Raw genomic sequence first — 72,089 nt, 5'->3', positions numbered from 1 at the left:
ACTGTGATTAACATTTTTTTCTTGAACTTAATATTCCAATATCTTTTACTATTTCCTAACATTTCATATTGAACAGAGTCAGAAAACATCCAAAAACCTTTCTAGAAAAGAGCATTAAAAAAAAATAACATTCTTCTGTAGTACTAAAACCCCTATTGTGCCTCATTAAAAAAACCCTTACAGTTGTGAAATACAAATAAAGACAAGAAACTGTCAAATCTAGGGACTTAGGGACAAGATACCTAAATGGAATGTGGTAACTTAGATTGGATCCTGGAATGTAAAAAGGATATGGAAAACCTGGTAAGATGTGAACAAATCCTGGAGTTTAGTTTAAAAATGTGCAAATCTTGCTTTCTTGGTTTTGAAAGTGTAGACAGCAAGGTAAGGTGATAATATTAGGAGAAACAAACTGGGGGAGGAGAATGTGAGAACTCTCTTTAAAACTTTTCTACAAATCCAATATTATTCCAAAATAAAATGTTTATTTTAAAAAGAAACATATTGTCAGTCTTTTTATGCTAAATAATTTAATAGAATTCAATTGATTTCAGTGACTTCTTATTAACTTTTTCAAAATTTTCTGGATTTTTAATTCTCATGGAATTCATGCATTGATGTTGTTTTAATCTAGCTGATTGATAAGGGAGAGTTAAAGTATAATTGACACTTTCCTTCTTATTTTATTAATTTTTATTGATTATTATTAATAATGTATCATTGACGTGGGAGTTACACTCTTTTTTCTTCTGTTTTTTTTTCTTTTTTTTTCTTTCTTTCTTTAGACACATCATTTTTGCTTTATATATTTAGCAACTCTAACCAACGATACCAGCTCTTTCAGATGTCACCATTTGGTGCAGGCAAGCATGAGTGGACAGTTCCATGCATTGCAGAGAAGAGAGAGGGCTTATAGCACAGGTGTTTTCATTTTCTCTTAGAGTCACTCCTTAGCGAGCTATTACCTTCCCTGATTTTCGTGTTCCATAGTCTCATTTCATGAAGACCAGTGGTCCAGGCTTTCCAGAATAGTGCCAATACACCATATGCTTTTAGACAAAGAATACGAATGGATGGAGTATGGGAAGGGCTAGGTTTATCCTTCTCCATCAAATTCTAGCCAGTTTTTTAAAGAACAAAACAGGTATGTTTCTATTGGACTACCTGATACAGAAGGTAGTGTGGTATGAGTCCATAGTATAAATGATAAATAATACAAATATATTTTATTTGAAATAAACCGAAGTGTTTACACTGCTCAATGGGTCACTTGGAAACAAACTCCTGTTTGACTGCATTTCTGAGCAAAAACAAAAGCTAAACTACAAACACCCATCTTTTTTGACATGTATTTGGAGATAGGTAGGAAGACATTACTGTACTTGTTTTTTTTTTAAAAAAAAAAACTCATCTCCTGGTCATAGAAGTGTAAACAATGTAAATGAATCCACCACTACCAGTTGTCACATCCTATTTATGTCACTGGTGTATTCTGAGATCACACATATTCTTGCCAATATACCTAGGAAGGGTTGATACATCACAGTTTCATCTGAGGTCTTCTCAGGCAGGACTAAAGAAGAGTATTTTGGAACAAATTTTACATCCTATTTACAACAAATCACTAGCATTCCCTTAAATAACAGGTTACAAGAGACAGATACTGCCTGGAAGTTATCTCCTAGGATCTTTAGGAGCTTACCTCTCTTGAATCTAAAATTTCTCTAGAATTTCTCACTTTTTCAGGCCCCTATTTCACTCCCTTTATCCACCTTTGGCTACTCACAGAGACACAAGTGAATCTTTTAGTCCTTTGCTCTTGCAAAACTTCTAGCACTTGATTTTTGATATTATGGTTACTGAGGCACGATTAAGAGCAGAGATACTGTAGGCTCACCACTCTCTTGTGGATAACCTGACAGACAGAAGGGATTGTCATTTCGCACTGTTCTTAGCTCATAGTACATACTCCACAAATGCTCGTCAAATGACTGAGTGCTTCCTGGAGTCCAAGGCAGAGGACTCTAGTCACCTGTCTCACCTTCTGCTGTCATTACGCTGCCTTCTTTCTTGTGCTAGTCTCTCTACACTGAAAGCCCTCTCACATCATTTCTTCTGAACAAATCATGGCTGTGGTTCATACTCCAACACAGGTAATATTTTACATTTGAATACTTATCACAAGACAGTTTTAGAACTGTTTTCCTATACATATTACTTTTGAAACTAATATTAATAATATGACATGGCAAGGGAATTACTATTACCATGTTTTATGAGATAAAAAACTGAGGAATAAAGACAATTTTTGAAGGTTAAATGTCTTAAGAAGGATGGAACCTAGATTAAAAACCAGATCTTCTGATTACTGGACCAAAATTATTTCCCATCACGCTATTTTCACACTACCTTCCTGCCATGAGTCTGGAATGACACCTCTTTGATGAAACCTTTTCTAGATTCCTATGTTAGAAACCATTTCTCTCTCATTGGTGTTCCTAGAGCTCTTTGCACCTCTTTTGGCCCATGTCACATGCTACGCTCATTACAGTGTATACTTCTAATTTTAATTAGAATACTAGAAGTTCCTAAAGGGCAGAAACCATGATCTACATAGTTTTACTCCAAAGAATGTATAGCACAGGGCCCTGTACATAAAAAGAGCTCAATAAAAGCAGGATGTGATTTTTTTGTAATGAATGAACAAATGAATGTATTAATCACCTTATTAACGGACTTAGGGTTCTTATCCTGGTTTTTAGTCATTTGGTGCTGCATTATCTTGCATATGGTAGTAAGAAAAAAGGGCTACACCTTATCCACACGTACAGTTAAACATGTCCAGGTATAAAGAGGAATAGGTAGGTGGATGGAGATTCAGCTTCCCTGTCCAGGTCCCCGGGACATAGTGTTGGCAGCACACAGAATTTCCCTGGAGCCAGAAGAGACTGTGTGTGAATGAGCTCCATGGGAAGAAGGGACGGTGAGCATTAAATATATTGTCCTGCCCTGGCTCCAGTTTTCTGGGCTCAGTGCAGCAACACCAACCATGCAGTCTAAGCAGAGACCAGACATGGATCTCCAGGAAGTACAAAAATAGGCAAACCAGCCTGCTTTCCCTTGATTAGTGCAAATGTCTGCAGAATTTTTCACTCTTGAAGAGAGGGCAGGTGGACCCTGGTAAGTGGTTGAAGGTACCAGGTGAGATTCATCGATCCCTGAAGAAAGTTCCAAGGAAGATGAGGAGCGGCTTGGGGAAAATGGCTGCAGGCACCGTTTTGGGGTGGGAGAAAGGGTATTGTGGGGAATGAACGGGGAAATGAAGATCCAGTACATCTTTACCCAAGGTTGGGGAACTTTGGGAAGCTGTGACGTCGTTTGGATGTTGGACTAGGGCACAGAAGATACGTTTCTTGTTCCAGAAGAAGCCTGTTGGTGTCTGTGTTTTCTCTTGAGAACAAGCACACAAGAGACTGAAAAAAAGTTCTATAGTTTAATGAAAAGATTTCTTTCCTCGGGTACCATAGAGATCCTGGAGCTCAGTGCTGTTAGTTCTGAAACAAGGAAAATAGAGAGAATTCTGCATCTCTCCATGATACAAAATAGAGCCTGCTGAGAGGTACATTCGTGGCAAAAACGTGGAGGAGAATATGACGTAACAGGGGTGTGACTGAATACACAAAAGCAACATGTTACAGAGGATAAGAAAGGAAGCATGAGTGATCTGCAACTCAGAACTTTTCAAAGATGCTATAATCCTGTTTCCCAGGAAATTGGGCTTACCTCATTCCCCCAGAATATAACATTAAAAAAGTAAGAGAGTGAAAATGAAAACAGCTGCGTGTTTAAACAAAGACATGTGAGTATCATGTATGAGTCTAGTGCATTATCCGTGCATTATCACATTGATTCTCACAACAAACCAGTAAGGTAGGCATTATTAACATTATGCTATTTTACACCAGTGGGTACTGAAGTACCTAACTGTTAAATATTCTGTTTAGGATGTCACAGCTAGTAGCCTTGTTCTGACACTAAAATCAGTGCTGGTAACTAGTATGCAAAGGTAAGTGTGTGGGAAATTGTGTGGCTGATAGGGAAAACGTGGACTGTTACACACATCCTGAAGGAAAGTCTCTACATTCTTCCTCCTGGGACAAGAACATGGGAAAACTCACTCCTTTCTGCTACCAGACCCAGTTGCTTTTCCCAAAGAAAATCATTAGGTCAAAGGCATTGAGGAACAAGGCTGGGAACTGCTTATTAAGGAACTATAATACATAGGGGTGAAAGGTGCTGGTTGGAGGCCTGGGGGTGAGACATAATCCCTTTCCACCCAGCAAGCAGTGTGGAGCTCTGCTGATGTGTGCTGCTCTGGAAAGGAGGTGGTAGTGCAGTAATATGTATGCCAGCATCCCAGTCTTCAGTTTCTTGCCACGAGCCGTGGCCAGAAGATCTCTAGTCCAAAGGGATATCAGGATGATCCTTGATTGGTCTCCCACCCTCTGTGTGTTAAGTGAACAGTACAGTGGACAAATTGTTTGGCCAAAAGAGTGAGCAATATTCTGAAGGTGGGACCTGAACTCAGTCTTTGTGGATGAGTGTGGTATTTAATGGAGATACACATTCATTTACATTTTTTCAAGAGATAAGCCTGTGGTAACCTCTCTCCTTAACCACAGATTAAAATAATTGGGCTAGTTCACAAATAATTCTTCCTTCCAGCCTTGCAAAAGCGGCTATCCTTACACTGTATTCATGTATGCTCCTGCCTCCCTTTTCCTTACCCCTCTATGCAGATCCTGCAACAATGGCTCATAGACAGAGAGTCTGACCTACCAGGTGACCAGACACCAAGGATCATATCCAGTGTTCTCAGATATGGTGGATATGTTTGTTATAAAAGTACCCTGGGTGTGCAAGCTGAGCATATGTCCAAAGATGTGTAGCCTGATAGGTGCCTCCTGCCAGCAAAGACCCTGAGATCACAATCCTCTGCCCCTGAACCATTTTCTGGGCAGCTCTAAGAGATTAATTCACTTGTTAACTTATATTCTTTTAATATTTATGTGTTTGCCAGTCATTATCCTAGGCATTGTGTTCACAGTCTTGAAGAACAGTCTTTTTTTCCCAGTTCTATTGAGATATAATCAACATATAACATTGTGTAAGATTAAGGTGTATAATATGGGTGTTTTTCTTTTTTTGCTATATTTTTTAACATCTTTATTGGAGTATAATTGCTTTACAATGTTTTGTTAGTTTCTGCTGTATAACAAAGTGAATCAGTTATATGTATGCATATATCCCCATATCCCCTCCCTCTTGCGTCTCCCTCCCACCCTCCCTATCCCACCCCTCTAGGTGGTCACAAAGCACCGAGCTGATCTCCCTGTGCTATGTGGCTGCTTCCCACTAGCTATCTATTTTACATTTGGTAGTGTATATATGTCTATGCCACTCTCTCACTTCGTCCCAGCTTACTCTTCCCCCTCCCCGGGTCCTCAAGTCCATTCTCTACGTCTGCATCTTTATTCCTGTCCTGCCCCTAGGTTCTTCAGAACCATTTTTTTTTAGATTCCACATATATGTGTTAGCATACGGTATTTGTAAATCAACTATACCCCGATAAATTTTTTTTAAATGCTTTTTAATTTTAGTTAAGCAGTCATAGGGTTATTTATTATTATAAACTAGCTATCATCTATATTTATAACCTGACATTCCTTTTCTGGTTTAGACCACCTGATTTAAAATTTTTCTGCATAGCCGTTAGGTCATTTATTATACAACTCCTCTGTGTCCTTAGTTATCTTCTATTTTACTTGATGAACTGGATTTCCAAGGGAGTTATCTTTTTGTCTATACAACAGTACATTTTCCTCTCTCCTTTTATTGTATCTGGCTTTCAATATTTCTTTTACTTAGTTTTACTTACAGAAACTAATACAACATAGTAAAGCAATTATACTCCAATAAAGATGTAAAAAAAGAAAAAAAAAAGAATGAAGACATCTGGACATCTGGTTTCCCTTTGGGAGCCTTATTAACATCACAAATAAACATGTCTTTCAATTTTCAAAAAAAAAATTTAAAAATAATACAAATGAACTTATTTACAAAAAAGAAACAGACTCACAGACAGAAAGAACTTATAGTTACCAGGGGAAAAGGGTGGCGAGGGGAGGGATAGATTGTGAGCTTGGGATTGACATGTACACACTGCTATATTTAAAATAGGTAATAGATAACCAACAAGGACCTACTGTATAGCACAGGGAGCTCTGCTCAATATTCTGTAGTAACCAAAATGGGAAAAGAATTTGAAAAAGAATAGATACATGTATATGTACAACTGAATCACTTTACTGTATACCTGAAACTAACACAACATTGTTAATCAACTATACTCCATTATGAAATAAAAATTTAGAAAAGCAAATATGTTATGCTACAAAAATAAATAATAAAAAATAAAGATACATACAAGCTGTGAAAAAAACATGCTATTAATTTTATCAAAAACCCCCAAAACCTAGGAGTCAATCCACTAAAGATGTATAAGAACTTCCCTAAAGAAAATTATGAAATTTTACTGAAGCACATAAAGAAACATCGTAATAATAGGAGACAACCATATTTGTGGAAGAGAAGTTGCAATAACAGAAATTGGCCATTTTCCCCAAAATTAATTTCTAAACTCATTGAAATTATAGCCATGAACCTAACAAAGTTTCCACAAAACTTTAAAAGTTTACCTTAAAATAATTATGAATTTCTAACTAAAGAGCCAAAAATAGCCAATACCGCTGGAAGAAGAAAAATTAAAAGATACTTGCCCAACCAGATAACCAAGTCTTTTAAAAATCCATACTATATAGAATAACCTAACAATGACAGAGAGTAGACAAATATAGCAAAGGCACAGAACAATAGCCTAGAAAAAAAATACCTTGCATATATACAGATTTGCATATATAGTGGTAGCATTACAAACCAGAAGGGGAACATGATTAATAGATAAATTAGGCTGGAAAAATCAACCATCTAGGTGGAAGAAAATAACTTCGGTGTGTACTCATCTTAATGAACTTAATGACTTCTTATGACAAAGCAGTTACATTCCTATGCATACATCTTTTAGAAAACTGTCAAACATCTTCAAATAGAAATATGCACAATCATTGTACAATCACTGAAATAGCAAAAAGAGAATTAGAAACTATCTAATCAACTCCCAATGAGACACTGGATAAATATGATATGGTATGTTCATACAATGAAATTTAGACACTGTATTTTCATACAGAGAAAATGAACAAATTAGATCTGTGTGTATGAACACAGAAAAATCTCAGTAATGTAAAGATGTTCCAAAGATAAGCTGCAGAAGTATGGATATAGTATGTAGATTTTGAAACATAAAAGTAATGTTATATTTATTATAGACAATTACGTATGTAGTAAAATTATATAAACTTGGACAGAAGACACATACAAACTTCATAACAATGGCTATTAAGGAGAGATGAAAGGAAAGGAACTCTGAGGTTATACAAAAAGTTTATAATAGTATCTGTAATGTTTAGTTCTATAAAAATCCATAAAACAAACAGCAAATTGTTAAATTTCTTAAATGTATGTACTGCATATTCTATTATACTACTTTTGAAAATATATGAAATATTTTATAATTTCTAAATTATCTTACAATATGGTAAGAGATGGTATGTATATTCCATTAAGTGAGGGATCTGGGCTGCCCCATCCCACCCCACCACTCACTGCTGTATTTCCAGCACAAAGAATAATTTAAGACATATAATTGATACTGAAAAATATTTGTTGAATGAATGCCCACCCTCCCTATCCCACCCCTCTAGGTGGTCACAAAGCACCGAGCTGATCTCCCTGTGCTATGTGGCTGCTTCCCACTAGCTATCTATTTTACATTTGGTAGTGTATATATGTCTATGCCACTCTCTCACTTCGTCCCAGCTTACTCTTCCCCCTCCCCGGGTCCTCAAGTCCATTCTCTACGTCTGCATCTTTATTCCTGTCCTGCCCCTAGGTTCTTCAGAACCATTTTTTTTTAGATTCCACATATATGTGTTAGCATACGGTATTTGTAAATCAACTATACCCCGATAAATTTTTTTTAAATGCTTTTTAATTTTAGTTAAGCAGTCATAGGGTTATTTATTATTATAAACTAGCTATCATCTATATTTATAACCTGACATTCCTTTTCTGGTTTAGACCACCTGATTTAAAATTTTTCTGCATAGCCGTTAGGTCATTTATTATACAACTCCTCTGTGTCCTTAGTTATCTTCTATTTTACTTGATGAACTGGATTTCCAAGGGAGTTATCTTTTTGTCTATACAACAGTACATTTTCCTCTCTCCTTTTATTGTATCTGGCTTTCAATATTTCTTTTACTTAGTTTTACTTACAGAAACTAATACAACATAGTAAAGCAATTATACTCCAATAAAGATGTAAAAAAAGAAAAAAAAAAGAATGAAGACATCTGGACATCTGGTTTCCCTTTGGGAGCCTTATTAACATCACAAATAAACATGTCTTTCAATTTTCAAAAAAAAAATTTAAAAATAATACAAATGAACTTATTTACAAAAAAGAAACAGACTCACAGACAGAAAGAACTTATAGTTACCAGGGGAAAAGGGTGGCGAGGGGAGGGATAGATTGTGAGCTTGGGATTGACATGTACACACTGCTATATTTAAAATAGGTAATAGATAACCAACAAGGACCTACTGTATAGCACAGGGAGCTCTGCTCAATATTCTGTAGTAACCAAAATGGGAAAAGAATTTGAAAAAGAATAGATACATGTATATGTACAACTGAATCACTTTACTGTATACCTGAAACTAACACAACATTGTTAATCAACTATACTCCAATATGAAATAAAAATTTAGAAAAGCAAATATGTTATGCTACAAAAATAAATAATAAAAAATAAAGATACATACAAGCTGTGAAAAAAACATGCTATTAATTTTATCAAAAACCCCCAAAACCTAGGAGTCAATCCACTAAAGATGTATAAGAACTTCCCTAAAGAAAATTATGAAATTTTACTGAAGCACATAAAGAAACATCGTAATAATAGGAGACAACCATATTTGTGGAAGAGAAGTTGCAATAACAGAAATTGGCCATTTTCCCCAAAATTAATTTCTAAACTCATTGAAATTATAGCCATGAACCTAACAAAGTTTCCACAAAACTTTAAAAGTTTACCTTAAAATAATTATGAATTTCTAACTAAAGAGCCAAAAATAGCCAATACCGCTGGAAGAAGAAAAATTAAAAGATACTTGCCCAACCAGATAACCAAGTCTTTTAAAAATCCATACTATATAGAATAACCTAACAATGACAGAGAGTAGACAAATATAGCAAAGGCACAGAACAATAGCCTAGAAAAAAAATACCTTGCATATATACAGATTTGCATATATAGTGGTAGCATTACAAACCAGAAGGGGAACATGATTAATAGATAAATTAGGCTGGAAAAATCAACCATCTAGGTGGAAGAAAATAACTTCGGTGTGTACTCATCTTAATGAACTTAATGACTTCTTATGACAAAGCAGTTACATTCCTATGCATACATCTTTTAGAAAACTGTCAAACATCTTCAAATAGAAATATGCACAATCATTGTACAATCACTGAAATAGCAAAAAGAGAATTAGAAACTATCTAATCAACTCCCAATGAGACACTGGATAAATATGATATGGTATGTTCATACAATGAAATTTAGACACTGTATTTTCATACAGAGAAAATGAACAAATTAGATCTGTGTGTATGAACACAGAAAAATCTCAGTAATGTAAAGATGTTCCAAAGATAAGCTGCAGAAGTATGGATATAGTATGTAGATTTTGAAACATAAAAGTAATGTTATATTTATTATAGACAATTACGTATGTAGTAAAATTATATAAACTTGGACAGAAGACACATACAAACTTCATAACAATGGCTATTAAGGAGAGATGAAAGGAAAGGAACTCTGAGGTTATACAAAAAGTTTATAATAGTATCTGTAATGTTTAGTTCTATAAAAATCCATAAAACAAACAGCAAATTGTTAAATTTCTTAAATGTATGTACTGCATATTCTATTATACTACTTTTGAAAATATATGAAATATTTTATAATTTCTAAATTATCTTACAATATGGTAAGAGATGGTATGTATATTCCATTAAGTGAGGGATCTGGGCTGCCCCATCCCACCCCACCACTCACTGCTGTATTTCCAGCACAAAGAATAATTTAAGACATATAATTGATACTGAAAAATATTTGTTGAATGAATGTATAAATGAGAAATTATATAGGCTGCCAGAGCAGAAAAAGGAGCAACTAACCAACTAACTCTGCTTGGGGCAGATCTTCAAGACTACATTTTTTTAAAAAATTTATTTATTTTGGGCTGCCTTGGGTATTTTTTGCTGTGCGTGGGCTTTCTCTAGTTGTAGCGAGCAGGGGTTACTCTTGGTTGTGGTGCGTGGGCTTCTTATTGCAGTGGCTTCTCTTGTGGAGCACGGGCTCTAGGCGTGTGGGCCTCAGTAGCTGTGGAACGTGGGCTCAGTAGTTGTGGCTCCCGGGTTCTAGAGCGCAGGCTCAGTAGTTGTGGTGCACAGGCATACGGCATGTGGGATCTTCCTGGACCAGGGCTTGAACTCGTGTCCCTGCATTGGCAGGCGGATTCCCAACCACTGTGCCACCAGGGAAGTCCCCAAGACTACATCTTGTGAAGATTTTCCTGGTCACATCCAAATGTCCTCCTTGCCATCAACTTCCTCCTCCCCCTCCTCCACCCCCCCTTCTTCTTTTCTCCCTTCCTCCCTCCTTCTCTCTCTCTCCCTCCCTCTCTTTCTCACTCACTCTCACTCTCCCTCCCTCAATCTCCCCACCCCTGATCTTCCTTACACCTTCAATTTTCCTGGGTTAACTGCTATGTTCTACAGAGGTCTATGTCAGCATCTCATTTCACCATGAGACCCTAAACTTCTGGGGCATGGAATCTAACTATTTTATTTGGTCCTGGATCCTGGAACAACATTGGGCATTGTGAAAAAGATGAAGAAATATGAGTGTGAAATAATGGGTTGAATCCATGCCAGGCTTTAATATCTCCGGCAGTTCTACCCTGTTGTCTCCAAAGGAGATCATTTCATCTAACCTCCACCACCTGCCCCAGTCCCAGGTAAGAGGAATAGAAATAACATAGCTTGAAAGATTAGCTCATGTCACCACTCAGTTAAGTTTTCCAGAGACAAGTTGAAGTCATGGAATGACTGACAGAGACAGATAAACAAAGGAGTAATTATCATTCAGGGTAATCAGAGCCGTATTGGGGAGAAGTTCAGAGGTCTATTGGCACACAAATTAGGACCAGCTAACTTACATTTTGGAGAATCAGGGAAGTTTTTTTGGAGAAGATGCCATCTAAATTTGCAAATAAATAATGGAAAAAAAGTAGAAGAGGAATTAGAATAAAGAATTGACAGAATGAACAGGTAAAACTTCCAGAGGCAAAAGAGAGCATGGCAAGCATAAAAGTCATTAAGTATGGCTGGTGTTTAGAGGAGAAGGTGGAAAGTCACAAGAGGTAAGCCTGGAGAAAGAAACAGAGATAAGGCAGGATGTCAGGTACAGAAGGAGGAACAGGCTTGGACAGGAGTTTTGTTTCGGATGTGTTGCAAACACATGTGAAAGACATCCAAGTGTAGCTGTTTAGTAGCTTCGGGTGTGGAGGTCCAATAGGTAGCTCAGTGAGTATCACCTAGTCACTCAGTATAGAAATCTGGTGTAGTCCTGACTCCTTCCTCTTTTTCATCCCATCCCAATATCCAAACATTACCAAGCTTAATTATTTTCCCTCCTAAATATCCTTTAATATATCCATTACTCCCATTTTCATTGCTCATGCCCTAGTCCAAAGCACCATTATTTTATGCCTAGATTAACCCCCAAACCATGTAAATGATTCCTCTATTTCCATTCAGGCATTCCACCCAATATACTAACAACTCTCTGTTCTTTTTTAAAATTTATTTTTTATTGAAGTATAGTTGATTTATTACAAATTTGTGCTAGTTTCAGGTGTACAACGAAGATACATGTATCTATTCTTTTTCAAATTCTTTTCCCATTTAGGTTATTACAGAATATTTTTTTTATTACAGAATTTTGAGCAGAGTTCCCTGAGCTATACAGTAGGTCCTTGTTGGTTATCTGTTTTAAATATAGCAGTGTATACATGTCAATCCCAAACTCTCAATCTATCCCTCCCCCCACCACCCTTTTCCCCTGGTAACCATAAGTTCATTCTCTAAGTCTGTGAGTCTGTTTCTGTTTTGTAAATGAGTTCATTAGTATCATTTTTTTAAGATTCAGCATATAAGTGATATCATATGGTATTTGTCTTTGTCTGACTTACTTCACTTATTATGATAATCTCCATGTCCATCCATGTTGTTGCAAATAGCATTATTTCATTCTTTTTAATGGTTGAGTAATAGTCCACTGTATATATGGTTTTTTATACAATATTGAATACAGTTCCCTGTGCTATACAGTAGGACCTTGTTGTTTATCCATTCTATATATAATAGTTTGCATCTGCCAATCCCAAACTCCCATCATCCGGCCAAACTTGGCAACCACAAGTCACTTCTCTATGTCTGTGAGGCTGTTTCTCTTTCATAAAGAAGTTCATTTGTGTCATATTTTAGGTTCCACATATAAGTGATATCATATGGTTATTTGTCTTTCTCTTTTTGACTTACTTCACTTAGTATGATAATCTCTAGGTCCATCTATGTTGCTGCAAATGGCATTATTTCATTCTTTTCTTTTTATGGCTGAGTAGTATTCCATTGTGTATATATACCACATCTTTATCCATTCATCTGTTGATGGACATTTAGGTTGCTTCCATGTCTTAGCTATTGTAAATAGTGTTGTTATGAACATCGAGGTGCATGTATCTTTTCAAATTAGAGTTTTCTCCAGAAATATGCCCAGGAGTGGGATTGCTCGATCACTCCTGGAGGTTTAAGGAACCTCCATACTGTTTTCCATAGTGGCTGCACCACTTTACATTTGCATCAACAGTTTAGGAAGGTTCCTTTTTCTCCATATCCTCTCCAGCATTTATTATTTGTATTTCTCTAATATTGGTAATGTTGAGCATTTTTTCAGGTGCCTGTTGGCCATCTGTATATCTTTTTTTGGAGAAATGTCTATTTAGGTCTTCTGCCCACTTTTTGATTGGGTTATTTGTTCTTTAGATATTAAGTTGTATGAGCTATTTGTATATTTTGGAAGTTAATCCCTTGTCAGTTGCATTGTTTGCAAACATTTTATCCCTTGCTGTAGGGTTATGGTTTGTTTATGGTTTCCTTTGCTGTGCAAAAAGCTTTTAGGTTTGATTAGGTCCCATTTGTTTATTTTTGTTTTTATTTCTAATACTCTAGGAGATGGAGCCATAAAATATTACTGCGATTTATGTTAAAGAGTGTTTTACCTATGTACAGATGAACCCATTTGCAAGGCAGAAATAGAGACACAGATGTAGAGAACAAACGTATGGACACCAAGGGGGGAAAGTGCATGGGCAGGGGGGATGAACTGGGAGATTGGGTTTGACATTTATACACTAATATATATAAAATAGATAACAAATGAGAACCTGCTGTATAGCACAGGGAAATCTACTTCACTTCACTTTACAGTAAAATTAACACAACACTGTAAAGCAACTATACCCTAATAAAAAAAATTTAAAAAGTGTTCTGCCTATGTTTTCCTCTAGGAGTTTTATAGTATTGGGTCTTACATTTAAGTCTTTATTCCATTTTGTGTTTATTTTTGTATATGGTATTAGAGAATGTTGTAATTTCATTCCTTTACATGTAGCTGTCCAGTTTTCCCAGCACCACTTATTGAAGAGACTATCTTTTCTCCATGGTATAGTCTTGCCTCCTTTGTTGTAGATTAATTGGCCATAAGTGTGTGGGTTTATTTCTCAGCTTTCCATCCTGTCCCATGGATCTACATGTCTGGTTTTGTGTCAATACCATACTGTTTTGATTACTGTAGCTTTGAAGTATAGTCTGAAGTCAAGAAGCCTGATTCCTCCAGCTCTGTTTTTCTTCTCAAGATTGCTTTGGCTATTTGGGGTCTTTTGTGTCTACATACAAATTAAAATTTTTTTTCTTCTAGTTCTGTGAAAAATGCCATTGGGAATTTGACAGGGATTGCACTGTATCTGTAGATTGCCTTGGGTAGTATAGTCATTTTGACAATATTGATTCTTCCAATCCAAGAACATGGTATATTTCTCCATCTGTTTGTGTCATCTTTGATTTCTTTCATTGGCATCTTATAGTTTTTGGAGTACAGGTATTTTGCCTCCTTAGGTAGGTTTATTCCTAGGTATTTTATTCATTTTGATGTAATGGTAAATGGGATTGTTTTTTAAATTTCTCTTTCTGATATTTTGTTGTTAGTGTATAGAAATGCAACAGATTTCTGTGTATTAATTTCATACCCTGCAACTTTACAGAATTCATTGATGAGCTCTAGTAGCTTTCTGGTAGCAGAAAACTATGTTTCTATGTATAGTATTATGTCATCTTCAAACAGTGACAGCTTTACTTCTTCTTTTTCAATTTGGACTCCTTTTATTTCTTTTTTTCTCTGATTGCTGTGACTAGGACTTCCAAAACAATGTTGAATAAAAGTGGTGAAAGTGGGCATCCTTGTCTTGTTCCAGATCTTAGAGAAAATGCTTTCAGCTTTTCACTGTTGAGTATGATGTTAGCTGTGTGTTTGTCATATATGGCATTTATTATGTTGAGGTATGTTTCCTCTATGCCTGCTTTCTGGAGAGTTTTTATCATAAATGGATGTTGAATTTTATCAAAAGCTTTTTCTTCATCTACTGGGATGGTCATATGGTTTGTATTCTTCAATTTGTTAATGTGGTTATGTCACACTGATTGATTTGTGGATATTGAAAAATCTTTGTAACCCTGGGATAAATCCCACTTGATCGTGGTGTGTGATCCTTTTAATGGATTGTTGGAATTGGTTTGCTAGTATTTTGTCAAGGATTTTTGTACGTATGGTCATCAGCGATACTGGCCTGTAATTTTCTTTTTTGTGATACCTTTGTCTGGTTTTGGTATAGGGTAATGTTGACCTCATAGAACAAGTGTGGAAGTGTTCCTTCCTCTGCAACTATTTTTTGGAATAGTTTCAGAAGGATAGGTGTTAACTCTTCTCTAAACTTTTGATAGAATTCATCTGTGAAGCCATCTGGTCCTGGACTTTTGTGTTTTTGGGAGATTTTAAATTACTGATTCAGTTTTAGTACTTATAATTGGTCTGTTCATATTTTTAAAATTTTCTTTCTGGTTCAATCTTGGGAGGTTGTAACTTTCTAAAAGTTTGTCCATTTCTTCTAGGTTGTCCATTTTATTGGCATATAGTTGCTTATAGTGGTCTCTTATGGTCCTTTGTATGTCTGTGGTGTCAGCTGTAATGCCACCTTTTTCTTTTCTGATTTTATTGATTTGGGCCCTCTTCCTTTTTTTCTCAATGAGTCTGGCTAAAGGTTTATCAATTTGTGTTTAGTAGCATATTGTTTAGCTTCCACGTGTTTGGTTTTTTTTTTTTTTTTTGCCATTTTTTCCATTCGAGTAAGCTTCATAAAAGCATGAACAAGTCTGGTTTTTTTTATAAATTTATTTCCTGTATCTGATACATAGTAAGAGTTTAATAATTCTTTTTTTTAAAATAAATACATGGTCTTTTCACTCCCATGTTTCTGGTAAACTTACATCTAAAACACATCTGTAATCTTTCTTTCTCCTCTTTCAAACGTGTATCTAATGACTAAGTAACTGCACTTTACCGACCTTTATCTCTCTGCCATCAGTAGTGCCAGTTGCTGAATTTCACTATTTCTATAGCCTCCAGGCATCTCTCTCTCCTGTAACAATCTCCCTTAGCTTCACCACTTTGGGATGCAGTGTCTCCATTTTTCAGCATCAGCACTTAGCAGATCAGATGCTGTCAGAATATTTTTAAAAGAAGTAGCTCTAACATGCCCTCAAACTCCACAAGTATTTGGAGAGCTCCTCTAAATCTAGCTCTCTCACAACAATTCCTGATCACCAGCACCTAATCTGAAACACTTTCCTGAAAAAGGACTTACTCTTTGTTGACTATTGACTAACTTCTTTATCTTCACTCACCATCTTTTCTATGTTCTTCTTTTGCCTATAAAATATATTCTGAAGACCTTCTCTCCCCCATATTTGCTACTAAGGACCAATATCCATTTTATAGTTCTTATAAATCTCTAGACATTGACAAATAGATGCTACCATACAATAAAATCTGTGCAGCTGATTTTATGTTATATAATTCAGATATTAACAACCTATGACTAAATTTATAATTATGACCATCACCCATCATTACAGTAAAAGAAACTTTTACTTTAGGTCTTATTTTGTAATCCATGTCCTTAGCAGTCGCTCCTAGACTTGTGACATCTACCAAATGTGTTAACATGTGTTTTTATTTTGTTTACATATAAGTAGAAATCTTATGGATGATGACATTAGGGCAAAGTAATGCGGTAAGTAATCAAATATCTGCATCCAACCAATATCACTCTGTCAGTCAATAATAATTTGTTTCATCTATTGATACTGAGCAGGGCCCTGTGGGGCTCCTAGGCACAAAGCCTTTCTGTGTTCCCAGTTTCTCTGATTACAGGAAATAGCCTTTATTCAGCTTCCATGACCTTCCCTGAGTTCCAACAGGCAGATTCAATCAGTTGCTAATTAGGGAAGGCAGGGGATGTGAGACCAGGGAGAAACAGTCAAGAGAAACAATAGTGCAGCCTTGGGGCAAGGTCCTGTTTCCCCATGAAAGGATACACACAACAATGTCTTTGAGCTATTTTGCAGATGCTGAAACCTCCTCCAGGTGGAAGAAGTTAATGATTAACAATAGTATGCTGCCCACAAGCATGTAGACCTCAGACAAGTTGGAACCTGAAGGCTGATGATGCTGACTCCTCTTACCTCACCCCCAACCCATCAGAAGAATGTCCATGAGCTGACCATACCCTCTTTGAACTATTACTATAAAACTTCTCACTATCCTCTTCAAGTTGGGACACAGTTTTTCAAGGCAGGAGCCCGCTCTGTCCCCCTTTGCCTGGCAAAGTTATAAAGCTATCCTTTTCTATTTCACCCAAAACTCTGTCTCAGGTTCGATTCTGCACCAGTGTACAGAGAAGCTGAGCTTTTGGCATCAGTATCAGCCACCTTCTAACCACACCACCATGAATTCCACATTTCTACAACCTCTCTCTAAACATAACAGAAGAGAGTCAATTCTTTGATGAAAACAAGTTATTTGTCCACACATATCCCTCTTCACTTACCTGATCTAGCCACATCAGTACAGTAAAAGGTTTGAAATCAGTTTGGAAGCACTGTTTTCTAGTCAATTCTTTCTAATTCCAGAAACCATTACTTTTCTAAAAAATTAATAGACAGAAATCTCAATTAAATAGACCAGAAGGGGAAGCTCTTATATCTCAGGATGATAACAGAGTTCAGCAGGATGAACAATTCTCTTAGTTCCCGTCAAGGACTTGTACAATGAAAAGCCATGGACTCTTTGTTTACTATAGCACTCGCAACTTACTTCCTCCCTCTGTAAAAGCATTCTCCTTCCCTTGCTGTGTGGGGAGATGCACATGGCTTGCCATGGTTGCCAATCTCAAATTGCAATTCGCTGCTAATCCTGAATAAGCCCATCTTTGCTGGAGAAATATCTGGCAGTTTATTTATTTTAGGTCAACATTTTGGTGGCCCATATAAGGACCAGAGAAGACCCCTGAAGGCTGTGGAGATGGTGAGTAAACAGGTGCCATAGCCACAACTGACCCCATAGGCTCACTGCTTTTCTCACTGACCCTGGAGTTTGAAGGTATTTCTTTCTCCTGCATCTGAGCTCATGCTCTCTTTGCATTTGAAGCTCTCAAGGCATTGTTCAGGATTTATGTTGAGGTTTAACATTTCCATTAAGGCCTTGTTCTCTATGCTAGTACTCATTTGGTACTTTGTTCTGATTTGAGATTAGACAGTTTCAACTGAAGCTGACTGTGAAGCCACGGTCCCATTTCTTCTTCTTATTGATTTGATAAAAAGAGGAAGTTCCATTTTGGACTAAATAAAAACCCAGTGTAACTGAGCAGGACCCTGCCATGTCCCCTGTCACTTGTTTGTAGAAAAACTTTAGCCTCCTAGGCCTTGCCCAAGTTCCAAAGAGTAAATTTAATCAGAGAACTGAGAAAATACAGAAATGAAGGGAAACAGTCAAGCAAGACAAAACAATAATAGTTTAGCCATGCAACAAAGTCAAGGACTTTAGTTCCTCTCAAAGGCTATATATAATATCTGAGCCATATCTTGAGCTGTTTTGCAGATACTGAAACCACGACCAGGTAGAAGAAGTTAACTGCATGCTGACCACAAGCACGCAGACCCAGAACAGTTGGTACCATAAGGTTGATGATGTTGACTCCCAATTACCTCACCACCAACCAATCAGAAGAAAGTCCACAAGCTGATCAGGCACACTGCAACACTCTCACTCACCCTGTCTTTAAAAACCCTTCCCTTAAATCCATTGGGGAGTTCTGGTCTTTTGAGCATTAGCTGCCCATACTCCTTGCTTGGCCTTGCAATAAATGCTTCACTTCTCTTCACCACAGCCAGGTGTCAGTATATCGAGTTTACTGTGCATGGGCAAGCAGACCCAAGTTTGGTTCAGTAACACCAGTCCTCCTGGAGACTCTAAAATGCCCATTCCTCACCACTGTTGGTCTACTGACAAAATGATGGCATTCATGAATCAATATTGGAGGGAAAGAGTAACAAGGTTGCAAAGAGTGCCTACCTCACTTGTTCCACTTGCCCAAAGTGCAACACAAGGAAGACTGTTTGTACTGTTCCTAAACAATTTAAACTGCCTAATGGATCATTTGAGGTCTGGTCAATATATTTCATACAATTTCCTCTGTCTAATGGGTAAAAATATGTTTTAGTCATGATCTGTATATCTTCACACTAGACTGAAGCCTCCCCTTGCAGCAAGGCCTTTTCTCTGGCCAAAGTCCTTCTGGAAAAGATAAACCCTACCTAGGAAACTCCTCTCAAACTTAATAATGACCAAGAAACCCATTTTACTGGCCAGATACTTCAACAACTATAATGGTTTTACAATATATTCACTTTGCTTATCACCCTCAATGCTCTGGTTTAGTCAAACATACTAACAGCATTATTGAGATTCAATTTGCAAAATTTGTACAGGCCCTCCAAATACTTTGGCCAATATCATTGCTGTTGGTCCTTCTACATTTCAGATCTACCCTTTTTGGAACTCATAAGCTCTCACCCTTTGAGAGAGTCACAGGATGCCCAATGCACTTGGCTCCTGCTTCTTTTGATCCAAAACTGATAAAAGGAGATATACTCTGATATTGCAAAGGCCTAATTGCTTCTATTAAAAATAACCACATTTTGGTACATCAATCATTTCATAGTGCACTCTCAAGAGACAAAGATCTTAAGCATCAAAGCTTGCAACCTGGAGATTTCATCTTTTGGAAAAGATACCTCCAGAAGAGGTCTCCTCAACCTAGTTGGAGAGGTCTCTTTCAGGCACTGCTAACCAATCCTTGTGTCACCAAACTCCAAAGAATAGATAGACTCTTGGATTCACATGACATATGTAAAGAAAGCATCAAATCCTGATTGGACAGCACATCATCTGGTAACCTGAAAGTAAAGATTTCACAGAACTGAATCAGATGACATTGGATGAGACAGTTTTCCCAAGATATCCAGATTAGGTTTGTTGGAAGTTTGTCACCAAACCTTTGATGATGACGTAAAACTTCAGATGACCTCCAAAGTCTATGATCTTGATAACATATGGGCTTCAGATAAAAAGTGCCTGAGAGTTCTCCCTCTTACCCCTCGTTACTCAGATGTGACTCCAATAGGTTTCCAATCTGTGCACTTTCCCTCCAATGTGAGACCCTACACTCACAGTACACTTACAGGAAGAAAGGTGCTTCCTGGCACAGATGGGCAAAAAAGCCACTGAAATTGGAAAACCTGACTCGATCAGTAATGCTTTCAGAGAAAAATCTTGATAAAAAGGGGAAAAGTGTAAAAAAAATAATAAACAGCAACCTCAATTATATAGAGTCAGGAGACCAAAGAGGAAGCTCTCACACCCTGGGACAATAGCAGAGTCCAACAGGAAGAAGGAAGATTCCTCTTTTTTCCTGTCAAGGACTCAAACACGAAAAGCCATGGACTCTTCATTTACTATGGCCTTCCCAACTTCCTTGCTCCTTCTATAAAAGTATTCTCCTTCCATTACTGTGTGGGGACTTGCATGTGGCTTGCCAAAGATGCAGACCCCAAACTGCAATTCTCTGCTGATCCTGAATAAACCCATCTGTGTTGGAGAAATATCTTGCAGTCTATTTGTTTCAGGTCAGCACTTTTTAATAGTTCATTTAAGTTATTATTAGGTGTTTATATCAATTTTATACAATATCCTATTGAATTTTTCCTTCCAAACAAAATAAATTATAAATTACATTTTATGGTGAAAAGTGCTAAGGTAAAAAACACATCAGGGATGAAAAGGGTAAAGGATTAACAGATACAAACTACTATGTATAAAATAAATAAGCAAAAAGGATATATATTGTACAGCAGAGGGAAATATGGCCATTATTCTGTAATAAGTTTAAATTGAGTATAATCTATAAAATATTGAATCACTGTATTGTACACCTGAAACTAATATAATATTGTAAATCAACTATACTTCAAAAAAATACATCAGGGGGCTTCCCTGGTGGCGCAGTGGTTGAGAATCCGCCTGCCGATGCAGGGGACACGGGTTCGTGCCCTGGTCCGGGAAGATCCCATATGCCGCGGAGTGGCTGCGCGTCCGGAGCCTGTGCTCCGCAACGGGAGAGACCACAACAGTGAGAGGCCCGCGTACCGCAAAAAAAAAAAAAAAAATCAGGGAAGAGAAATAGAAAGGGAATAGCAAGCATAGGATGGCAACTTCACATAAAGTGATTAGAAAGGCCTTTCTGAGAAAGTTATATTGAATTAAAGACCTAAAGGAATTGAAAGAGGGAGTCATTCAGTTACCTGAGAGAAGAGCATTCTGAACGAAGATAACAGCAAGTTTAAAATTCCTTAGAAGGGAATGTGCCAGATGTATTTGAGATGTTAGTACAGGAAGCTTTGACTTTACAGGAAAGTCTGGTTTCGTTTTGCTGTCTGACCTCATGTTCCACAGGACACAAGAAAAAGACTTCAGATTTAGACAGGGGCATGAGATATAGTCAAAAGGAGGCTGTTTAAATCGTATGAGAATTTAACATGCAGAGGTATATGCTAAACTGTATGCCGTGGGTTTCTTGTATCAAGCATAGAGATGAAGGACATAAGCACATACCATGTATATTAGTTGCCTAGGGCTACAGTAACAAAGTACCATAGACTGGGTGGCTTAAAACAACAGAAATTCATTGTCTCAAGTTTCTGGAGGCTAGAAGTTCAAAATCAAGGTGTCAGCAGAGCCATCCTTTATCTGAAACCGGTAGGGAAGAATCTTCCTTTGCCTCTTCAATTTTTTTGGTGATTTGCTGGCAACCTTTGGCATTCCCGGACTTGCAGTTACAGCACCTCAATCTCTGCCTCCATCATCACATGGTATTCTGCCTGTGTGTCTCTTTCTCCTCTTCTGACAAGGATACCAGTTATATTGGATTAAGGGCCACCCTACTCCAATATGACCTCATCTTAACTAATTACATCTGGAATCACCCTATTTCCAAATAAGGTCACATTCTGAGCAACTGGGGGTGAGGATTTATTAATGTATCTTTTAGGGGACAAAATTCAACCCATAAATCTGGGGTTAACTGTTTAGGCTCAAGGCAGAGAGTGATGGCAGAGTTGTGAGTTTGGGAAACTACTGAGAAGTAAAGGGATCTTGCCAAGATAACACAGAGCTCTGGGGCTCCTTCTCCACTTGTGCAGGTGGAAGCAATGAAGTCAAGAAGACAGAAAGTTTTTCTTCACATACTTGGTAGATCTGACCACTCCTAGAAGAAACAATTACTCCAAGATCTAGTCTGCAGGAAAACTATTGCTTCAAGTTTTATATTTTTAATTAAGAAATATTTATCATTTCAATAATTTATACTTCCCAAGAAACCTAGTAATGATATTTATTTGTGACAGTTTAAAGTGGCTACTTCTCAATGTTATTCAAAGACATGCCTTCCTCTTATGCCAAACATGTCTTTGAATCATACTGTTGAATAGGTCACTTCTTGGTTATTTTCCTGTGTGTGTTGACTCCATGCATGGAATACAGATTCAACTGTGTTCTACTTCAACCATGGCTCATCTTACATTAGTCTGTTCCTGATCTGGTTTCCTCCTCTTCTTGGATTTTTCCTCCAAGTTTTTAGGTATCCATATTTCTTAAATGATCACTATAAACATAAAGCAGTCATTTGAGATAAATTTTCTAGCATTCAGCCATGAATCTTTGCTTTCCTATCTGGCTTTTAATTCCTTTTTAAAATTTCTCCCATTTTCCTGAGAATGATGCAATATTGACTCATCAAGGAGAACATTTTGAAGAGAGAGGACAATCTTGTTTAGCAAAGGAAAAGATCCACTGAACCCGGGAATTTCCAATCCTCTATCTCTGTTCCGAAAAATATTTTAGGCGGGATGCTCCTCTGAGATCAAAAAGTAATGAAAAACTTTCAAATGTGAATTTGGAAACAAATAGGCTTTTAATCACCAAATAAATTGATGTAGTTTAGACAAACTCCTGAAATTATGGTGTCCCCCAAATTAAACTACAAGGCCATTAGTACATACACAAAGCCCATATACCGATTTAAAAACAAAGACAAAAAAGCCAAAGTTTAAAACTCACTTAAACTGAGAAGATTCCATGGGGAAAAAAGCGGAAGTAAATGGAAAACAGGAAAATAGGAAAACAATATTATTTAGAGTGCATTATTAGAGAGACCATCATGGCAGGAGACTGTAAAGGCCAGGGAAAAATTTTTGGTTGCCATAGAAATGTGTCTCTTTAATACAACTTAGCATGATGATAGGATTACAGCAAATAAGAGTAAAGTTGACTAGCGTCAGAAACTGCACTTAGAGGTAATACTGTGAGAGGTCCACTCTAGAGTAGATGATTTGCAGGTTTAGAGTATATGTTCTGAAATAGATGGCCTGGATTGTTGTGAGGATTGTAGCATTTGCCCCATCATGTTTCACTCTCTAAAGTGCCCCATTTTAAAAGCAAACTATGTGGTCACGCTAGTTTTATGGGCCTGGAACTCAAGACTTGTAGCGGAGTTGTCCTGTGTCTACTTAGTTAAACTGAAACTACATTTTCTAGAACTTCCTTCCCTTTGTAGTTCAAGGTTAGTGTAGACCACAGAGATATTCTGTGTGAGATTTAGAAGGCAGAGGCGAAGCAGCTATATTCTTTGTATTCCATGTAGAAAGTTGACTAGGGACACTATTGCAGCTCACAGATGTTGTCACTGACTCACCTTGTAGACGTGGGGCAGTGGTTCAGGCGATACCTCCATCAGCTCCCATCCAGCTTCCCTCTTTCATCTTCTCCGACTTGTGGGCTAGGTAGGAGTTTAATATTGTGACAAAGGGCACCAGCTTCTTTTGCAGATCACCTGAATTCTCAGAGTTAGGTGATTGGATGACTGGAGGCTGTAAGAGACCAAAACAGTCTTCAGCTCATCCTCATGGATTCCAGTTTACCATTATCCTCCCCCATGTCATGTTCATCTTACCTCCCCAAGTGCCTGTCCTGGTGACTTCAGGCCCAGCACTAATCACAGAGGCAACAGTCATTTTATTGCATGAGATCACAACCCTGTAATAAATCCCTTGGATAGAACTCTGATACAATGCTTGACAGACAAGTAAGAAAATAATTTGCATATGGTTGACCAGTGAAGACAAGGGGTCATTTAGAGTGAGAGTACAGAGTAGATGAGGAAGATTTTACAACGAGGCCATAACGAAATACAGTAGTGCATGTCTCTACGGAGTGCGACGAGCTTGCAAAGCCAGCAGAAGAGAAGTGCAGCCAGATGCTCAAAGGGGGAAACAAGAAAAGTGCTGTGTCATGAAAGTCAATGGTGGTTTCAAGAAACAGGAACATTGGGCTTCCCTGGTGGCGCAGTGGTTGGGAGTCCGCCTGCCGATGCAGGAGACACGGGTTCGTGCCCCGGTCCGGGAGGGTCCCGCGTGCCACGGAGCGGCTGGGCCCGTGAGCCGTGGCCGCTGAGCCTGAGCTCCGCGATGGGAGAGGCCACAGCAGTGAGAGGCCCGTGTACCGCAAAAAAAATAAATTAATTAATTGAAAAAAAAAAGAAACAGGAACATTGTCACACGCTCTGTTAAAAACAAGACAACAGGCCCCAAACTGAGTCACTCATGCTAACCCCACATCACTAAACTGAGACTTAATTATAGTTTTGGCTTTCCCAGAAATGAGTCTGATACCAGTCAATCAGGAATTGCCTGATCAGCATTGGTTAGGTAATCCGCCTGATAAATCTTTGCCATTCCTATAAGGAAATAACCAATCTGCCTTTTTGCCTAGTACAGCTTCCTTGTTCCTTTTCCCCACTGTCTATAAAATTACTTCACTGTATAGCTCTTCAGAGATCTCTTCTGTCTACTAGATTGGACTCTGACCTGCACATGAATCATTGAATAAAGCCAAAGAGATCTTTAAAATTTACTCAGTTGAACTTTAACACCTCCTAAGGGTAAGGAGAACACTAAAACAAAACAAACAAAAAAACCTGCCTCTTCAGCAATATGGAAGCTACTGACGGCCTTATCCAGAGCTGTTTAAGTACACTGACACAGCAGATATCAGCCAGGAGCGGGTAGGAGAGAGGAGAATGTGAGAAAGTAAAGAGAAGGGATTTTTGAAAAAGAGAGAGTCGTTAGCCTGTGTGTGTATGCGTGTGTGCATATATATTTTTAAATTTTTTTGGCCACACTGTGCGGCCTACGGGATCTTACTTCCCTTACTTCCCCAAGCAGGGATTGAACCTCTGCCCTCAGCAATGGACGTGCCAAGACCTCAACACTGGACCACCAGGGAACTCCTGATATTAGCCTGTTTAATAGCCAATAGGGTTCCAAGGAAAGACGACAGACTGAACTCACATATTTATTCCCTTTCCCTTCAGAGACTCTGCTAAAATGATAGTAACAAACACAGAAACCTTTTTAATGTAAATATAACGATGAGAACAGAAGAGGGTCTGTGAGGGGATGGGAGATTTTGAAAATGGATGCAAGACTGATAATGGATAGAGCAGGCCAGGGTAAGCCACAGCCCGAGCTGCTCACAGAAGATGAGCAGATTCACCCCCACACAAACATACACAAGAGAATCAACTGAGTCAGAAACTCGAAGACAACCCATACAATGAAGAACATGCTCCCCTGCTCAGAAAGCCTGGAGCCAGGAATTCCATGATGTGAATTCTATCTCCTACCCACCACAATCTTCTAACCTCCAGTGTCCTGGGGGTGGAGTGGAGGGAAGATAGAGGAAGAGAGACAGGTGAAAATCCAGGGAACCTAATCAGGAGACAGCTCATTGCTGCAGCCTCCTAACATCACCAGATACTACAAATGGGAAATGAGTAGACTACTTGGTGACTCAAATATCACAATTTCTATACTTTATACTTAGAAAAACAGGTCAACTTCAACTTTTTCAAATACTATATAGCCTTTATCTTTCCAAACTCTAACTTGGTTGAAAGGCAGCTGTCACTGGATCAATGTTTGAAAGTTTGTTTCCTTCTCAGAGATGTCCTGGGGTTTTTCAATTATGAAGGAAAGAAAAGAGTACAATATCTATTCACTTAAAGCCATATTTTAGACAAATGTTTTCTGCTCTAGCCAAAATCCCTACTGACAGTAAAAGTCGGCTTATTTCTGGGAACTGAGAAATGAAACAGAAATTCTGCAATGATTAACAAGAAAGAAGCCAAGTAAGAAATGTGAACATTTGTGTAAGACTGTTTTTGAATCTATGGATATTTTCTCCGTTAAATGATTTAAATGATTGAGACAAACGAACATTACTTGCAAAGCCACGCTGAAGTTTCATTTCGGGGAAATGAGAAGCGGGGCAACATCTGGTCTGGTCCCACCCCCTCCATCCTCCCAGCACAGAGGGACAGCAAAGACATATTCACAAATTGGAGCACAATTAAGCACAAGATAGTGAAGAAAAGCCTGAAAGGCACAGAACAAGTTATGTGGTCTCTTCCTTCTGGAGGGTCACAGAAGTTCAAATTACAAATAGAAGAAAAGAGATCCTGTCTGCCCAGATTTGATCTTCAGGATTACAACCTGGTTTGAGTGTAGACTAAGATATAGACCATAAAATGAGGGATATATCTGCATTAACCCATACAGTATTGAACCAGGGAGGTTCAATAATGAAGCTAGGGACGAAGTGAGAGAGTAGCACTGACATATATACACTACCAAATGTAAAATAGATAGCTAGTGGGAAGCTGCTGCATAGCACAGGGAGATCAGCTTGAAGCTTTGTGAGGACCTAGAGGGATGAGATAGGGATGGTGGGAGGAAGGCTCAAGAGGGAGGGGATATGGGGATATATGTATACATATAGCTGATTCACTTTGTTGTACAGAAGAAATTAACACAACACTGTACAGCAATTATACTCCAATAAAGATGTCAAACAAAACAAAACATAGCATTCCCATTTACTGTTATTTAACCAAGAGAAATGAAAACGTGTCCATAGGAAGAGTTATAATCTAATGCCCATTGCAGCTTCTTCGTAGTAACTTCAAACTGGAAATAACCTTCAGCTATCAAGAATTAATAGATAAACAAATTGTGGTATATCCATACAATAGAATACTCAGTAATAAACAAGCAAACAAACAAAAAACCAAACAGGTGATTAGATAAAGAAACCACTGCTAAATGCAATCGTAATGTCGAAAACAAAATGACAGAAGCCAGACACCATAAAATATGCACTATATGACTCAATTTAAATGAAATTCTCCAACAAACACAACTATGGTGATGAAAAGCAGATCAGTAGTCTCCCAGGGCTCTGGGTTGGGAGAGGTGATCCACTGCACAGGGGCAAGAGGGAAATTGTGAATGATGGAAATGTTCTATATTGTTATCCTAGTGGTGATTATATGAGGGAATATACTCATTAAGACTCATCAATTATGTACTTAAAATTGGTGATTTTTATTTTAAGAATTATACTTCAGTAAAGTCACCTTCAAAAACAAAACAAAAAAATAATGATGCTAAATAAATCTGGCTGAAAAATCCTCATTCTTTTCTTACCATGATGATACCACAGCAAAGGAGAGGGAAACAAAAAACAAAGCTTAACTGTTTGGTAGGGCCCTGTGCTAGGCCCACTAAACTTGTTATTCTATTTGTTTCTCTTAGTGAAACTTCTGCATGGTATTATCCCCCCATAAAGCTGCAGAAACTTCAGTTTAGAGAAGGACAGAGAGAAAAATCATCAATTCATTCAGAAATTATCTCCTGAACACATATTATAATCCAAGAGTTCTGTCAACTGCAAGCAGAATAAAAATGAATACAAGAGCATCGCATCCTTAGAGGGAGTGACAAAGCAAAAACAGACAAACAAAAATTACTAAAAAGATCACACAGCCACTTATAAAGTCATCAAAAAGATGAGGTCAGGTCAGAGGCAGAAAGAGAGCGAGACCTTAAGTAGTTCCCTTCAGGTGGATCTTTGGCTAGAAGAAGATACTAAAAATTATATTAAGAATTCATAAGAGAATTTGACCAAATCATTATAAAGATCACCTGAAAGGATAATTTTATAAGAATATCCATTAAATAACAATTAAAAGATTAATAATGATGAGAAAATTGCTCACATTTTATGCTATATTACACTTATTTATAAAGCACAAGCAACTAAAATGGTATGCTATTAAGCAAAAGTTAAAAGATCAAAGAATTCAATGAAAAAGACCAAAAACAGAAATTTGATATAAGATGAAGTCAGCATTTCACATAAGTACAGAAAGGAGGGGTGTTCAACAAATGTGGGTGGAAAAAAATGGTATATCATTTAGAAAAATATTTGATAGATAATGACACATACTTTACATAAAATAAAAATCCAAATGTACAAAAATCCCATAGAAGTGACAAATATTTTGAGTAACTTATACTATTTCAGTGAGAAAGACCTTGGAATAAAACCAAAACCAGACAATATTAAGGAAAATATCGATAGATCTGATTTCATATAAATTTAAAACTTTTACATAGCAAAAATAAAGCAAAACAAAAACAATTACATTTAAAGATACAACAGAAAAGAAAAAATATCTGCTGTATATAATAAAGACAAAAATTTGCCATCCTTAATATGTAGTTTATTTTAAAATGTATAAGTAAACATGAAACAATAAACACATCATAGGATAACGGGTAGAATATTAAAATGCATAACCAAACAGCTGAAATAAAAAATATAAATAAATCTTAGATGTCATTAATATCCAAATAAGCTTAAAAAGAAACAAAATAAAAAGTTAACAGAAGTTAAAATAAATAATTATGCCACTGTTAACCAGCATGTGTGGAAATGGGAAAGTCTATATACTGCTGGTAGAAATATAAACTAGTACACTGGAGGACAATTTCATAATGTATATCAAAAGCCTTAAAAAAGGACATGACCTAACAGTTTTACTTCTAGGAATTTATTCTAAGTAAATATATAAACACATACTAGCTAATTATGGAAAGTACTTGTCATAGAATTGCACATAAAAACAAAATGTGAAAACCATTTAAAAGTTCATTACTCTGAGCTTGCTAAGAAGAAAAGTGGTCTATCTTTTCAACAGAATTTAATACAGAAATTAAGAAAAATGAGGCAACTCCTTGTACATCTACAGAGAAAAAATATGAAAACATATTAAATAAACAAAGTAAGTTATAAATAGATGTATATAATATGATCCAATTTTGGTAAAATAAAGTAACTATTACTATTTTATATGTTCAAAAATCATTGAGCCGCATTCTCTGTTCTAGCTACTATTCTAAAAGGTAGTGACTCAAGAGTTAAAACAAAGAAAAAGTCCTTATTTTTATAAAACTTACATTCTAGTGGAAAGAGACAATAAATAAACAAGCAAATAAATAGTATGTTAGATGATGATAAGTGTTAAGAAGAAAAAATTATAGCGAAATAAAGAGGTTAATGAATACTGGGCATAAAGGATTGCTATTTAATATAGGGTCATCAGGAAAGACTTTTCTGGGCACAGTGAAATATGAGCATAATTCTGAAGAAAGTGAAGGTATGACTGGGAAAAAAAAATTTGTTCAAACAGAATAAGAGCAAAGGCCCCAATATGGAAGCATGCCTGAAGACCAACAAGGAAACCGGTATAGCTGTAGCACAAAAAAACAAGAGTGGTCAGAGAGGAAACTGATATAGCGCCTTGTGGGACATTGCAAGAAGTGTTACTTTTGCTAAGAGTGAGATGGGAAGCTCCTGGAGATTTCTAAGCAGAGGAGTGATATCTTGCTTTCAATTTAAAAGGGTCACTCTCCACACTGTGTGGAGAATAGACTGAGAGAGATGGGGTAGACTACAATAACAATGACAATACAAGGGAATGAGTTAGAAGACTACTGCAACAATCCAGGAAAGAGATGATAGCAGCTTGTATTAGGATGGTGGTTAGTGCTACACATGGTCTGTGGCCTGATTCAGGATATATTTTGATGGTAGAACCAGTAAGACTTGCTTGAATTGGATATGTAAACAAGATGTCTGGGATAACCAGTTTGAGGGTTCAAAAATATTCCCCTAAAATGGTATCCCAAATTACATCAACTCCAAGTCTCTATTTGACCAAACTAACAAAAATCCTGGATCTGCTTCCCCCTCAATATGACCCCAAACTCAAAGGGTACCGTTAGCAATTAGTAATCTCTTCTAATGCTCTCAATATTCACTAGTGGTACCAGAATGCAGTTGAATCCCTTTCAGAGCGAGCAAAGTCCACAACTGCTCCCATATTACTGGCAGCTATTCCCTAAGTCCATCCTTACCACTTCCATGGTGGCCACTCCTCCGAACTAAGCTTCTGACTTGATTGCCCTTTGCACTCCACCTGGTCATTCTGAAAATCCCTCAGGTTCCTCAAATAGGGGCCACCCTAAATCCCCATCTACTACAAATTCTCTACATTTACTCTTCTAGATTCATATTGGTGTATATTTATCCTGGATTCTAGAGTACTCAATATCATCAATTATAAAAAATGTCATAATGTCTAGAAAGGCATAAGAGGTTCTCCTCTTGGCTTGGTAACAGAAGCTTCCTTGAATTCCATCTTCTGTTTTGCATAAACAGTTTCAATATCCCCATCTGAGGCTGAGATGGAGTTTACACTGGAGGGTCCTGTAAGCAGGACTTGAATGGGAAGAAGAGATGGAAAGAATTAATTTTTTGAGCCCCTACTTCAGGTTAAGCCCAGAATTGTCTCATTTCATCAATACAATGAAAAGTAGTAAGATGAAATGTTACTGAACTAAACTTGAGTCCACTAGCACTCGTATAGTAAAGCCAATCTATTGACATCAGGTTGTGGTGAAGGAATGTGCTGTGCTTATTTCAGGGCCACACAAGGAGTATGAGCAGCTAATGCTCAAAAGGTCCAAATTCCCCAATGGATTTCAGGAAAGTCTTTTTTTTAAGGCAAGGTGAGGGAGAGAATCACAGGTGCATGATCAGCTTGGGCGTAATTCTCAGATTGGTTGAAGGTGAGGTAACAGGGTGGTGTCACAGGGGTTAACATCGTCAATCTTCAGACTCCAGTCAGTCTGGGGGCCATGTGCTCACAGTCATCATGCAGTTAACTTCTTAAATCTGGTGGGTGTTTTATAGTATCTGCAAAACAACTCAGGAAGTTGCATCAGACACCATTATCTATGTACTTCAGGAGGGAACTAAAGATTCTGTGACTTTGCTATATGGCTCACCTATTGTTTACATTGTTACCAGTTCTCCTGGCCCAACTGCTATTTTTTTGTTACTACAAGTTTACATTCTTTCAATCATTAAGTCTTGAGCCAGGCCTCCTCAGGGGACTCCTGGGAGACTAAAGCTTTTCTACAAATAAGGCAGGTGGAGCACATGGGAGGGCAGGCAGTTCTGTCCTGGGAAGGCCTCATAGGGTCCAGCTTAGTTACTGAAAAACTTAAAGATTAAATGAGTGGCCCAAGGTTGCATAGTTAGAAAGTGGTGACAATGCAGTTTGAGTCCACTTTTCATATAAATACATGACTTCAAGGAGACTAATGTCAATAGCTATCCCTTAACTGGACAAGTCAGCCCACATTTTTGTATCCCTGTCATCTGCAATGATAATGCCACCTGAATATTCAATCAGAAATTCATGTTTTCTGAAGTGAGTAGATTGGAGGTATGATCAGACAGCAGAAGCAGGAAAATCTCAGGGTTCACAGGAGAAAAGGAGGATGTTCTTCCTTTCTACCTTGTCTGGCAAGCAAAGCACTACTGGTTGCAGCTGGGCACTGCCCTGAAAGACAGGGAGAGAAGTCCACTGAAGGCAGGATCTGATGCCTCTGTGTCTCTTTCCCCGTATGATATAGTGATTTATAATAAGAAATATATACTTGATCTTTGTCCCAGTTCCTGACACAGGGTTCTTCAAACTCATAAATTCCTAAGTTATAAGAGTGGTAGAAGTATATTTTGTTCTAATGAGGCAACTCTGGGTGGGCTCCTGGATGGGTGATGGTCACCAGAAAGACAAAGCCATGATTAGAAGTTTCATATTTTCAGGCCTCCACCCTCCATTCTCCAGAGAGGGGAGAGGGGTTGGAAATGAAATTAACAATAGATTAATATTATGTGTGATAGCCTCCATAAAATCCCAATAGCATGGGGTTTGGAGAGTTTTCAGTTTGGTGAACACATCCACATACCAAGAGGGTGATGTACCCCAACTCCACAGAGACAGAATCTCCTGCACTCAGAACCCACCCAGACCTTTAGTAAACATAAGTGTTCCCTGAGTTCTATGAGCCTCTCTAGCCAATACATCAAACCTGAAGAGGTGGTCTTGGGAACTTCTGATTTGTAGCCAAGTCAGACAGAATTTGAGGGTAACCTGGGGACCTACTACTTGAAATTGGCATCTGAAGCCAGTGGCAGTCTCCTGGGACTGAGCCCTTAAACTGTGGGATGCAACAGTATATCTAGGAAGATACATAGTGTCAGAATCAAGTTAAATTGTAGGACAACAGGCTGGTGTTGCAGAATTGCTTGCTGTGGGGAAAACCCTCCATGCATCTGGCACTGAAACAAAGGAAAACTGTGTTTTTACTAAAACACCTAGGTTATCTGATTTTTCTTCCCTGTCTTCCTCTCTGTTGGTGGGATTCAGTGAAGGCTGCCCCAAGATGTGCCACTCTGGCATGCAGATTATTGCCAGCTGAAGACAAGCAAGGCCCAAGAGACTCAGGAAGAACCTTGGAACTTCCACCTAACTGCCTAAGATAATTTAATATAGATAGACTGTTCCAGGAGGGAGATATCACTATTAACTATATAACAATATAGATAACTACAGTATATTATGAACTAGGAGTGGTAGACTGGGAGGAACTTAGCAAGGCCAGTTTGATCCAAGTCCTTCTGTGTCCCATTCTCTCTAGATGGCCCAGCAAACATTTGTTTAACAAACATTAAATCTCTACATTTCCCTGTGAATCACCTTACTTCCCTTTGAAATCCCAGACCTCTACCTCCTTCTGCTTAGTCCTGTAAGATAAATAAATGTACCTCATCTTGCCTTATTGTCTTTCAAATTTCTCATGCTTATGTTAATCCTCCATATATATGTATTAAATTTGATTTTCTACTGTTAATCTGTCTTATGTCATTATAATTATTTGACTAGGCAAAAGAAAGAAGAGGGCAAGAGGAGAAATACCGCCCACCCCCTTTCTTCGTTGGCAAGTATCACCCACCAGATTTCAAAAGACTCCCTCAAAAGACATATTCTCTTAGCCAAAGATGAGCCAGCTAAAAGGAAAGGATCAGGGGACAATGCCAGGCAAGAGAGACCCAGTGATCTCAGCTGCCCTTCTCTCTGTAATCAATGGATTAGAGATGGACTGGCCCATTCCTCAGGATTTTTAGCTGAAGCTGAAAGTAGGGCTGAAATTAGGGTGAAGCAAGTGAGGCACCTAGAGTACAAAATTTAAGCACTCTCTCACTCTCAATTTCCATTCTACCCTGGGTTCCTCTCTTGCCTCACTCTAGTTCCAGTCCTGGATGGAACCCTGGGTGGATTATTGGCTCTCTCTAGCATCACTGCAGAGGTCTGGGTGAATTCCTTTTCCCTCAGTTTATTCAGACTAAGGCTAGAATTTTTCAAAGAGAACATAAGTTAAAAACTGGCAGTAAAAAAAGAAACAAAAAAGCCTGGAGAAAACATCTTTCAAAAAATATTCACCAATCATTTAACCAAAGTTCATGTTAAAAACAAACATTTCTTGGAATTGAGAGAAAACTAAAAGATGAAACCAAGAGTCTGTCCTCTGTATTGGGGGTTGACCTGGAGGAACAGGAGGTAACTGTGTGGTGAAATGAACCTGTTTGTGAATCTGATTTTGATTCTACGGGATTGCTTTAATTCTTTCATTAATTTATACATTTACTGAAATCTTATTAAACACTGGAAGGAGCACTGCAGCTGAAGACACTCCACTTGATGTTTCTTGTTCTGACAGATTAGATCTTCAAACAAATTATGTGCTAGGGAAAAAAGAATTCATATTTGAATGTCTGCTGCAGGCCAAGCACTGGGTGGGATTAACCTATCTCATTTTATCCTCATTAATGTATGTTAGGTGGGTAGTGCTACTGGCACAAATTCATTCCACCACCTGGCTGCTTCTCATTACTTAGGTTGCCCTCTCCACACTCAAGACATAAGCAAACATAACTAGTCACTGTTGGATCCCCGACTCAAATTAATGACTGACATTGAAACTCTTGTTTACTAGAAAACACCTACACTACTATTCTAAAAGTAGGAAAAGTGAAGTCTTATTGGAAGGACACCATGCCAGCTGCCCTTATACCTTCTTTGTGCCTCATGTCAACTCACTGAAATAGCTATTAATATCCTCACATATAACTAAGGAAACAAGCTCTGACAGATATGATAATTTCCTTATTCGATCATCACACATTTTGTTCATCTATATGTTTCATGCACTACATCTGGGATATAATGATGAAGAAGACAGATCCCCCACAACTGGGATGAACACAGGGAGGTGGGATGTTTCAGGTTTGGGGGATGGGAGAAATCAGATAGACAAGCAACAGCTACAGTGCAGCACAACATGATAGGAGCATCATTAAGAGTGGTATAACTGCTCTGAGAGCACAGTGCAGAAGAGCTCAGTGTAGGTCCATGTAGTGGAGATGTGCAGGTGTACTGGGAGTGGGAAGGGGAAATATGAAACAATGTGGGTAGAATTTCTAGAGGACCTGGGAAAAATGAGTATGAGGTTCACTTCCAAGAAGACGTGTGTAGACATATAAAGCTTGAAACAGAAGAAGAACACTGGAGCAGGAGGTACTGATCTACAAGCAAAATTATAATAAATTAAATCATGGAGTAAGATGATAATCAGTGAAACAAAATGCTTTACATGGGATATAAGTGTGAGAGAAAACAGTCAGATTTTTAACATTACTAAAAAGCTCTAATATAAAATATAGACAACTGTAAAATTCTCTTTCTCACCATAAACACACAATATGCTGTTAAGAATTTATCTCGTGGTAGTGTTGAATCATCCAAATCAGCTAATACAATGTTGGAAACCTGGTTAATTTTCAAATCAACCACCAAAAACAAAACAAACAAACAAAAAAAACAGCTAATTCTAGCGAGATCTTTTATAGGAAATAAAACCTAAGAAGTTTCATTAGCACTGAGAACATGCTTCTTCTTTGTCCTTGGGTGACTTGAGAGCTAGAACAGTAAAGCAGTTAAAGCAACTTCCATGAGGAAGACACTTGAATGTGTCCATGTCTCTTCTCCTAAATTCTTTCCCTATCCTGTTTCTCCCATGTTCTTGATCTGGTGCTCACCCCATTCCACCATTGATACACACATGCAGGCACACACATATACCAACATTAGTCTTCCATTTGCAGTTATTTTAACACCCAGGAATCACAATATAAACAAATAAATGAATTAATGAGTAAATAAATAAATAAGCAGGATTCCTGTAAATCAGCTGATTTTTTTTAAAGGGAGAAAACAAAAACAAAAGTGAAACCAGTTTTTCACTTCCTGTTTGGAGGATAAAATAAGGTCCTTTCACCACAGAGGCAGCTGAAGTCTAGGCTGAAGGTTTCAGTCAGCAAACTACCAGACTCCGGGAAAGAACCAGCTCTACTTTCTCTCTAATATCTCTGGAGCAACCTGAAGACAGGAGCTTGGCCTCAAGAAGACAAGTAAGTGAAGGAAAAGGAGGGAAATGGGACAGACAAAGAGATAGAATGACATACTCAGAGACTAAAATAAAAACAGAAATTGATGGAAACAGGCATAGGGACAGTCAGAGACACAGGCAGATTAAGGCATGCTAAGAACACAAATAGGAACCTGGCTTTCTCATTGTTCCAATAAACAGCTCCAAATCTGGGGGAAAGGGAGTACATTATCGAAACAAACAACTTGGTAATTTTTATTGTCAACTAAAAATAAATCTAGACTTAGGTAAAAGACTATTTGAAAGGATTATTGCAATAGGGGAAAGAGACTATTGTAATAGAGAAAATAATCCAAACATAGAGCTTCAAGCATCTCAAAGGCCAGGCAGAAAGGAATATTCTTTTAGAGGGAAGGGTCAGCAGGCTAAGAAGAACACAGTATACAGGGAGTGGGATAATCAGGGAATATTTTATCCTTAGGAGGGATCATTAAGGAGAGGTTGTATGCAGGGTCAGGAGGAGGGTGGGTCAAAGTTAAGGGGACTGAAAAGGAGAGAATTTTAACTAATGTTTAGTTTCAAACACTTTCCAATTGATCAGGGAGACAAACAGCTCAGTGAATCCTTTATGAGGCAAAGAATGGAATTTAAAGGGTCTGTGTCTGCTGCTATATTTAAAATAGGTAACCAACAAAGACCTACTGTATAGAAATAAATAAATAAATAAATAAAGTTAATTTAAAAGGGGTGGGGAGGTCTGTGTCTGGCCTCCCTATAAGTAATAAAGGGACACACAGATGAGTTTATATAAGTCATATGGGGAAAGGTGGCTCTTTGCAGTAAACTAATTCTCAGAACACAAAAGGATGGATGGATTTCTTTAACCATCACTGCTTTCCAGGAGTAAAGGACTCAAGAAAAGTATTATGATTCATGTAAGTAACAGGTGCTATGGTAAGCACAGAGAAGAGAGGAACTAACTCGACCTGAAAGAATAAAGGAAGGCTTCACAAATAAGGAGAAACCTGAATTGGGTTAGGAGCATAGTGTCCTGGGAAGTGCTCATGTAACATAATATTTTAGGGGAGGAGACAATTTCCCTTCTAGATAAGTTTAATTACATACTTACAAGATCCCCACCAAGACATGAAGACTCAAAGCAATCTGGCAATTGAGGCATATATACTATCCCAAGCTAAGGAGAAGGAAGTAGGAGTGTAGGGCTTCAAAGGTGAGGAAGACATTTCACAAGAAGATGAGAAGAGCAAATGGTTGGTAAGCAAATGTTTGCCATGCCATGCAGGTACATCTTTCTGATATAAAAAGTTGTCTCTGGTAATAGCTCTCTCTGGTACAGGCCCTCTATATGATTCTTTTAGGCAGTTTAAGGAGAGGTAAAAAGTTTTCCTGAGACTGCTGAGTCTTAATTACCTTCAGCTCAAAACAATCCACAGGCCAAAGTGGCAGATTTGGAGGTGGCATATTCTGCTCCCCCTCAACATACAGGGTTAAGAAAACTATGAGGCTGAGGACAGATGACAGAGTATAGTTTCTAAGAGAAGTAAGTGAACTAGATGTTAGGAAAAGGAAAAAGAGTGGTTGTAAAAGGAATTGGGTTAATTGTTGCCAGATTGTGAGGGGTTTTGAATGCCAGGGCCCAGTAATTTGATCATATCATAAACCAATGAAGAGTTTTCAAGTTCTGTAAACAAGTAAATGATTTACCTACAAGTTTCAGGATGCATTGTGAAAGATGGACCACAACAAGGATAGAGATAACAGATTCAAGAGCTTCTCATACAGAGCAGTCAAATAAATAGGGCAAACTAATGCCGAGCATTTAGTAAATAACTAACAAGGACCACAGTTTAGGGGAAAAAGTAGGGAAAATGGGCTTCCAAGAAATAAAAGGTGCCCACATCACCATTTCCCCATCAGAAAGGAATGGATACCCCCAAATGGCTAGACTTAGGAATTCAGGATGAGTTTCTAACTGGATAAGCTGTTCAACACAGTTAATCCAACAAGTCCAAAAAGGAGCTAAAGGAATAATAAAATCTATAATAGGAGGCAGAGACTAAGAGGTGAGCTAAAATTTTATTACTTTTTTTTATTGAGCTATAATTCATATATTATTCTGCTGTGCAACATGATTCCATATGTGTATATATTGCAAAACAATAACCAAAGTCTAGTTAACATCCATCACCACACAGTTATAGTTTATTTTTCCTTATGATGAAAAATTTTAAGGTCTTCCTCTTAGAAACTTTCAAATACACGATACAGTATTATCAACTATAGTCATCATGCTGCACATTAACATCCCCAGGACTCATTCATTTTATAACTGGAAATTTCAGCCTTTGTCCTTCACCCATTTTGCCTTTCCCTCTCCCCCACCTCTGGCAACCACCAACCTGTTCTCTGTATCATTTAGTTTGTTTTTGGTTTGGTTTTTTTTTTCGTTTCCATATGCAAGTAAGATCATATGGTATTTATCTTTGTCTGACTTATTTTACTTAATATAATGCCGTCAAGGTCCAACCATGTTGTTACAAATGGCAGAATTTCCTTCCCTTTTTTACTGCTGTATAATATTCCATAAGAAATGTACCACATTTTCTTTATCCATTCATCCATCAATGGACATTTATGTTGTTTCCAACTATGGTTATTGTAAATAATGCTGGAATGAACCTGGTGGGGGAGAGGGAGGATTTTTTCAAATTATTGTTTTCTTTTCCTTTATAAATACTCAGAAGTGGCATTGGTGGATCATTATATTTGACAGAAACTGGGAAAGGCTGGACACTGCATAAAGAGCCTAAAGCAGCTCACGATTAGCAGCAGAGTCTTTGAACACACATTCTCTAACTACTTATTGAAAGCAGCCTCAAGTTACTCTCCATCCCATTATCTGCTTGTTTCTTTCCTAGCACTTAAAATAATCTGAAATTATTTTGCTTATTCAAATACTTACAAGTTTATGGTTTGCTTCCCTCTACTAGGGGTAAACACTGTAAGGGCAGGTATCTAACCTGCCTTATTCATCAATCAACAAACAGTACCTAAAACATTTCCCAGCATGATGATAGCCCTCAATAAATATGTGTGAAATAAATGCTGAAATTTTTAAAATCTTTGCCAAACTTCCAATCCATGGTACTTGTATGATCTAGTTCACTCAAAGGCACATTCTCATGATGGGTACAGAGAGAAGAGATGGTCGACAAAGAGGAGCTCCCTAGATTCTTCTATTGTTTCTCTGATATCAGTCTGCTTTAAACTTATCTGTAAATAAACCAGATTTTTCATTTGTTTAATATTCAAACTCTTTACTCTTTATTCTAAGAATAGGAGAATATTTCCAGGATATATTAGAGTTGTTGTTACTGTTGTTGTTATTAATTCTGTACAAAATTTAATGTATATTTTCATTATGGAGAATCAGGCCATACTGCAGCTCTGGGAAATATTCTTCTATTGTTTCTTTGATGATTTTTCTCAAACATCCTTTCTGATCTCTCCTTCTGAAAAACATATTAGACTCAGTCACATGTTGGCAGCATTTCTGGATCTAGCCTGCCTGTCTCCTTAATGAGCTTTATAGCTCTTCATAGCCCTTTCCGTGTCTTTATCCTTTGAAGTTAAATTCTTAAAGATCCCTCAGTTGAACATTCTAGCATAGTAGTTGAACCTTCATGTGTATTCATTCAAATACTGAGACAGAAAGAACACTTCAGTTGGAAACTAAGAAGTAAAGAATCTCAAAGGAGATATCTTCATGTTCAGGCCAACAGGAATGGCAAATTTAGTTTTTACACTCCCATCTTTTCTCCATTAAAAATGTCTCCTTAGAATAGGGTTGGGTTTTTTTTCAAAATATGATTGAACACTTGGCAGCATTTATAAAATTAAAGTTGGGGGGTTTATAAAAACCATAGTTCCTGAGCAATAAGCTAGACATCCCATGTCAGATTCTCTGTGAGTGGGGCTGGGAACCCACATTTTTAAGATGTCCTCACGTGATCATTATCCAAAATAAAGACTGAGAACAACTACTTTGAAAGATTAACTCATACTTTTAACTTTAAATTGGTTTAAAACCAAGTCCAGTTCAATCAGTCAGAGGAGTGAGGACATTACAATCCTTAACACCTCCGTTAATTTGCTGCAATTTCTGCCTTCTTTAAATCTATCTCTATAATTTGGCATTCAAATAGACCAAAACTATATGATAAGCTAGGTGGAGAAATCATTGTCAAAATCTTTCCAGCACCACAAAGTATGGGCAAATAATCTACCTCTAGGCCACAAGTCCTTCACTGTAGGCAACACTGAAATAGACAAGAACTAAAAGACATCTTTTCTTCTCCTCATCCTTCTTCCTACTACCCATATCTCTACTTCTCTTTCATTGACACAACCCCAGTATCAGCTCTGAGGCACACAAAGCTACAGAGAATGGCTTGTTGCCTTGGGAAACTATTGGAACAAGTGCCTATACACAGCACTCAGATATACACACTATTTTACATGTATTTTTCTTAGAGAATAAGTCAGTGGAAAGACACAACATGGTCTTGAACAAGGATGTAAGTCTTTGACTGTTAATAGATCCTTGCTGAAACTCACAAAGTTGAATTTTTATGTGACTTCAAAGGATTTCTTCCCAGACACTCTAGACAGGGGTGGGAAGGAGGGATCCTGGTATACACCTTAACTGTAAAACTGATTTACTCCTGAGGAAAATACTAGTGTGTCTGGACCTACATACACCTAGTAAAGGCCACTGCATTAGTCTTCAGCAGAGATCATTTTGTTAGGTTACATAAATACCAGGGACTCAGTCTTTAGCAAGGACTAAATATATGGATTGATTTCCACAATACACTTTCTCTAGTCCATATAAAGTCTTACTTGTACCATTCTGCTTTGTGAGCAAAGGTTGTGTCCACTGTGGTATAAACCAATGCTCCTAAATCACTGGCAGATCACCTCCTAATGTGGGGATATATCCATGGTCTGCTAGCTCCCTTCAGATAAGGTCATCTTGAAAAATGTCTTCTGACACATTCAACTCCTATCCAATGCCCAGCAGACTTACTCATGCAGAGTGAGAAGAGCCTGACAGTGTAAGAGGACACACAGACTCCCCAACTCCAGTGTCAGGACAATATCTGTCCAAATCTGAACCAGCCTGTCCAGTGGAGACAATCATTAAGGAGTCTACCCTCCTCCCTATGTGGCTTTGTCTGTGCCCTTGAAATGACAGCTATGAGAATTCTAGCTCAACAGGCTTAGTCCTAAGTCTTAGAAAGAAAAAGCAGCTGCAGTTACTGTCCTACCCTTTTGGTTCCTTCCTAACCTATTTGGAGGTCAATGGCTATGGGATTTCAAAGGCTGAAGAGGCTTTCTTTGGGTTACAGTCTCCCACATTTCCTAAAGGAAGAGACTTCTCCTTCTGAGACAACAAGAAAATAACTAAAACATTAGCAGAAAAGAGACACAGCAACTCCCTTAACTTTCAGTCTACACCAAAATGATGAAAGTTATTTTGCATGTTGCAGCAATTTCTATGGCTAATATTTCCCATTATCTCATGGCAGAAGCACCAGGAGACAGGAAGCCACCTCTGAAAGTTAACCTTCAGAATCAGCATTCCTGACTGCAGCTGTGGTATGTAGTTTCTAGTTAAAATTTAAAAAGAAAGAAAGAAAAAAATAAAGCATGGCCTTAATTTAGACCCTTCTGTCTTGATTGATCCTTTCATTCCCCAATGTATGTAAGCTTCCCAATCTTTATTGTACTTGATATATTGTCATCAAACCCTATATTTATGCTTCCTGGAGTGGTGGGTCTGCCATTCTACTTTCAGTTTTCATGGTCTCCTGCAGATTGGAGCCTGCTCCTCTACCTTGGGGAGCTTCTCGTTTTCCTACATGTCCATTCCTGGTGCTATAGGATCCTATGGCCCTTGGGCCTTATTCATCCCATTCGAGCAGCCCTTGTCTCTTTTCATGATGTTTTCCCCATTACACTTGCCATTTTTCTGGTTACTTTGGTTCCTAGGCCAATCTTAACTAGATATCCTCTCTGAAAATTTGCCTCTACCACCTGGAATAGGTGTAGGCACCAAATGAATTCCATGTACAGAATAGCTCAGCTACAATCCTGAGCCACCTAAATTCCAAGTCCCTTTGGCCAACTAAAAGGAGGTCTTGAAAGTTATATGTCTCCCCAGATAACAGCCATCCTACTTGTTTCCATGGCATACACTCCCTGGGCTATGCTTCCCTTAATTCCTTTCTACACTCTACCTTGATGCACTGAAAAATTCCCTGGAACCTAATCTTCATATGTATTCCTTCTAAGTTCTCTGGTTTAGCTCTTCAAGTCCCCACTAACAGCTCCTCTCTCCAAATTTTCCTAAAATGTGAGGCATGCTCTTATTACTAGGAGAATCAGATTCTCCCTTGGCTTAGTGGTGGAAACCTCCTTTAGGTCCTCCTCCCCTTCAGTGGATTTACCTCATTGAGTCCCACATCCCTCTGGGCACTGAGACTGTGGTTCCAACAGGGCTTTAGAAAAATTAAATGATAGGAGGAGTTAACATTTATTGAACCCTTAGAATAGGTCAAACACTGGGCTGAGCATGTTACATATTTTGTCACTTGGCACACAGATGAGGGTAGCTCCATGATTCTAGGCCTATGTGATGCCCTCCCCCTGCTGCTAGCTAATAGAATGTGGCATAGATGAAGGAATTTTTCAGATGAAATTAAGGTCCCAAATCAGTTGATTTTGCATTAACCAAAAGGAATATTATCCTGGGTAGGCTTGACTTAATCAGGGAAAAGACCTTAAAGAGTGACTTGGCCTTTCTTTAGAGATAATTTTCCCTCCCACTGGCTTAAAGAAGTAAGCTACCATGTTGAGGGAGGGCCTACAGAAAAGATAATGTAGCAAGGAACTGTGGACAGTCCTAAAATCATAAGGAGATGAATTCTGTCAACATGTATAAGCTGAAAGCAGCTTTTCTCCAGTTGAGACTCTAGATGAAAATACAGCTCAGTCAACACCTGGAGTGCTGCCTTGTAAGACCTTGAGCAGAGGACCCAGCTAAGCCATGCCAGACTCCTGACAGAAATTGTGATATAATGTGTGTGTTTTTTAAGATACTAAGTTTGTGGCAATCTATAATACAATAATATAAAAATAATACAGATTTTGGTGCCTAGAAGTGGTACCTAAAACTTGGGAACAGCTTTGGAATCAGGCAAATGAGCAGAAGCTAGAAGAACTTTGAAGAGCATGACAGAGAAAGCCTATATACCTTCGACAGACTGTTAGAAGAAATCCAGACTTTAGGTATGCTGCAGTGAGGGCTCAGAAGAAATTGAGGGACATGTTAATAGAAACAGAAGGAAGAGGATTCTTGTTATGTAGTGATAGAAAGCTTAGCAAAATTATGTCCTGGAGTTATGTACAAGGAAATACTTAAAAGCTGGTTTTATAGTTAGGGAGACTTCCAAGGAAGGTGTTAAAAGTGCCTCCTGATTTCTTCTTGCTGCTTATGATAAAATGTGAGAAAAGAAAGATAAATTGGGGAAAGAACTGTTAAACAAAAAGGAGCCAAGCCCTTATAATTTTGAAATTTCTCAGCCTCTGCAAAAGGCAATACCCATTAGAATAAAGAGATTCACAGTCTTGAATCTCTGTTGATTATGGTTGTACAACCTTTTCCTAAAACCTCAGAAAGATTAAAAGGTAAAGAAATCAGGCACAAAAATGGTCCTTTCAAGAAGATAAGGGTTTGCCTCACAGATATCAACCAAATTAGAAGTCCTCTAGGAAGCTTAAGGTCACTGTTCCCTACCATCTCAGCGGGAGGCCAAGGCTTTGGTCACTGTTCACTACCATCTCAGTGGGAGGCGAAGGCTTTTCCAGAAGGGTTTGTCTGGAAAAGAACCATAGAAGTGGCTTTTGTCTAAAGGAGTGAACCCCACTGAAATCTACAGAAGATCCACAAAGTTCTTGAGAAAATTTGTTCAGCAGAAACACTGCTAGCTGTTGTTGGATGGAGAGTCTGTTTACGTCTGTCAGATCTAGCTGGTTTACAGTATTGTTCAACTACCCTGTTTCCTTACTGATCTTCTACCTAGTTGTTTTATCCATTATTGAAAGTACAGCAATGAAATCTCCAACTATTATTTCAGAACTGTCTATTTCTGTCCTCACTTCTCAATTTTTGCTTCCTATGGTTTGGAGTTCTGTTGTTAGGTTCGTAGGTTTATAAATTTTATATCTTTTTGATGGGTTGACACTTCTATCAATATTTAGTGTTCTTCCTTGTCTCCTGTAACAATTTTTGACTTAAAAGTCTATTTTGTCTGATCTTAGCATAGATACCTCAGTTTCCTTTTAGTAACTATTTGCCTGGAGTGCCCTTTTCCATCCTTTCACTTTTGTCCAATATATCTTGGATATAAAATGAGTCTTTTCTAGACAGCATATAATTGCATTTTGTTTTTCAATCTATTACGAGAATATTTACCTTGTAATAAAAGAGTTTAATCCATTTACAAAAATTACTGATAAAGAAACACTTATTCTGCCATTTTGTTTTGTCTTTTATATGTTTCGTATCTTTTTTGTTCCTCAAGGTCTGCATTAACTGCCTTCTTTTGTGTTTGATTTTTTTGTAGTGTATGATTTTGATTCCTTTCTAATTTCCTTTTCTGTATATTTTTAAAGTTATTTTAGCATTGGTTGTCCTGGAGCTTACAATTAGCCTCTCAAACCTGTAACAATCTATGTTGAATTAATATCACATTAGCTTCCATAAGTATATAAAAATTCTGATCCTACACTGCTCCATCCCTCCTCCCCTTTATGTTGTTGTGTCACAAATTACATCTTTCTACTTTGTGTGCTCATTTAACATAGATTTATCATTATCATTTTATTCATTTGTCTTTCAATCAAATTGGGGAAAAAAAAAGGAGTCACAAATGAAAAATACAGTAATACTGGCTTATATATTTCTTTACCTGTGCTATTTTTTCATGTGGCTTCAAGTTACTCCCAAGTGTTCTTTCATTTCCACCTGAAGGACTCCCTTTAGCATTTCCTGTAGGACATATCTACTAGTGATGAGCTCCCTCAGCATTTGCTTATCTGGGAATGTTTTAACTTCTTTATTTTTCAATGATGGTTTTGCCAGCTATAGGACTATGGGTTTTCTCTTTCTTTACGTACTTTAAATATGTCATCAAACTGCCTTCTGGCCTCCATGGTTTCTGCTAAGAAATCCAGTCTTTTTCTTACTGAGTCTCCCTTGTATATGACAGTCACTTCTCTATTGCTGCTTTCAAGATTCTCTCTTTGTCTCTGGCCTTTAAAAGTTTTATTATAAAGTGTCTCAGTGTGGACCTCTTGTGTTTTTCCTCCCTAAAGTTCATTGAGCTTCTTAAATGTGTAAATTCATGTATTTAATCAAATTATGACTTTTGGGGCATAGTTTCTTCAAAATTCTTTTACATCATTTCTCTCTCTTGTCTCCTTATGCAACTTCCATTATCTGTATGTGGTATGCTTGATGGTGTCCCACAGGTCTCCTACGCTCTCTTCATTTTTGTTGACTCCTTCATCTTTATGTTCCTCAAACTGGATAATTTTAAATGACCTATTTTCAACTTCTCTGGTTTTTAATTCTGCCTGCTCTAATCTAATGTTGAAATTCTTAGTGAATTCTTCATTTCAGTTATTGTAATTTTTAACCCCAGAATTTGTTTGGTCCCTTTTTATAATTTGTATCTCTTCAGAGATATATACTATTTTGGGCACATCATTCCCCTGGTATTATTGAATCTTTGTCCATGATTTACTTTAGCATTTTGAGCATATTTAAGCCAGATGAATTAAAGGCCTTGCTGAATACATTCTATGACTTGATTCCTCATGATAGTTTCTATTCATTTTTCTGTGAATGGGTCATATTTTCTTGTTTCTTTGCACGTTTTAAAATTTTTTTTGTGGAAAACTGTACATTTTGAATTTTATAATAAGGTAACTCTTGAAATCATAATCTTTCTCGTGCTCAGGGTTTGGTTTGTTCCTGTAGGTTTTGGTTATATGTTTAGTACTTTTCTAACTTTTTCTCTAAAGATATTTGTGGTTTGTGCTCTCTGAAATGTGTTCTTTAGCTTATCATGAGCTTATGTGTTGATTGAGATTTTTTTTGCCTAAAGACAAAACAAAAAACAAACCAACAAACAAAACAAAAAACACCTCGCTTTGCATACTGGCTCAGTGTTTAGCATTCCTCCAATGCTTAACCTGGCCCTTTACAACTCTGCCTTAGCCTTCACTTTCTGATTCTGAACCTAAGGATCATTTAGAGGTATAAATCCTACACACAGGGAACTTTTTACTGTTCCACTTCCACACAAAATCTCTCTCACCAGTCTTTCCTACCAAGTTTCAGCATGTCTATTATTTGTCTCAACCTTAACATCTTCCCCCAGACAGTAGGGGTTGTCCATTTACCTTTCTTGTTTGCAAGGAATGCCCTTCACTTGGTTGCTTTTGTGCCCTGAAGAAGCTCTGTGCTACGCAAAATAAAAACAAAATTCTCTTCCATCAGTCCTTCAGATAGCCCCCAGAGGGCTCCAAATAGACAAACACAATTCTCTGAGATCAAGGTCTGCTCTTCTCCCTTTGAAAGCAGGGACAAGGGTCTCACAATGGGAACGTGGTGTGATATCTTCAAGATTCCCTCAAGCAGGGGAGGAAGGTGGCCCAAAGGCAAGTAAAAATGCCACAACACTCCCCTACCATTTTTTTTTTTTTTTTCTTCTTGGTGGTATGCGGGCCTCCCTCTGCTGCGGCCTCTCCCGTTGCGGAGGACAGGCTCCGGACGCGCAGGCCCAGCGGCCATGGCCCACGGGCCCAGCCGCTCCGCGGCACGTGGGATCCTCCCAGACCGGGGCGCGAACCCGGTTCCCCTGCATCGGCAGGCGGACGCGCAACCACTGCGCCACCAGGGAAGCCCTCCCCTACCATTTTTAAGTTGCCTTTTTCTTGATCAGCAGATATTTGGTTACTATAGACCTTTGATTATTTTCCAGATTTCCAACAAAGTTGATTCTGATGTTTTTTCTCTTGCTTCTTTATTGTTTCAGTAGAAGGATGCGCCCTTGGAGCTACTTATCCCTTCATATTTGTGGATGTGCTCCTATATAATTTATTTTTCATAATGGCTGTGCTTAATAACTGCCTTACAAAATTCCTGAACATTTGACATTTGGTTCTCATGAGTCAGTATAGGCTGGTTCCAGCATACTATGAAATATGGCCAGTGAGGGCATAACAGAGGTTTACAGAGGTCTCTGAAAAAGCACTGAGAGCATGTGTATAAGAAAGGTCTTGGGGCTTCCCTGGTGGCACAGTGGTTGAGAGTACGCCTGCCGATGCAGGGGACATGGGTTCGTGCCCCGGTCCGGGAGGATCCCACGTGCCGTGGAGCGGCTGGGTCCATGAGCCACAGCCACTGAGCCTGTGCTCCGCAACGGGAGAGGCCACAACAGTGAGAGGTCCGCGTACCACAAAAAAAAAGGAAAAAAAAAAAAAAAAAAAAGAAAGGTCTCCCAACCCAGCCAAGAACTGAAGGCCTATGATTGAGATTTTATTCCTCCCTAAAAACGGTCTTGGATTATTTTCTAACCCTTTTATCAACTATTCTTCTCCCCTACACCTAACCCATTTCTGATCTCAATGAGAGCTTCTCACAAAAGATAGACCCTTAGCCACTCTAACTCTCAGTTATCAGAGCTCCAGAAGATTTCAGGCACCCTTCAGCAGACAAAGTAATAAAAGACTGCAGTATCACCATATGATAAATGTCAAATAATATTCTAAATCAAGCTTTTGTAGAAGAAAATGCATGAACCAAAATTTCTCAGGCTCTATTATAATTTTAGACATCATAATTATAGTTATAATTAGGGTCACAGTATGTAAAAACAGCACTGGCCAGGCAGAAATGTTTATTTCTAGGAAGTTAAAGAAACTTAGATAAAATTAAAAGTCTGTTGCAAGAATGAAGTTGAGACAGGATCTATAAGACATGGCAACATTTCTTTATGTGGAAAAGTTTTCTATCCTTGCCAAGGCACTGCTGACTTAAAAAGAAAAGAAAAACTATTGTTTCTGGGAAATGAGAGAGAGACAGAGAGAAATAAAACTGAAAGCCTTTCCACAGCAGTTGGTAGAAGTGAAGGAAGGGCTGACCCTGACAGCTGGGTGATGAATAGGGCTTATATGTGTGATGCCCCACCCAGGGGCACTCACACTCATACCTACACAGGACAACCCACCTTATAATCAGTATTCCTCTTTTTATGATAATTTTTAAACTTGAGTCATTATTAAACACATAATTCAAGATCCTTGAGTCTTTGCAAGATAATAACAAATGTTAAAACACAGTAAAAAGTTTTTCTTTTTTCTTTTTTTTTAACTTCCTTATCTTATTTTTAAATCAGGCCCTGTGCTACACAGGAAGCCAAAGCCTAAACTAAAAGCGGTCAGCCTTAACTCTAAGAGACTCAGGGAAAGAACCCACTCTATATGCACATATCTCTGGAACAACTTGAAAACAGGAGCTTAGCTTAAAGAGACAAGTTGGTAAGAAATAAGGGAAATGGAAGAGCAAGGGGTATAAGAATTGACCCAGAGACTGAAAAAGAAACGGTGATGAAAAAAGTCAAAAGGAGCAGAGACTAAAAACAGAGACACAAGGATAGACTATAAGACTTCTTAAGAACAAAACATGAATTTGACATGGTGGTTGATGCATAATAGCTACAAGTATGGGAAGAAGGGGAGTACACGATCTAAACAGGTAATTAAGAAACAGTTGGAGGGCTTCTCTGGTGGCACAGTGGTTAAGAATCCGCCTGCCAATGCAGGGGACACGGGTTTGATCCCTGGTCTGGGAAGATCCCACATGCTGCAGAGCAACTAAGCCTGTGCGCCACAACTACTGAGCCTGCACTCTAGAGCCCGTGAGCCACAACTACTGAGCCCACGTGCCATAACTACTGAAGCCCACGTGCCTAGAGCCTGTGCTCCGCAAATGAGAGAAGCCACCGCAATGAGAAGCCTGCGCACTGCAACAAAGAGTAGCCCCCGCTTGCCACAACTAGAGAAAGCTCGTGTGCAGCAACAAGACCCAATGAAGACAAAAATAAATTTTAAAAAAAAGCTTTAAAAAAATCAGTTGGAAAATCTATATAATATATAAAAGTACAAGGTACTATTGATAGCTCAGAAAAGAGAGCTATGTACTCAACCTAAAGATGAATGAAAGGCTTCACAAATAAGGAGAAACGTGAATTAGGGCAGAAGGAATATAGAACCCCTGGCAGAAAAGGTGGGGAGGAAAGGCTCATCCAGGGTAATATTTAGAGTCAAGAATGCCATAAGAATGAAGGAAGATGGCAGAGTGTGGTTTTTAAGGGAGAGAGTGAGGTAAGTATTAGGAAAAGGAAAAGGAGTGGTTGTGAAAGGTACAGTAGAGTATGATTCTTGTTAAAGTATAAGGGCCTTGAACGATAAGTCATTTTAATTTTATCACAAGACAATGTAGAATTTTCAGTTTTCTAAACAAAACAATACATGATTTAAATTTGGATGTCAAAAGGATGACTCTCGATGCAATGTGGAAAAGGAATTACAAGAGAGGAAAAAAATTATTGAATATACCAGAGCAAAGATGAAGGCCCGGTGGCAGTGCGTATACGGAATAGGTAATAGACTCATGAGCAAATTGATACAGGTGATATATAGGATAATCTATGCCCAATATATAGTAGATGCCCAACAATGAAAAGTTGTAGATGGAAAACTATGAAATAAGGTGTCCTGAAAACAAATGTGTCCATACCACTATCCCCCATTATCATTGGGGGATATATGTGGTCTAAAGGTGAATCCAGACAGGAGCCAGAACTGGAAATGAGTCTGTAATTAGTATGAGACATATTCCTACCCACAGAAGTTAATCCAACACCACCAAACACCAACACCAAGTACAAAGTGAAAGAACTGGATCACAGATAGAAAAGTGGGCACCCAAAACCAAATACAACTCTAAGAGAAACTAGAAAAGTTAGAAACAAATGAAGAATGCCTCAAAAGATTCCCATGATTAGAATCAGAACTACCTACATTTCATGACACCTTATGCATTCTCGAGAGAATCAAGAAGTAAAGTCATCTAATGAGGATTAGAGCTCCAATTAAAGCTCTGTTTCTCCCTCCTCCTAGACTACTCTCATCATTTCCTTCCTCCTAGACTGATGCAGAACCCTCTCTGACCATATCTTATTCATGGCTATAACCCCGTTTTTGAGCAGAACACCTGGCACATAGTCTATGATATGTACATGGGTTTGAACTGGATGGAAAAATTTGAGAATATGATGTCTGACTGTAGTGAGCTAAAGAGAGACAGAAGTCAAAGGTGACAATTTGAAACCTGAGACACTGGAAAAATTAAAATAGGATGAGTGTGATGGGAAAACAAAAGGAGGAAGAGGTTTGGAAATCAGGTGATGAGTGCAATTGGGACATCCTGTTTTGATCCACCTTCATGGGGAGTTCGACTGGTGAAGACCACATCTCTGTCTTAGGCTGATCCCTAGATTAGCTCTCCAAATGCATGTCTTCATGCCCTCACCCAGGTATTCAACCTTCTTCTCCTCTCCCCTCAACTATCCACCAACAATCCCCAAACATGTGGCCATCCCCTGCCCAGCCTAAAGGCTTTCTACAACTCATTAGAGACACAATGAAAACATGTTGTGAGCAGTGTTCTACATGGGGACATTAGGTTGGGTTGCTAATCATTGTTCGAGTTCTCTTTGTATTCACTTATTTTTTCTTGGTTTGCTTTATCAGGTACCAAAAAACATACTAAATATTAAACCTTTCCTAAAGTAGTTGTGGATTATCAATTTCACCAAGTAATTCTGTAAACTTTGCTTTATTTTTATTGAACTTATTTTTTAGAGCACTTTTAGGTTTACACATAAATAAGCAGAAGTTACAGAGATTTCCCATATACCTCTTGCCCCCGCATGCGTCATCTCCTGCATTATCAACATCCCCCAACAAAGTGGCACATCTGTTACAGTGATGAACCCACACTGAAAAATCAATTATCACCCAGAGTACGTAGTTTACATAGGTCTTGCACATTCTATGGGTTTTGAAAAATGTCTAATGAAGTGTAACGAACCCTTAAATATACAGAATAGGTTCACTGCCCTAAAAATCCTCTGTGCTCCTCCTACTCATTCTTTCCTTGTAACCACTCATCTTTCTGCTGACACCGTGGTTTTGTCTTTTCCATAATGTCATACAGTTGGAATCATAAAGTATGCAGGCATTTTAGTCTCACTTTTTACACTTAGAAATATACTTTTAAGTTTCCTCCATGTCTTCTCATTTCTTTTCATTTAATTTCACTTCATTCTTTTTAGAACTGAATAATATTCCATTGTCTACATGTACCACAGTTTATTTATCCATTGACCTATTGAAGGATATCTTGGTTACTTCCAAGTTTTTGAAATTATAAATAAAGCTGCTATAGACATCTGTGTGCCAGCTTTTGTGAGGTATAATTTAGGTAAATACCAAGGAGCATGATTGCTAATCATATGGAAAAAGAATATTTGGTTTTGTAAGAACAAACCAAACTGACTTTCAAAGTAGCTATTCCGTTTGCACTCCCAGAAGCAATGACTATGAGCTTCTTTCATGCCAGACCCTTGTCAGCAATTGGTGTTGCCAGTGATCTGGATTTTGGCCATTCTGATAGGTACATAGGCATATCTCATTTTATTGCACTTCACAGGTATTGTGTTTCATTACAAATTGAAGGTTTGTGGCAACCCTGCATCAAGCAAGTCTATTGGCACCATTTTTTTCTCTCCACAACCCCTGGCATCCACGGATCTTTTTACGGTATCCAAAGTTTTGGCTTCCACTATTTCATATAGTTGGAATCATAAATTACGTAGCATTATCAGACTGATTTCTTTCACATAGCAATGTGATTTAAGGTTCTTCCATATCTTTTCATGGCTTTATAGCTCAATTCTTTTTTTGCTAAATAATAATCCATTGTATGGATGTACCACAGTTTGTTAATCTATTAACCTACTGAAGGACCTCTTGTTTGCATCCAAGTTTGCAAATATGAATAAAGCTTCTATAGATATCATGGGGAGGTTTTGTGTAGACTTAAGTTTTCACCTCATTTGAGTAAATACCAAGTAGCTTCGTTGCTGGATCATATGGTAACAGTACAGGGTTTGGGGTTTTTTTTTGTAAGAAACTGCCAACCAGTCTTCCAAAGTAACTGTAACATTTTGCATTCCTACCAGCAATGTATGAGAGTTCTTAGCCATCCTAATTGGTGTGTAGTGGCATCTTGTTGTTTTAATTTGCAGTTCTCTAATAACAAAGATGGTGAGCATTTTTTCATGTTTATTTGCCATTTGTATATGTTTTTGGTAAAATATCTGTTCAAAAATGTTGCACCATTTTTAACTGGGTTGCTTGTTTTCTTACTGTTGAGTTTTAAGGATTCTTTGTACATCTGGGATACCAGCCTTTTATTAGATATATATTTTGCAAAGACTTGCTCCCAGGCTTTGGCTTATCTTTCCTTTTTTTTAAAACAGTATCTTTGGGCTTCCCTGGTGGCGCAGCGGTTGCACGTCCGCCTGCCGATGCAGGGGAACCGGGTTCGTGCCCCGGTCTGGGAGGATCCCACATGCCGCGGAGCGGCTGGGACCGTGAGCCATGGCCGCTGAGCCTGCGCGTGTGGAGCCTGTCCTCCGCAACGGGAAAGGCCACAGCAGAGGGAGGCCCGCATACCCCCCGCAAAAAAACACAAAAAAACAGTATCTTTCATACAACAGAAGTTTTAAAATTAATGAAGTCCACTTATCAACTTATTCTTTCATGGATCCTGCTTTTGATTTTGTATCTAAAGTGTCATCGTCAATCCCAAGGTCACCGACATTTTCTCCTATGTTATCTTCTAGGAGTTTCATAGTTTTGCATTTTATATTTAGGTAATACAATCCATTTTGAGTTAATTTTGTGAGGAGTGCAAGGTCTGTACCTAGATTCATTTTTTTTGCATGTAGATGTCCAGTTATTCCAGCACCCTTTGTTAAGACTATCCTTTCTTCCATTGGATTACCCTGACTCCTTTCTCAAGATCAGTTGACTATATTTGTGTGGGTCTATTCCTGGATCTTCTAGCCCATTCATCAATTCTATTTGTCTCTTCTTTTGCCAGTACCATACTGTCTTTTATTTTTTTAATCTTTATTGGAGTATAATAGCTTTACAATGGTGTGTTAGCTTCTGCTTTATAACGAAGTGAATCAGCTATACATATACATATATCCCCGTATCTCCTCCTTCTTGCGTCTCCCTCCCACCCTCCCTATCCCACCGCTCTAGGTGGTCACAAAGCACCTTCATAGCTTCACAGTAAGTCTTGAAATCTGGGAGTGTCAGTATTCTGACTTTGTTCTTCCCCCAATATTTTGTTGGCTATTCTGGGTCTTTTGCTTTCCTTGTAAACTTCAGAACCAAGTTGTTGATATCCACACAATAACTTGCTGGGTTTTGGCTGGGATTGCATTGTCTCTATAGATTAAGTTGGGAAGAATTGGTCTTAATATTAAACACAAACTATCTCTCCATTTATGCAGATATTCTATGATTTCTTTCATCAGGGTTTTGTGGTTTTCCTTATATAGATCTTGAACATATTTTATTAGGTTTATACCTAAGTATTTCTTTTTTGAGGGTGCTAATTTAAATGGTATTGTGTATTTAATCTCAAATTCCAATTGTTTATTGCTAGCATATAAAAAAAACAATAATTTTTGTAAGTTAACCCCTGTATCCTGCAACCTTGCTATATTCACTTACCAGTTCCAGGAGATTCTTCTGTTGTTGATTCTTTTTTTTTTTTTTTTTTTTAAGCCCTGTTGTTGATTCTTTGGCATTTTTTACATAGAGAATCATGTCATCTACAAACAAAGACAGTGTTATTTATTTTTTCCCATTCTGTATATTTTTATTTCCTTTTCTTATTAGCTAACTCTTCCAACAGGATGTGTGATAGGAGTGATGAAACGGGATTCCTTTACCAATTCCATTTTAAGAGGAAAGCTTCTAGGTTCTTACCATTAAGTGTGATGTTAACAGTAGGGTTTTTGTTAGTGTCTTTTATCAAGTTCAAGAAGTTCCCCTCTATTCCTAGTTTGCTGAAAGTTTTTATAATGAATGGGTGTTGGATTTTGTCAAATAGTTTTTCTCCATATATTGATATGATCATGTGATATTTCTTCTTAGTCTGTTGTGGTGTATTACATTAATTGATTCTGAATGTTGAATCAGTTTTGCATACCTGAGATAAATTCCACTTGGTTGTGGTGGATTATTCTTTTACACATTATTAGATTTAATTTGTTACTTTCTTTTTCATGAGAGATATAGGTTTATAGTTCTCTTTCTCGTAATGTCCTTGACTGATTTTGGTATTAGGGTGATGCTGACCTCATGAATTAAATTAGGAAGTATTCCCTCTGCTTCTGTCCTCTGAAAGCGATTGTAGATATTTGGTACAATTTTTTCCTTAAATGTTTGGTAGAACTCACCAGTGAATCCCACTGGGACTGATGCTTTCTGTTTTGGATGGGTTCCTATTGATTCAATTTTTTTTAATACACACGGGCCTATTCCGATTATCTATTTCCTTTCATGTAAGCTATGATAGCTTGTTGTCTTCCAAGGAACTAGTGCATTTCATCTAGGTTATCAAATTTGAGAGCAAACAGTTGTTCATAGTACTCTTTTCTTCATCCTCTTAATGTCTATAGGATTCATATTCATAACCCCTATTTTATTTCTGGTACTAGTAATTTGTGCCTTCCCTCTTTCTTTTCATAGTCTGAATGATCACTTTTGTTGGTATTTTCACAGAATCAAATTATGGTTTTATTGATTTTCTCTATTGATTTCTTGTTTTCACTTTTATTGGTTTCTGCTTTAGTTTTCATTATTTCTTTTCTCTTGCTTATTTGAATTTAATTTTCTATTCATTTCCTAAGGTGGAAACTTAGATTATTGATTTCAGATAATTTTTTCTTATATATGCATTCAATGTAAATTTCCCTCTAAGCACTGCTTTCACTGTAGCCCACAAATTTTGATAAGCTGTATTATCAAGTGTTTTTGTTATTTTATTTTTTCTGTTAGTTTGACAGTTACTCTTCTATTTGACATATTAGAAATTGCAGCATATATTCTACTTAACAAATGGCACCAAAATCAATAGAATCTTTGACCCTCCTCTCAAATACCGCAAGCACCTGTTGGTGATATTTTCCTTCTCCTGAAAAAACATGCCTTAGTAGTTCATTCAATGTGCATTTCCAAGTAGCAAACTCTGTCAGTGTGTTCTTTTCAATCATGTTTTTCTTCCACTGTAACTCTTTAAGGATATCTAACTCTGTATAGAATCCGAGTTTGTCAGCTATTTTCTTTCAATAAATTTAAAATTCCATTCCACTGGCTTCTGGCTTCCATCAATGCTGCTGACAAGTCAGCCCTCTCTCTAATTATTAGTTGTTTGAAAATAAAATCTGTTTTTCTCTAAATGCTTTGTTTTTGCTGTTTTGTTTTATTTTCTGCAGTTCCACTATGATATGTCTGATTGTGAATTTATTTGCCCTCCTTGGTGTATGCCAAGGTCTTAAATGTTGGCTTTAATTTGTAATGGAAATACTTCAGTTGCTTAAAATTTATTTACCTCTTCCATCAGATATTACTTCACTATCCAATAAATTCCTTGAGGCTCCAAAGAATTTGTCTTAAAAATTTATCTAGATATTTTAGATATCTTCAGTTGAAAAAGTTGTTCTGAGTTTCTGAGACTGCCATAAATCTAGATTCAAATTTTAGTGACATTGGGGAAGATGGAAAGCACAAAATAAGAATGAGGTGAAGGCAAAATCTTTTGGAGAGCTGGTAGGGGATTAAAAAGAATTAAGATTGAAGAGAGATTTAAATGGATAAATTGAAAGGACATGGTGAACTGCATTCATGTCAGCAGGAAGAAGGATGAGTAGGACACCCATTGACCTGGAAGTACGATAGTGACATTCAGTAGGACAGGAGTTCCAAAAAGGGGGGGAACCTGAATAATGTGTGAAGTTGCAACATGTAAAAGCTCATCTCATCTGCTGCCCAAAGATATGTCCAAAGGCATTGGGGGGAAAAACATAACACTGAGGAAACACTGAATACTAGAACATTTGGTCCTACATACACACATTAAGATGGCATCAGTAGAAAAGAGATCTTCATAATCCATATACAGTTCATAATATAAAAGTTATTCATAATACAAAGATATTATTAACTAGTGTCAGATGAAGAGTAAGAAGTGAGTGACAAGTATAAACCAGGTAAGAAGTGCATTTATTTATTTACTGAGATATAATTAACATATAACATTGCATAAGTCTAAGGTATACACCATGCTGATTTGATACATTTATATGTTGCAATATTACCAACATAGAGTTAGCTAACACCTCTATCACATCACATGATCATTTCTTTATTGTGGTGGGAACAATTAAGATATAGTCTCTTGGTAACTTTGAAGTTTATAACACAGTGTGTTGCTTATAATCACTATCTGAACATTAGATGTCTAGGATTTATTTATCTACTGGTTGCACATTTATATCCTTAAACAACATCTCCCTAATTCCTACACCTTCCAACCCCTTGTAACCAGCATCCTACTCTCTGTTTTCACTGGTTTGGCTTTTTAGATACTACATATAAGTGATATTATACAGGATTTGTCTTTCTCTGTCTGACTTATCTCTCTTAGCATAATATGCTCAAGGTCCATCTGTGTTGTCACACACACATGGCAGGATTTTCTTCTTTCTCATGACTGAATAATATAAATATTCCATTGTGTGTGTGTGTAGTAAATCTTTATCTGTTAAGCCATGGACTGACACTTAGGCTGTTTCCATATCTTTGCTATTGTGAATAATGCTGCAATAAACATGGAAGTGCATATATCTCTTCAATTCCCTGTCTTCACTTCCTGTGGATATATATCCAGAAGTGGATGCTGGACAATATTGTGGTCCTATTTTTAATTTTTGAGGAACCTCCACAATCTTTTCTATAGTGGCTGAACCAACTTATATTCTCAGCAATAGTATACAAGTGTTCCCTTTTCTCCACACCCTCTCCAGCATTTATTATTTGTAGACTGGCCATTATGACTGGTGTGAGGTGATACCTCATTGTGGTTTTGATTTGCATTTCTCTAACAATTAGCAATGTTGAGCATCTTTTCACATGCTTGTTGGCCATCCCTTCAGGGAAATGTCTTTTTAGGTCTTCTGCCCATTTTTTGCTAATCTCATTCTTTTAATGTAGCTGTCCAGTTTTCCCAGCACCACTTATTGAAGAAACTGTCTTTTCTCCATTGTGTTCTTACCTCTTTTGTTGTAGATTAACTGACCATAAGTGTGTAGATATACTTCTGGGCTCTCTATTCTGTTCCATCGATCTATGTGTCTGTTTTTAGGCCAGTACCGTTCTGTTTTGCTTACTGTAGCTTTGTAGTATAGTCTGAATCAGGGAATGTGATACCTCCAGCTTTCTTTTTTTCTCAAGACTGCTTTGGCAATTTGGTCTTTTGTGGTTCCAAATAAATTTTAGGATTAATTGTTCTACTTTTGTGAAAAGTGTCATGGGTATTTTGATAGTGATTGCATTAAATCTATAGATTGCTTTGTGTAGTATGCACATTTTAACAACATTAATTATTCTAATCCAGGAACAGAGGATATCTTTCCATTTCCTTGTATCATTTCCAAATTCCTTCATCGGTATTTATAGTTTTCAGAGTATAGGTCTTTCACCTTCTTGATTAAGTTTATTCCCAGATATTTTATTCTTTTTAATGTGATCATAAATGGGACTGCTTCCTAAATTTCTTTTTCTGATAGTTCATTATTAGTGTATAGAAAAGCATCAGATTTCTGCAAATTAATTACAGAGTTCTGTATATTAACATGCCAAAGGCTAACTGAGTGTCTTTTCGTCCCACAGCCATGGACACAGAAGAGTCTATCCCTAATGAGCTCCTGCTGAGAGGCAAAAATGGGCAAGATCTCCAAGAGATGTTGAGAGAAGCAGGATTGGCAGTTGAGTACTGGTTGCCCAAGCTGCAGGAACACCTGGGTGTGACCTGTGCCCAAGCCTTACAACACCTAGAAGAAAAAGAACTCCAGAAGCTGCAATCCCAAGCACAACATCCCTGGGAGAAAAGGGCCCTGGAGAAGCTGCTTAACCTGTCATACTCAAATACTCTTTCAGAGTTACAGGAGTCTCAGGTGGAAACACTAAAGAAAAGGCAGAAGCAGGCAGAACATGCACTGCAGGAGCTAAGAGAGATGCTGGCAGAAGGGAGGCAGCGACAGGAAGAGGCAGTGAGGAAAAAGGAAGCAGAGCTGATGCAGGCAATGGAGATCCCCAAAGAGTTCTGGCCATGTCCCGAAAAGTCCCTAAGAGACGTCATGGAAAACATGCTGGGACAACTCAAACTTATGGAGGGGACACTGTCTCACAGGAAGAACCTTCCAGATAGAGAGCTGGTGCGACATGCATCTGGAGGACTAGCCCTTCAGGGAATTTACAAAACCAGTAATCAAAGGAGCCTGATAGAGAAGAAAGAGGAGCTACTCAGTGTCCCCAAGGAGTTCTCACTCTGTGGCCCTGAGCAGAGTACACGGATGGAAACAAAGGAATTTACATCTTCTCAAAAAGAATCCATGTTCACCCAGGCTGTAGAGAAGCTGGGCTTCAGTGTAACTGCCTCAGCAAAGGGTGGAGGTTGGGGATTTAGCCTGGAAGCTGCTATGAATCAGAGCAAACATTCAGAATCCAAGGAAACCCAACAGTCACATTCTAAGCACTCTTACTTCTGCTCAACCAAGTTCAGCTACATCCCACTGGCCTCCTGCCACTTTCCCACTGACCAGCTCCAGTTCTCCAAGGCTGCTCTACAGGAATTGAAATGCATTGAAGACCTTTCAGGTCAGCCAGAAGACCCAGACAAACTTCCCTTGCTGAGGCACAGGACTGAAGCCTTCTTCCACAGGTTTGGCTCTCATGCTAACCAGGGCCCTCTGCACCTGGGAGGAATCTACTGGTGGAAAGCCATTTCAGAGGGCTTCCAAAGTGAGCAGCTGGCAGAAGTGAAACAGCAAGCCGCAGAGGCCCTTGATATTTACATAAGGGGCAGCTACAGTGGCTTTGGAGTGAATGTTGCTGCAGGTGTGGATGTGTCAGACTCTCATTCAAAAACAGCCTCTCAGAGAACCACCTTCCAAAATCTCCAAACCAAAGTCCAATTATCTGTGGCCCAGACAGGTGGCCCACCAGAAGCAAATGGACTTTCACAGTGGAAAGCTGGCCTAGTTGCCAATAATCAAACCTGGTGTGTCATTGACCGGGGAATTCAGCTGGTGCCCGTTTGGGACATCATCCTCACCAGCCACCGAAGCGATTTTAAGAATCCTTGTCAGGTAGCTAACTGCCTGAAAGACAGCTACACTGCTCTGACTGGTCTTACTGCCCAGATCCAGGAGGGAGAAGAATTACTGAGTGTTGAGAAGGAGGCTAGGCTTTTCCTAGAGGATGTGAAATCCTGGAACGTATCTGATCCTGAAGAGCAGCTTAAAAAGCTGACAAATTTCATGCAAAGATTGAGTGAAAAAATTAAAAGTTATAACGCTTGGACTAATATATGCCTCACAGATAGGGGTCTGCAGAATTTTCTGGTAGACACTGTCAACTTCTGCAAAAAGTATTCCATTTATGAAACTAAATTTATTAAATTGCAGTTGTGCAGCCTTTTGAATCCTCACATCTACAAAGTAACAAACTTTCCTCAGGCTCATTCCATCATGCAGTGGATATTTCAGTCAGAACCACAGGAAGAGAATGTCAATATCACCCAATTTTCCGAATTAATTAAAATCTTTAAAAAAAACCAGAATGACCTTATGGAAGTAAAGGCCAAGTCTGAATCTACAGAATCAGTGGAGGAAGCTCAAAGCAAGGCGACTTACGAGGTCAGCTTGTCTCTTGGCTGCTTCTTGAGATACCTCCAAGAAACGGGGCAGCCAGACACACACATCTTGCTACTTTTGATTGCAGCTGGTGCAGGATATAATGTGGTAAACAATACATTTCAGTATCTCCTTGGGTGTGATGAGTTAAACTTCCTACTGGATAAAATGCAAACTGCCCTAGATAAATACCAAGAGCTCAAAAATATTTGCAACTACAAGGCTCAGGCATTCCTGGTGCTCACAGGTCTGACAGCTACACTTGGCATCAAAGTTGCTTCTCCAGAGGAGAAAAGAGAACGCTTGGCATTAGTAAGACATCACATGGGACAATCTTTGTCTAAAGAAGTTGTACATGTCCTCACCAAACTTGGGGCAGATCATGATTGGGAAAACCTAGAAAAAGACTTGAGATTGCTCATTGATGGGGATTATGAGGCCACTGTCTCTTCATTGCAAATGGAGGATGTGAAAAAACAATTGCAAAGTCTCTTCCATGGAAAGAAACAGTCCCATGAACCACATGATAATGAAAGTAACAAACGGGAGGTCATAGAAAATACAGCCTTCCTAGAAATACTCCAGCGTCTAGGCCTGGAACATTACTACCCAAAAATGATGAGCAGAGCTAACTTCCATGTGATCTACAAGAAACCTGTGTACAACACCCAGCCCTGCTCTGAAAGAGAGCTTCCCTTCTATTTCCTACAGAAGCTACTGATGCTGGATTATGGGCTGAGATACCTGATCATCAAGGATGATGAATACACAGAGAAGCAAGTCTATCCAAGAACCTCAAATCAAGAAAAGGAGGCTTTTGATCCATATGAAGATCTATTTGAAGACAGTAATAGCACCACTAATCCTTCAGCAGCCACTAATGCCAGGCCCTACATTCACCCTATGGATATACAGATGGCAATTCTTCACTGTGCAGATGATTTTGCCAGACAATGCATTTTGGCCAAACTTTCCATTTGTCAGTTTGCCCTCCCCCTTCTCATACCTAATCCTTGCAATGCTCAAATTGAATTCTCTCTCTGGTCTCTCAGTCAAATTAGGAGGAGCTGGCAGCAAGCAGGGAAATTAATAAAAGAGGAGAAGGACAATTACAAAAATCAGCAGATGTGTCATGTCTCTACCCCCATTGTGTCTTTTATTAGAGTTGGAAATGGCTTCTCTGCCTCCAAATCTCAGATCATGAACTGTCTTCTCAGTAAAAGGAAACATGATGTCTTTTTTCACCGACATTGCAAAGGGAGCAGCACAGACTGTCTCTTGATGGGAGGTGTGGTGGAAGTTGCCTGGTTCTGTCCTGGGGGTGAAGATCAGGACAGGTTTGACAACTGCCTGACCTTCATCAATCTTCATGGTGATGCAAAGGAACATGAGAAGCAACTTGCCTTTTTGCAGGAGGTCTCTTCTCTCATTGTGGTCCTCATGTCAACTTCTGATGACAATAAAGAAACACGAAAAATTGTCCATGACCTGTGTCAGAAATCAAAAACTTTAATCTGTTTGCTTGATGATAAAGAAAAAACCATGGCAAATAACTCTGGCCCAAAAGTAAGAATTGGGATCAGGAACAGAAATGAGGCAGAATTAATAGAGGAGCTCACAACTACAATCAGACGTTTGTTAGAGCTTTCTGACACTGCACTCAGCTTGGAGAACTGTGCCCAAATTGCTCGCAAGCAAGGATTGCTTATTGATGAAGACCAGAGAGAATGCAAGGAGGCCAAAGAAAAGGCAGAGATTCTAATGGCCCTACTGGGAGAAATGGAAATACCTCAGATGAAGGAAAATTTACTACCCCTTCAGGGAAAACTGTGGCAACTTTGGTGTAAAAAGGACAAAGAACTCTATCACCTGAGAGAAAAAGGGAATCGAAGCATTGAACAACACAAGAGTGAGATTGAGACAGATAAACAAATGATACGATGTCAACAGTTGAGAAAAGCCTTTCCTCTCAACGATTTAATGCATTCTGTCCTTGAAATTCTCCAAAATCATTCAGAAACTCACACCAAACTCTACTTCTTGCAATGGTTGAGTGTGTTTTTAGACAATTTGACTGCAGGACACTTGGAAAAACTAAGTGAGAAGAAAAAGGCATTGTGGTCACTGGTCCAAAAAGAAAAGCAAGAGGCACCAAAGAGCAACTCTCTGAAAGGCTTGCAAAATGAGATAGAAGTTATCTCCAGAGAGATTAGTGACTGCACCTTGGGAATTGAGCAACTTCTCAGAGAAGTTGGCCAGATCTATGAAGCTCTGGAAGAAGCTTCATCCATGAAAGATACCCTATTTCTCTCCCTTCCCCACATTGCTGCAGATCTGATGCTATCTGGTTTTCCCATTGAGCTGATGGATGGGGACGCTTCTTATGTGCCCCTGAGGTGGGTGGCAGCTGTTTTTGACAAGGTCTCTGAGAAACTTGGAAACAAACGGATCTTTGTTCTCTCCGTCCTTGGCCTGCAGAGCTCAGGGAAGTCCACCCTGCTGAATACACTTTTTGGGCTGCAGTTCACTGTCAGTGCTGGGAGGTGTACCCGGGGGGCCTACATGCAGCTTCTGAAGGTGGAGGAGACATTCGCAAAGGAACTTGGCTTTGACTTTGTGCTTGTTGTGGACACAGAAGGACTTCGGGCCCCAGAACTCAGCAACAAGTCCCAGAATCATGACAATGAGTTGGCAACCTTTGTCATCGGACTTGGAAACTTGACTCTGATCAATATTTTTGGGGAAAATCCATCAGAAATGCAAGATATTCTACAAATAGTTGTCCAAGCTTTTCTGAGGATGAAACAAGTAAAAATCTCGCCTAGTTGCCTCTTTGTTCATCAGAATGTGGGAGAAGTTACAGCTAAAGACCAAACTATGGAAGGACGAAGGCGGCTAGAGCAGAGACTGGACGAAATGGCAGCAACAGCAGCTGAAGAAGAGCAGTGCTCAGATGTAACCCGCTTTCGTGATGTCATTAAGTTTGATGTTAATACCCACGTCTACTACTTTGCTCATCTCTGGGATGGAAATCCCCCAATGGCCCCTCCCAATCCTCGTTATAGCCACAATGTCCAAGAACTGAAAAGCAGAATTATTGTGACTGCCCAACAGGAATCTAGGGGAAGCATCATGAAGATATCAGATGTAAAATTCCGAGTTCAAGATTTGTGGAGAGCCCTATTGAATGAAAACTTTATTTTCAGTTTCAGGAATACCCGAGAGGTCATGGCCATGAGCAAACTGGAAACCATGTATAACTACTGGACATGGGAGTTGAGGAGTTATGTGCTGAGCATACAGGACCAGCTGATCAACCAAATTCAGAATGAAAAAATCCAGACACTCGAAACACACACACTTGAGGCTCCAGTTACAGAGAAATATGAAGCCATCAAGCAAGAACTTGAAAAATATTTTAATGAAGACCCAGACAGTGAAGTGCTGGTACAGTGGAAAGGAAATTTTGAAAATAAGCTAAGAATCCTTAAAGAGGCATTCATTTTAGACAGCCAAAGAAAAGCCAAAGAACTTCTTAGTTTTAAAAAGAATCAAGAAAAACTGCATAACAAAAAATCAGGTTATGAAAAGGAATTATTGGAAAAAAGCCGAGAGTTGGCTTTAACTGTAAAGGGCACCCAATTGAGTGAGGAAGAGCTACATGAGAAATTTAACCCACTTTGGAAAAAATGGGTCTATGATTTGTCCTCAACTCACCCTCCAATCACAGAGCCTAAAATTGAGGTGGATTCTGAAAACATCCTTTTGGATTATTTCAAAAAGGAGAAAGACATGGCAAGCATACTGAAGAAAAATTCTGGAGAAAACTTTGAAATCAAATATGACAAACATATCAAAATGAACAAGAAATATTTGAACTTAGTTACAATGACATTAGAGGCCCAGGATAAAGAGTCCATAAATATGATTACTAACCGCATTGTTTCAAAAGTTAATGAAACTATTAACAACATTTGTAGGCAAAAGCATGATTACAATCCAGGTTACTTCTATGAAATCCTGAGAATAATAGATGAGGAGGTGAAATCCGAACACACTAAGGAAAGATACACATTTACAAGAAAATATGAAATAGACTTATCCTTGTGTTTATTCCAAAGAGCATCAATGAAGTTTCATGATATGCACAAGGTATTCAAGAGAGCAAATGATCCTGTAAACTATCTGGAAAGCAAGAAAGATGATTTCTTCATGAGTTTTAAGATCTCTTGTCAGGGAGCAACCTCAGTTAAAACATTTGTTGATTTTCTGTGGCACAAACTCAACACTGCTGTCTCCAACACCATAAAGAAAAACACGGCCCGCAAAATTGCCGGGGACATGCAAGCCACCTGCCCGGCATTCAATGGAAACAGGGCTAACCTGGAGAAACACATTCTCATCTCTCTGGCAGAAGAGGAAAATTTTGATAATTATTGGCAGTACCTTCATAATCCGGAATCATTTTTTAAGAATTACATTGAAAACCACATTAAAAGATATTGTTCTGACAAAGGAAGTGAAAAAATGAAGACATTTTTAAAAATAAGTTCAGATGAAATCAAGAATGCCATCCTCTCAGCTATTCAGGCATCCACAGCAGTAGCTAAAGATAAAAGCAGCACTGTGTCTGGGTGGTTGGATTTGTTCTGTGATCACCTGGGGAGTAACTTGATCTTTCCACGGAAAGATTTGATAAGCATTGAACACCAGGAGATAAAAGATATTGACTTTCTCAAAGAAGCCATGAGTAATGCTTTGGATCCTGAAATGAAGAGAGTAGAACAGAATGATTTGTATATGCTTGTAGAAGAAATCGTTCCTGAAATCCAGAAAATGCTCACTGAACATCTGTGTGGCTGCTGGAAACAGTGTCCCTGCTGTAAAGCAATTTGTACAAACACAATCCCTATGCATGATGGAGACCACAGTGTTCCCTTCCATCGTCCACAGGCTGTCAGTGGAGGATGGTGGTACAAAACAGACCATTTTGTCATTGATTGCTGTACCAGTTTGGTAACAAGTGAATGTTTTTTGGTTTTGGAAGATGGCAGGAAAGTCCCATATAAGAACTATCGACAGGCAGGAGGGGAATATGCCAGGTGGAGTATCACCCCAGACACATCCACCCAGCCATACTGGAAATGGTTTGTCTGTCACTTCAGATTAAAGCTACAAGATAAATATCTCAAAAAATTTAGAGATAAAGGTCAAATTCCTGATGCATGGAACAAAATCATGAAACAGGATGTGCTTAATGACTTGAAAAAAAATTAATACTCAATGACCACAAAACAGCACCAGTATCTGAACAAAGGAGGCACATTACCTGAGGAAGCCTAAAATATCACCCACTCATAAGGAAAACCTCCCTTATATCAATTTTTTCAATTGAAACATCTAAAACTAAATCAGTTGACAGCAAGAGTTGAAGACTTGCTGAGAAAGAACTTCATTTTTCTTTGCCTCAATTCCTTTTGCTTTAAAAACAGATTACTAAAATATATGAGTACATGATAAAATCAAATAAAATCCATTTAAAATACCTACTTCATATTTTAAACTATTCTGAATGTTATTTTTTATTTTTAAATGTATAATGTTATTTAAAGTCACAAGAAAGTCATTTTCATAGAGAGAAGTTAAAATCATTGCAGACTGCCACAAATTCTATAGAATAACTACATAGTTTAACCAATATACAGTTCTTGACTGGAATCTACAAATTCTCTTCAGTTCTAAGTGTATTTTTTTTACCCTCAGAAATTTGTGAGGAAGAGTTATTAATGCCTGAATGCAAAAACATTCATGGAAAATTCATGATCCCAATTCCCAAATATAGTGCTTTTTAGGGATATCCTGTTATAGGAAATGAAAAAAACAAAACAAAACAAAACAGAAACTTGACCAGGATAGAGCCTGCATCAATTCTGGAAACATTATTCAACAAATATGGAAAATAGAAGTTAAATAACTTTTTCTTATTTAACCATCATCCTCTTCTTCCCTGGTGCCTTGGCACTTGCCTGTGTATGTTTTTTAAAAAAGGAAAAGAAAAAATTCACAGGAGCTTAGGTATTCAAAGCCTAGAGCTATGTACAAGTCTGAGAAGGACTGGTTAATGGAACAAGATTTATGACCAGGTAAAAAGGGCCATTTTAATCAAGTCTGTGGACAAGGTCAAATTTGATTAAGCCATGATCATTTAATCATTAATGATAAAAAAACTATTCCTTCAAGACTAAAATATCAAAAAATATATAGTTTTGTGTGGTGATATTTCAATAAGAGATGCTTTTTACGTATTAAAAGGTAAGAAAATGCTTATCTCCAAATCAGGCACCCTTGTGACTTTTCACATTATTTGAGCCATAGGGTCATGATCAGAAATAAAAATGAAGAACATGCTGAAGCCAACCAAGGATCTGAGAGGGGAAGGAAATCTCCCTTCTGCAAACTTTTACCTTCTAAAGCAATGACTTTTGCTAGGTTCTCAAAGCTGATGATCTGAAGGAATCCTGATGCAAAGAAAAAAGATTATTCATGCCTGACATAAGGGTATCCATTGGCTTCCATTTCAGGGTACACTGTCTACCCCTCCATAGCCAGTGAAAACAAACAGTACAAAGAGCAGTCAAAGGACTTGGATCTTCAGAGCTGGGAGACAGGAGTGTTCACTCTGCTATCTTTGTGCCCCAAGGCTTCAAGCATACTCTCAGTTTCAGGTCAAATGACCATGTTTCCAGAAGAAATCCTGGAATAGAAAAATTTTATGGAAAACAGATGTTCTTGGACAGTAGGGTTTCCCTTTTGTTCTCTAAAAAAATACCTCACTGAGAGTTGGAACTAACAGGATAAAGTTGAAATAGTGATAAAAACAGAACCCATGAATATAGCACCTGTCTCTGACATAGCTGCCTCCTTGATAACTGCAATGTTAACATTCGCTGAATGCCTTTCATATTTGTTTAATGAATCCATTAAAACTTTTAACTAAAAAGTATTATATATATATTAACTTTGATTTTTCAAGCCAAATTGTTGTTCATAAAAAAATCAATTTTTTGATAAATTCCTCAGGCATTTAACTAGAGTGATTATTAAAAGAAATTCAGAGGCTGTGTCAAGAACCCAAAATGGCTAGACATAAGTTAGGAATGCGAGAAGATGGCTATGTGTGAATGTGGTTTTCTGTGATAGTAGTGGAGAGTAAAGTGCCATCAACATAGGGTGAGGATTAAAGGGTCAGTGGGTTGAGGTCACTGAGGGAGATCTTAGGAACAGTGGAGTAGGGTGAATGGAGTCAGTAGGGATGAGAATCATATGGTCATCAGAAATGGGAGATGATGGGCCCAGTGTAGGTCACAGATTAGAGATGGCCAGAGTTGTAAGGTCAATAGAGGTATGGTTCACATGGTCAGTGGAACAGGTCTCTCAGAGTCACTGAAAGTGGGGATCATGGAAACACAGGAATTGGGGGTCACCACATCAATAGACTTCGGGGATTTCCAAAGTAAGTTAAGCAAGAGAGGACAAGGCCTGCAGGGATGGGGCTAGGAGGGTGCTGGATTCTAAGACAAGAATAAATAACATGAATAAGAGGTGAGTTGCTTAAATGAAGCTAGAAATTTGCACTAAAAAGATTTTCACTTAGGTCTCTCTCCCTCTCTCCCTCTCTCTCTCTCTCTGAGAGAGGATATAAATACAGGAAGGTCAATTGAATAAGATGTGTTATGGATGAAATATTTCTATCATCCATAAATTCATATGTTGAAGCCCTAATCCCCAGTGTGATTTTAGAGGGGGCCTTGGGAGATAATTAGGGTGAGATAAGTTCATGAGGGAAGGGTCCTCATGATGAGATTAACGTCCTTATAAGAAGAGACATCAGAGATATCTCTCTCCCTCCCCAGGAGCATGAATCAAGGAAAGATCATATGAGCACACTGCAATATGTGTAATAAGGCAAGCCAGGAAGAGAGCTCTCATCAGGAACCAAATCAGCCAGCATCTTGATCTTAGATGCTCTAGAACTAGAAGAAATAAATTTCCATTGTCTAAGACACCTGATCTGTAGTGTTTTGTTATGGCAGCCCAAGCTGACTAAGATGAGGTGTGCCTAAAAATTGGCCCCCTTAAGGTTTGGGATGCTTTTCCCTTAGACTATGGAAAAAGACATATGAAACATAAAACTTTTAATTTTTCCCCTTCCTTCAAATTTGTAATTATCTTTAATCATTCTCTTTAATCAGTCTAACCCTTCAGTAAGGTCTAAAAAAGCCATTCAGCCCTTTCTAGTAGTGCTTTGACACATAAATAGACAAAACAGTAAAGGAAGGTATGAGCACTACCAATAACAGTATCATGATAATGACTGTACTGATATCTTTGCAATAGTAGTAACTGTGACATCTTGGGCAGGTAGTTTAACCTCTCTTTGTTCAAGTGCCCTGTCTGTAAAAGAGTGCATTTCTCATTCTGCTACTGGGAAGAATAAATGAATTCCTATTTAAAAAACATTTAAAACAGAAGCAAACACAGAGTACTTTATAAGTGTAAGTTATTATTATGTTATACTGCCACTCCTAAGTTCCTTATTCCTTTGCATTTGAGTATCATTTTATTAGGAACGCATTGATGAGTTGAGATAGTCTCAACTGAGGTTCATCGGCAGGAATATTCAACCAGGACCCCTTGGGAAATCACAATTGAGAATATAGTAAGTTCTCAATAAATGTGGTTATAACTTATGGCTCAAAATGCATCTTGATATATTGATGTCCCACAGTACTTTATCTGTAGTTATACCTCTTTCAAAAACTAATCCATCAGTCAAAGACTTAGACAAGTCATTGTCACACTTCTTTAACAGCATAGAAGATAATATGTCTTAGGTTCTTCAAAAGGTCCGAGACATGGATTCACACGCAATTGATTTATTAGAAAAGCTATCCCAGTAAAAAAAAGAATAAGGGGAAGCAAGAGGGGGAATGTAACTTAAGGTGAGGGAATAAATTAGTAGGTATGCAAGTTTTGAGAGGTAGAAAATGTCATCTTTCAATTCTAGTTAACAAACACAAACTTGAAAATTAGACTGTTTGGTTTTGAATAGGACTTCCACCACTTAGTAGCTGTGTGACCTTGAATGACTTTCTCAACCTGTCTCTTCTTCATTTTCATCCATAAAATGGTGCCACCTCATAGAAGTGTAAGGATTTGTTGAGATATCCCTGGCACAGCATATATGTTCCAATAATAGTATGTGGCGGTAGTAGTAGTAGTACTAGTAGCAGCAGCAGCAGAAAAGCAACAAAAGTCATGTCAAAAGAAGAAATTACTATAGTTATTAAAATTATCATTTCCATTACAATGAAATGTGTTTATGCCTGTACCACATTCTCAGCTGTAAATTCCTGAAAAAGAGTTCATGTCTTGTTCATCTCCATATGCTCAGCATGTAGAATGGTATTTACCCCAATGTAGGTGATGAATCATGGCTCTTAAGTACAATTGAGGACAAGTTTACTAAATACTGGAGTTGGAAGTGGAGACAGTTCGAAGGAAAAGAGAGAAATCAAAGATGATGTTGATATTTTAAACAGGGATAATGCAGCTGACATCAACTAAATAAAGGTCACCAATGGCCTCCACTTTGATAAAACCATTTTTTTTTTTTTTTTTGCGCGAGCCTCTCACTGTTGGGGCCTCTCCCGTTGTGGAGCACAGGCTCCGGACGCGAGGCTCAGCGGACATGGCTCACGGGCCCAGCCGTTCCGCGGCATGTGGGATCTTCGCGGACCAGGGCACAAACCTGCGTCCCCTGCATAGGCAGGCGGACTCTCAACCACTGCGCCACCAGGGAAGCCCAATCCAATTTTTTATTCACAGTCATATACATGACCTACCAGCATCACTTGGTCCCTCTCTTCTCCCTGAAACACTTTTTTTTTTTTTTTGCGGTACGCGGGCCCTCTCACTGTTGTGGCCTCTCCCGTTGCGGAGCACAGGCTCCGGACGCGCAGGCTCAGCGGCCATGGCTCATGGGCCCAGCCGCTCCGCGGCATGTGGGATCTTCCCGGACCGGGGCACGTACCCGTGTCCCCTGCATCGGCAGGCGGACTCTCAACCACTGCGCCACCAGGGAAGCCCTGAAACACTTCTTTTACTTGGATTTGAGAATACTGCACTCTTCCTTCTCTCCTCCTATGTCACTCTTCTTTACTGCTTCTTCCACTTCTATCAGTCTCTCAATGCTAATATACCCCAAGTGCTCAATCTTGGGTCTTCCTTCTATATCTAGACTCTCTCTCTCTCTTAAGGGGTCACCAGTCCTCATTGCATTAAATACCACCTATACACTGATGACTCCTAATACATTTGTCTCACCACACCTCTCACTAAATGTTGAATACATGCCTACTCACCATCTCCACTTGGATGTCTCAAAGACATCTCAAGCTTAACATGCCCAAAACTGGATTCTAAATATCCCCTCACTCAAACCCTGCTCTTATCTATAGGCTTCCTCTTCTTAGTTAAAGGCTAATCCATTGTTTCAATCCCATGGGCCAAAAAATACTCTAAATCATCCATAATTCTTCTCACCCACTCATTCATTGATAAATCCTGTGAAATCTACTGTCAAAATATATCTAAAATCTAGCCATTTACCACCACTCCACTGCAGGCACTGAGGCTCAATAGCCTCCTAACAGATTACCATAACAACATCCAACATAGCAGTCAGAAAGCTTTTTTTAATGTAAGCTAGATCATTTTAATCCTTTGTTCAAAACCCTGAAATCACCAGTTTTCATTCAGTGTGAAAGTCAGTCATCACAAGAGTCGTCAAGGCCCGATGTGATGTGATGTGATGCAGCTCCTATTACCATTCTGCTCTACTTCTATCCCCCTTAGTCACTCACTACAGCCATTCTCAAAACCACTGACTAAAAAGATGACTGAGTCCCCAGGATTAAAGACCCTGCAGCACTGTGGCAAATATATATTATAATGATCCCTAAAGGGACCTACAGATATTTATTCAGATAAATATGCACTGGGGAAAGGGGAGTACCCAGACATTTTGAGAATTATTAGACACAAGGTGTGAGTTGACACTGACATCTAGAGAAACAAAGTATGATTATTCATAACTGGAGGCTAGGTAATAAATGGGGTCTTTCCTAGGCTAAAGTAAAGCTCACATTCAGTCCACTGGGTCGACAGACCCACAGAATGGTCTGTCCCCAGTCCCCGAATGTATAATTGAGGAATGACAAACTTGGCAGTTGGACTAACCCCCAAATTGGGTTCTTGTCTTATTTGGTAAGTGCTTTAAAAATGAGAAAGCCTAGGCAGAAGTCTTCAGAATTGCCCTCCACTCTGGCAAGTTAATAAATCTTTAAAAAAATCACAACACAGGGGATGGCAAAGATTAGTACCACCATTAAAAACCTAAAGCAGTGGTTATCCCTACCATGTCTCCATTTAATTAGCCAGTCTGTCTCTTGCAAACAGATGGATTCTAAAAATTTCTTGTAAATTGCTGCTAGCTTATCCAGTGGTAGCCCCTACTGCAGGTTCTGTACTGGCCAAGGTAGTATTGCTAGAGCTAAGACAGTATTTGCCACTGATTTGGCAAATGCATTCTTTTCTATTTCAGTGGTAAGAGACTACTAGAAACACTTCACATTCAAGAAATGGACAAATATATTTACTTAGAGTTTTGTCCCAGGGCTCTACTAACTCTCCTGCTTTCGGTCATAAGACAATCCTAAAGAAAGGGGACCATCCCAGAGAACATCACACTGATCAGTTATATGATGACATCACGCCAATTGACCAGGAAAGTAAGAGGTGGCTAGCAAGTTGGTGGCCTTGTTAAGACATGTGCTCCAGAGGAAGGGAAACAAGCCCTACAGAGGTTCAGGGACCTGCCCATAACA

General features: G+C 38.4%; 1 protein-coding gene across 1 annotated transcript; it reads left to right on the top strand.

The window, feature by feature from the left end:
• Positions 1–35,767: 35,767 nt before the first annotated feature.
• Positions 35,768–67,165, top strand: LOC102988908 (interferon-induced very large GTPase 1-like). The gene is made up of 3 exons (XM_007110991.4): positions 35,768–35,882; positions 41,473–41,542; positions 58,118–67,165. Exon 3 carries the CDS (start codon positions 58,120–58,122, stop codon positions 65,416–65,418), a length of 7,299 nt encoding a protein of 2,432 aa, XP_007111053.2. The 5' UTR covers positions 35,768–35,882; positions 41,473–41,542; positions 58,118–58,119; the 3' UTR covers positions 65,419–67,165.
• The last annotated feature ends 4,924 nt before the right edge of the window (positions 67,166–72,089 follow it).

The sequence above is a fragment of the Physeter macrocephalus genome, chromosome 16 (genome assembly GCF_002837175.3).
Source record: "Physeter macrocephalus isolate SW-GA chromosome 16, ASM283717v5, whole genome shotgun sequence".
Taxonomy (NCBI): Eukaryota; Metazoa; Chordata; class Mammalia; order Artiodactyla; family Physeteridae; genus Physeter; species Physeter macrocephalus.
The sequence above is the reverse complement of the archived record's forward strand: the minus strand, read 5'-3'. Positions and strand labels throughout refer to the sequence as shown.

Coding starts and splice junctions, on each gene's coding strand:
- LOC102988908 (XM_007110991.4), top strand. CDS start 58,120: ATGGACACAGAAGAGTCTATCCCTAATGAGCTCCTGCTGAGAGGCAAA.